The sequence below is a fragment of the Vipera berus genome (assembly GCF_964194415.1).
Source record: "Vipera berus genome assembly, chromosome: 2".
NCBI lineage: Eukaryota > Metazoa > Chordata > Lepidosauria > Squamata > Viperidae > Vipera > Vipera berus.
In genome coordinates this window covers 271810680-271881636 of record NC_138203.1, presented here as the reverse complement: position 1 = coordinate 271881636, position 70957 = coordinate 271810680, and the positions used below count along the sequence as shown (strand labels likewise).

Sequence of the window (70957 nt, the reverse complement as noted above, 5' to 3'; positions counted from 1 at the left end):
AATAGCTGTAAGTTGAGGACTACCTGTATTCCCTAGCTATTTGGGCAATTGACCCAACTGCGCATAGACTTTAAATGAACGAGGATGGAATGCTTGCAACGTAGCTACAGTGATTTCATCCTTGCTGAAATAGGAGGTTTCTCTTTCTTATTTCTGTTTATTTTAGTAGATTGCTATCTATAGCACTATTCTAAATACCAGGACTATTGCATTGCTAACTCAGTCTCTAAATGTAGATCTTTGTGCAGCTGAAATGACATCACCCGCGTACAGAAAAGAGCATCACTAAATCTGGAAAAAATCAAGAATCTGAGGGATGGTGGGGAAATGGAGCAATGTGAGCCATATTTAATAGATTAAAAGATTGAGCTCATTTCTCTATGAGAATTACAGAGGCTTTTTTCCTTTTACATTTATTTTAATAACTTTATGCTGTAGATACTTTATATTGTATTATGAATGCTGTATTGTTATTTCAATTATTACATCTCACTGAAATAATTAAAAGAAAAGGTGTGCAGTGGAATTACTAAGATACTTCTGGGAGGGATGATGACATGATTTTTATGTATTCATATTTCACCTTTATTATTTTGATAAATAATTCAAGGTGGCAAACACGGGAATTCAATATCTCCTAGCGGTCGGCCCAAACCCAGCCAGCTTTCATGCCTAAGGTGGGACTAGAACTCACAGTCTCCTGGCTTCTAGCCTGGTGCCTGACTCACTAGACAAGGAATAGGCAACCTTGGCTCTTTTATGACTCGTGGACTTCAACTCCCAGAATTCCTGAACCAGCCACGCTGAGGGAAAAGGGAGAGGTTTCCAAGCTGAGCCATGCTGGCTCAGGAATTCTGGGAGTTGAAGTCCACGAGTCATAAAAGAGCCAAGGTTGCCTATCCCTGACCAAACTGGATCTCTGATGATGATGATTTATAGCAGTGCTTCCCAGATGTGGGTAAATTACTCAAAGTAAAGGTGATTTTTCTTTGGGTAATGACCCAAACCCATTCCCCATCACAATAGGGATGTTCAAATTGACCTAAAGAATGCCACCTCTGGTTAGCTGTATTGAAAAATTTCCCAGTGCATTCCTATTGGGACGAAAATTGTTGAAACAGCCCGTTGTAATCCCAAAGATGCTTTTTCCAAAAGTGGTAATCTATTGAAATCACATAAAGATCTGTCAACAGTGCTAACATCGGATGTTTTTGCATTGATAAGACTGATAAGCGATTTTGCATAATGAAGTAAAAAGTTTGGGAAGCCCTCATTTACAGCTGTCCCACTCCAAGACACTCCAGGTGGTTTGCTATGTCCAACATACAGTTTAATCCCAGACCTGTGAACAGAGCCGACTTTTCAAAGTCTTGTGAAGTAACTGCAGTTACTTAGAATTCATTTTTCAGTAACCATGGCCTGAATCTGTCAACGCTGCTAACATCGGATGTTTTTGCATTGACAACAGATAGAGATGCAGCCATTTTCTTCTTTTTGCTTTTAGAGTTAGATGATGCTGGGAGGGGGGGAAATGTGCATGAGAGTCTAGCTAGACATAATAATACTGGACCTAGTGTGAGAACCAAGGTTTTTGAAATAAGAGATGATAAGGAATTGGTGAGCTGGAGGGGAAGCCCGTGCTTCAGACTAATTGGGGAATGTGATTTATGACTGTTAACTGGAGGAGGGAATTGTACTTTGATACTATGTGCTCAGGGGAGGAGAATTCAGATTTTGGCTTCGATTATGTTAGTGCCGATGCTATGCTACTCAAATAAAGATTCTTTAAGGTAAACAATGCCTCGAAGTTCTTTGAAGAGTTTCATCTGTCGGAACCATGACAGAATCTTATAAAGGCAAGTGGATCTCAACTTGAGACATGGTGCAAAGATTGAATGGATGGTGCCTTTTGTCTTTCAGATGCCGGTGAATTTCAAAGAAGTTGCAATGTTTTTCCCAGAGGATCAAGGACTATTGTTGGATGTAGATCAAAGGAGTCTCTATGAAAGCAGCATGCAGGAGAATGGTAGGTGGTACTACCCACCACTCAAGCAAATGCAGCTGCAAGTGCATTAAGTACTCACACTTAAACATTCCCTCTCCCCCACCCACTGCCGGTTTGCAAAGTCGGAAAAGTTAGGGATTGCTGCTTTAGAACAGGGACTTTCAACCTTTGGCTACAAGATGTGCAGACTTCAACTCCCAGAATTACCCCAGCCAGCATGAGTTGAAGTCCACACATCCTCATGTGGCTGAGGTTCAGGAACATTGAACTATAGCAGTGCCTCCCAACTCTTTTGGGCACCAGGGATCGGTTCCGTGGAGAGAGGTTTTTCCACAGACTGGGGGGGGGGGGTGTAGTTTCACATGCTGCCTGCATCCCAAGGATGGGGCTTTGCTTGTTTGTGTGGCCCAGTTTCTGGAACCAATGAGCCGAATTTCTGTGGAACTAAAATACAGGATGAAAGTTAGTACTGGCAATAGACGGAATGAAAAAACTATAATATCCAAACTTGGAAAATCAGTGTAACTGTTCTACAAAATGTAAACCACGTGATAAATGTCCTGGGGAACACATCTTGAAATAGGATGATGATGATGATGTTATCCATTTGGTCATGACCAACTCTTGGCGTTTCTATGGGCCAGGTTTCTCCACATCTTCTAATCTTGCACTGCTTCTTTGAGCTTTTCTGTGCTCTGGCTGGTGTCAGCCTGCATGATATTCCTGAAACAGCAATAGCGCTTAGACTTATATACCGCTTCACAGTGCTATAACATTTGCAGAAATCCGTTAGCAAAAAATTCATCCTCCTAAAAGTATTTTCTTTTCCAGTCCACTGAGATCATGTCCGTATCTCAATACTTGTTTGTTTTTGTCTAACAGGTGATGGACAGACACATGAGAAGGAAGGTGTTCTAGGGAAAAACTACGAACACCATCAACAAACCGGGACATCCTCAAACGTGGCCGGCGAAGTGGTTTCCCTGTGTTTTCAGGAAGGAGAGCCAACCGTGAAACATCTCAACCCAGAGAGGCAGCAGCAATACCATTTAGCAAAACGGAAGGGTAGCTCTGCCGCTTATACCCAGGTCCCCCAGACTTCAGGCCAAGGTGCAGCTAAAAAGACCCGGCGCCGATCCAAGATCCCAAGAACCTGTAACGAATGTGGGAAGACGTTCGCTCAGGCCTCTAACCTCTTGGCCCATAAACGGATCCACACCGGCGAGAAGCCCTACAAGTGCATCCACTGCGGGAAAAGCTTCACCGAAAGGTCGAATCGTAACCGGCATCAGAGGACTCATTCTGGAGAAAAGCCCTACAAGTGCCTTGACTGCGGAAAGAGCTTCAGCTTCAGGTCCGACCTCATCCGACATGGGATCACCCACACGGGAGAGAGGCCGTACAAATGCTCGGACTGTGGGAAAAGCTTCAGCCATGCCTCGACCCTCATTCGGCACGAGAACATCCACACGGGGGAGAAACCCTACTCTTGTGCGGAGTGCGGGAAATGCTTCACTCAGAGCTCATCCCTTCTGGCGCATAAACGGCTGCACACTGGAGAGTCGCCGTTCATCTGCCCCGTTTGTGGAGAAAGCTTCAACTGGAAGTCACACCTGGTGACGCACAGGCGGACGCACACTGGGGAAAGGCCGTATAAGTGCGCCAAGTGTGAGAAAAGCTTCATTGAGAAATCCAAACTGAACAGGCATCAGAGGACCCACACGGAGAAGGAACTGTACGAATGTGGGGAGTGCGGGAGAATCTTTAGCATCCGATCCAACCTGCTGAGGCACGAGACCACTCACCGAGGGGTGAAATCCTACAGCTGTTTGAACTGTGGGAAAAGTTTCAACCAGTCATCAAAGCTGATGCGGCATGAAAGGATCCATACAGGAGAGAAGCCCTACTCCTGCTCAGGCTGTGGGAAAAGTTTCAGCCAGACCTCCGAACTCCTGCGCCACGAAAGGATCCACACCGGAGAGAAGCCATACAAATGTTCGGTGTGCGGGAAGTGCTTCAATCGCAAATCACACCTCAGCACTCATGAGGCAACCCACTTAGCTGACCTGCCGTGTGGAGGACTACAAAGCAGGGCACTCTATGATAGCAGCTCACTCTTTATCGCAGGGCTGAGTCCCCACCAGCAGACTCAAGCAGAGGGCCAGGCATATCTAGATGCGGAAAGTGAAAAAGATTACAGCCATAGTTCAATCTTTATAGCAGGGTTGAACCCCAGCAGGCCCACACACATAGGTGACCGGCTGTATGAATGGCCCAACAGTGAAACAAGCTATGGCTGTTGTTCACTTCTGATCACTGGAGTGAATCCACAGGAAGGCATCCAGGCAGAGGAGCCCCTGTTTCAATGTCTGGACAGAGAGACCAGCTATACTTGTAGCCCATTGTTTAAAAGGATCATGAATGCACGCCAGGTGGTCCTTTCAGGAAGCCGTCCGATGGCCTGCCTGGACCGTGAGAAAAATTACGGTGACCCCTTGCTTTTCCAGAAGGAGGAGAAACTGTTTAAATGTCTTGAGTGTGGAAAGAGCTTCAACTGGCAGTCTCATTTCACCCGGCACAAAAGAATTCACACGGGAGAAAAACCGTACTGTTGCACGGACTGTGGGAAAAGTTTCAACCGCAGGTCACACCTCATTCGACACGGGAGGACCCACAGTGGACTAAGCCTCTACTCTCAGACTATTGAAGAGTCCTCGGTTCAGGACCTCGTTTTCTTAAACCCGAGTGAATCAAGGCAGGAGAGGACTTTGATTAACACACAGAGTGTTGGGTCTTCCTTTGTGCCTCAAACAAGGTTACAGCCTGGAAACCTCACAATCCTGTCTGCTGAAACCTCTCAGGAATAAATCTTGCGAAGGTGCAAGTACAGGATGAAGTATTAAAGAACTCATCCCGAGGAAATGCCGTGTATTGGGCAACTTCGTAGTAGAACATCAGGTCTCTCTAGGCCAGGGGTAAGCAACCTTGGCTCTTTTATGACTTCGTGGACTTCAACTCCCAGAATTCCTGAGCCAGCTAGGAATTCTGGGAGTTGAAGTCCACGAGTCATAAAAGAGCCAAGGTTGCCTACCCCTGCTTGACTAGGCCCAAAATGCCTGTGCAAGGGAACATCGCCTTAGCTCTTACGAATAGTAGATGTGGTAAAACTGTTCCTAGCATGAGGGGGTCACGTGGATGTTCTTCCATAAAATAATTCCAGATCTCCATGCTCACTGAAAAGTAGCATGTCAATAAGATAAATTAGCAGTCTCCCGGAGGTGCTTCTTCTATACTCTTAAGGGTTGTTGTTTTTTTCATGGATATACAATTCCTGTCTTCCAATCTCATGTTCAGAAGAAGGCTATTAAAATTTTCAATCCAAAGCCAAGAATTTGTGGAAGAATTCGTGCCAAGAAGGTTTGCTCTCTTCACACCTTTGCAAATTCTTCCGGTAGAGCTGAGAGGGGGGAAATTTGGTCTCTCCAGTTGCTGCTTTATTGTCACTTATCATTCACCTCAGGCAGTGAATGTCGAGGATGATGGGGATTAGAGTCCAGCAGGGTCTGGAGTGGTACAGGTGCTCAGTCTCAACTGTTAGTGAAATGGCTGAACCACTCAAGATAGTAATGGGTTGTAGAGCTGAATTATAGTATTAGAAAACTCCTTCCATTAAATTAAAAAAAACCTTCCCCCCCCACCTGTGGTTTGTGTTTAGAGAAGCAAGTTCCACTTAGGCTAGTAACGGTGTTTTCCTGCTTTCTGAAAACTAGATCTTAAAGCCATTTCCACGTGTTCTATATAGCTAGCAAAGGTAGTCTAAAAGAAATTGCATGAACTGGTAAATTTAGATGGTAACATATTAGAATGACAGTGCAAGCAGCCTTTGACTTATGACCGTAATTGAGCCCAGAAGTAAATCAGGCCGGTTTTTAAGCAGGTCACCATGTAGCCCCACCTGACTTTACAACTGTTTTTGCTGCAGTTGTTAAATGAAAGCTGCTGTTGTAAAGCGAATCCAGTGTGTGTGTGTGTGTGTGTGTGGTTTTTTTTTTGCTGGAAACCGGAAGTAAAAACTGGTTTCTGACAAAAAAATTAAAAAAGATAAAATGGTAATCATGTGACCTCTGGGACACTGCAAACAATCATAATTGTGAGCTGGTTGATGAATGCCCAAAATGGGATTGTGTTACTTGAAGGTGATTTGTCGGAACTTTGAATCTGGATCATAAGTAGTCTTGGGTAGGTGCATCAGAACTTTGAATGGTTGCTAAGCAACCAGTCATAAATTGAGGACTACCCATAGCCATAGTACCGGTAGTCCTCGACTTACAACTGAGCCCAGAATTTATGTTGCTAAGTGAAAAATTTGTTAAGTGAGTTTTGCCCCCATTTTACAACTTTTGTTGTCACATTTGTTAAGTGGATCACCACAGTTGTTAAATTAGTAGCATGGTTGTCAAGTGAATCTGGGGAATCTTCCCCCTTGACTTTGCTTGTCAGAAAGTCACAAAAGATGGTCACATGACCCTGGGACACTGCACCCATCATAAATATGAACCAATTGCCAAGCATCCGAATGTAAATCATGTGACCATGGGACGCTGCAACGGTCATAAATGTGAAAAATGGTCATGAGTCATTTCTTTCCATGCCGTTGTAACTTCAAATGGTCACTAAATGAACTGTGGTAAGTCGAGGACTACCTGTATATGCCAGGAAAACATGGGATCTCTACTTGCAAGAAAACCTATTTATAGCAGAACATATGAAAAATGGAAAGCAAGAACCCTCTTCCTAGAAGGAGATGAGAGACAATTGGGACTGGATTTGAAGAAGGGCGAGCTGAAAGTTCTGGAACAACCTTTGCAGTAGTTTGCAATGGCTACTTTTTGAATTAAAATAAAGGTGTTAAATGAATTCTCTGACCCAAAACACTTTTTCCCTCGGTCCATATCACAGCTCTTCAAGAAAATCAGGATGTATTGTATTTCTTTCTTGCATATTACTCCATCTTTTGGTATTTAACTTTCCTCCCTAATCATCTTTCAGATTTTACTCAAAAGATGGCACCTTGTGAGATGCCAAGAGCAGTTTAGGCACAACCAATGTTGTGTAGATTTTGTGGGCTGGTCAGTAATAGAAGACATTGTTTTTTAGTTTTGTGGTTTCTCCCTCTCGTTGACAATTTTATTAAACTTCTTTCAGATCGATTGCACTAAAAATTGGTTCTGGGTATTATTCCAATAATTTCCATAAATCACACTTCTCCAATTGATGTCAAAATTAATTACGGTAAATTCGGCAGGCTTTGAATATTTCTTATACAAGTGGTCCTCACTGAGCAATTGCCTGCTTAATGACAGTTTGAAGTTAGAACGGCATTGGGGGGAAAAAAACAACTTTGTGGCCTGTCTTCAAACTTTACAACCATTGCAAACGTCCTTGCGATCACGCGATTGAGGTTCAGGCGCTTCACAATGGGCAGGCGTTTTGCCACCATTGCAGTGTCGCGCAGAGATGCGATTGCCGTTTTGCGCACTTCACAGCGAATTTGCAAGAGAGTCGATGAAAAAGCCAGCGGTAAAATCGCAAACGGCAGCCACGGTAATATTTCATTTTAAGCAACTGCCGGGGAGTCGCTTAGCAACTGCAACCGGTTATGAAGTCGTTAAGGTCGGACAAGCGTGAGTTTTCAGCCTCGTGTCGCTGGATGGCGCTCTAAAGATCAGCAAGACCGACGCCTAGAACGTCGCCGATATAAGCAGCGGCTTGCTACAGAGGATTTGGAGAAGGGCAGAGGAACTTCCTCTTCTGCCCCCCCCTCCCCTCCCCTCCCCCCCGTAAGAGGATGGTGTCGTAGGGGGTTCTTCTGCTGTTCGCGGGGTCCAAGCAGCCGCTGGAAGGTGAGTTGTGGGCAGGTGGGAGGAGAAGCCGGGAGCAAGTAGTAGGGCTGCTCGGTTTCCTCCGCGGGGTGGAAGCAGCGAAGCAACGAGGCTGAAACATTCTCAGCTTCTACATTTTCATGCCTTCCCCAAATTTTGTTCTAGTGGTGCTGCATGACTTAAAAGTTGTTGTTGTTCGGTTGCTAACTCGCATCCCCATGGACTCCATAGCATGCCGGGGTGGGGGGCTGTCTCCCGGAGTCTGCCCAAATTCATGTTCATTGTATCGACTGACTATCTATCTATCTATCTATCTATCTATCTATCTATCTATCTATCTATCTATCTATCTATCTATCTATCTATCTATCTATCTATCTATCTATCATCTATCTATCTATCTATCATCTATCATCTATCTATCTATCATCTATCTCTATCCATCTATCTATCTATCTATCTATCTGTATCTATGTATCTCTATCTATCTATCTATCTATCTGTATCTCTATGTATATCTATCTATCTATCTATCTATCTATCTATCTCTATCTGTATCTGTATCTGTATCTATCTATCTGTATCTCTATGTATCTCTATCTATCTATCTGTATCTCTATGTATCTCTATCTATCTATCTATCTATCTATCTATCTATCTATCTATCTATCTATCTATCTATCTGTATCTATCTATCTATCTATCTATCTATCTATCTATCTATCTATCTATCTATCTCTCTTTCTATCTATCTATCATCCCATCCTCTCCCGTCCGCTTCTCCCTTTGCCATCCATCTTTCCCAGCATCGGGGTCTTTTCCAAGGAGTCCTCTCTCCTCGTTAGGTGGCCAAAGCATTTGAGCTTCAGCTTCAATATCTGTCTTTCCAAAGGACAGTCAGGGTTGATTTCCTTTAGGATCGACTGATCCGATCTCCTTGCAGTTCTAGGGAGACTCAGGAATGTTCTCCAGCACCACAATGTGAAAGCATCAATTCTAAAGCACTCCGCCTTCCTTATGGCATTTTAAAATTGCTGCCTTCAACTTTCTGCTGGTTGAGAGATTTAAATTTCTGCTTTACCTTGTGCTTTTTTTAAATTTTTAATCGGTGTGTTATTTTCATGGGCAAAACCGGTGCTTTAAATCTTGCAGAGGCTTTGGCCACCTTTTCTTCTGTTAAAAGCCCACCCCCAATTAGACCAAAAAGGCTTGAGTGTACCCACAGTTGGGACATTTGTCAGGTTGAAATGCACATAGATTTTTGACCTGCGTTATATGCATTCATTTATAGGTGTATCCACCTATCTCTTTATGTGAATATATTTGTGTTTCTGTAACCTTTGCTCAGCATTTCCAGTTTGATTTCATAACAATTTTTAATGTAAGAATTTGTGATTTGCTGAAGTTCAAAAGAGAATTTCATGACTGAGTGGATATTTGAACCTGGAGCTTGCTTTAAAATGAATCACAGTGTTAGAGATTAGATTGACTTTTGATTATAATACATCATTTTTTTTCTTGTTTTCACATGTGCACCCATTTTATATGCAGCCATTAAACTGTTTTATGTGAATCTTGCAGACAATGAAGACGCCAAGAAGGGCATTCTGACCAATTGAGAATCACAAGCAGCATTAAAAAACAAAGCAAATCTATCCAGCAATCAAAATGTATTCCATTTCTTCAAGAAAACCACAAAACCTTTCTCCTTCCACAGCAGGTGACAGACAAAAGAGAGAATAACAGGAAGAGAGTTTTGTGCTGGAAATAACTGAGGATGTGAAACTCAAACCACTCTACAAAAGATCAGAGTGGATCGTTTCTAAATTCAGAAAAAGGAGGAAATATCTAGAAATCAGCAGAGAAGAAGGAGTCACTTGTGAAGTTATGTAGGCCACATAATCATGCAAGCTCCGCACTGTGAAGAAACAGAGAGTAGCTTGATTCAAAACAGCATCCAAGAAGGGATCCAAAATATTTTTGACCTCCAGAATCCAGGAATATCATTGGTGGAAAAGCACCACAGGTGTGCATATTGTGGGTAAAGACAGATTGCAAATCAGAGCTGATTATGCATGAGAGGAACCACACTGAAGAAAAGTTCTCCCAGTGCCCTCAATGTGGCAAAAACTTCACGAAGCATGCTACTCTAGTGATACACAAGAGAAGTCAAATGGCGGAGAAGCTGTACGAGTGTCTGGATTGTGAGAAAAGCTACAGTACTAATTCAAGCCTGTTGATACACCAGAGGACTCACACAGGAGAGAAACTGTATTTTTGTCCAGACTGTGGGAAAAGTTTCACTCGGAATTCCCACCTGGTGATACACCAGAGGACTCACACAGGAGAAAAACCCTATGAGTGTCCAGATTGTGGGAAAAGTTTCAGTCAGTATTGCCACCTGGTGATACACCAGAGGACTCACACGGGAGAGAAACCATATAAGTGTCTTGATTGTGGAAAAAGTTTCATTCAGAATTCTGACCTGGTGATACATAAGAGGATTCACACTGGGGAGAAACCATATGTATGTCTGGATTGTGGGAAAAGTTTCAGTCGGAATTCTTACCTGGTGGTACACCATAGGACTCACACAGGGGAGAAACCATATGAGTGCCTGGAATGTGGAAAGGCTTTCAGTCGAAATTCCGAGCTGATGATACACAAGAGGACTCACACTGGGGAGAAACCATACGTATGTCTGGATTGTGGGAAAGGTTTCAGTCAGAATTCTCACCTGGTGGTGCACCATAGGACTCACACAGGAGAGAAACCATATGAGTGTCCGGATTGTGGGAAAGGTTTCAGCACTAGGTGTAAACTTATAAATCATGTAGGTTTACATACAGGGGAGAAACCTTTTAAATGCCTAGAGTGTGGACGGTGTTTCACGCATCATTCTTGTCTTACTGCACACAAAAAAATTCATATGAGACAGAAGGTGACTGGTGTAGAGAAGGCTTGAATTTCATTTCTGATCATCTATTGGAAATGCAGCTGTTTAACTTCTGGCCTGATTGTATTTTAGTCAAAGATGTCTCAGTATTAGATATGAATGAGGAGGGAAAAGAATTGGAAAATGTTAGTTTGATAAGGACTAACTACCTCTATGTGGTTATCAGAAGATGTTACTGGATAGTTACTTTTCAAGAAATAGTACAATTGCTGCAATGAAGTTGTGAGTGTTTTTTCAGTATTGATCATAGAAATGCAACATGCAGCATTTCAGCTTTCTACCTCAATGTCTTCCAAATTGCGAGCCCCAGAATTCCTCAACCAGGTTATCTCTTGGATAAAATATTTTAAAGTATAGTCAACATTTCTAATTGGCCTCTGAAATCTGCTACAGATGCTAAAAATACATTACAAAAAATCACAGCATTCATATTTCCTTAAGAGATCGTGAAACCTCAAATATGACAACAGGAATAAAAGAGGTAAAGTATGTTCAAAGAAATTCAGTGTTAGGAGAATCCCTGTTCAAATTGTGGCTAGGATGAAGTGCAGAATGTAGAAGATCTGAGGGAAGCATTCAGTGCCCAAAGGCAGGACAAGAAGCACCAGATGGAAACTAGTCAAGGAGAGAAGCAACCTAGAACTAAGGAGAAACTTCCTGACAGAACAATTAACCAGTGGAACAACCTGCCTCCAGAAGTGGTGAATGCTCCAACACTGGAGGTTTTTAAGAAGAGACTGGACAGCCATTTGCCTGAAGTGGTTTTCCTGCCTGAGCAGGGGGTCGGACTATATGACCTCCAAGGTCCCAACTTTACTATTATGATTATGACAAAAGCTCTGTAAAGTTTGCCATTTGATGGCTATTAAACATGATAGATACGAACTGTAGGTATATTGAGTTGTGGAGAAAAGGGGGTGTGGTTTTGAACATAGAATAGTCAAGGTTTATTAGCAACTCTTGGCTGTAATATCGTTTGCTTGGAGGGACCTGCTTGTTAGCCTTTAGAGTGATACCGTGCCAGTTTGCTGACATTTTTGCTGCTTCCCCCTGGCTGATCGAGATCTGAGAAAGAAAAAATTGTAGAGTGTTAAATATTTAATATCTAAAACAAATTCTGCAAAATCCATGAGTAGATTTTGACAAAGAAAAAATGGGTACTGTCAGGATTGCTGCAAACAGTGGGGCAAGGCTAATTCAAAGCTCTCTTCCCAACACATGGGAGCTTTTCAATTTCTTTCACTCACTGTATGTGCTCCATATTCAACCTTATCCTAACTTTTGTCAATGCCTTCTCCCGCTGTTAATGAAAGATCAATTATAGTTGTGGAAAATGTGGCTTAAACCTCTTGGTCACTTATAATAGCAATAGCACAGACTTATTTACTGCTTCATGGTGCTTTATAGTCTTCTTTAGTGGTTTACAAAGTCAGCATATTGCCCCCAACAATCTGGCTCCTCATTTTACCAACCCCAGAAGGATGGAAGGCTGAATCATCAGGATTGAACTACTGGCAGTGGGCAAAGTCAGCCTGCAATACAACACCGTAACGACTGCACAACCAGTGTATAATATACAAAAAGCAATTCTAAAGGCAAAAATGGAGAAAAGAAAATCAGCCTTGTTTCCTTAACAATCATGATACTATCTTCATCCCCCTCAAAACATGGATAAGGGCAGCAAACTTGGGAGGAAGTATTGAGTTGAAGTGTTTGAAGCATGTGGAACTCAATGAGACATTACAGAAGAAAGCCAAAATCCCCATTTTGGGAGGAAGGAGACAGTGGTTTGATTGAAAAGGCCATTCAGCAGGGAATTGAGCAGATCTTTGATCTTTTTTGAAAATCTAAGAAGGTCCGTGGTGCAGAAGCCCCAAAAATGTTCATATTTTGAGAATAGCCATGAGAGGATCATGAGAGAATCCACACTGGAGGAAAAAAAATGTGTAGATGCTCTTGAGTGTGGCAAAAGATGCTCTTGAATGTGGCAAAAGGTTTGGTCAAAAACAGCTCCCTGGTGGTTGACTGGTGGTTCTCCCGCCTCCTTCACTTTTTTAGTTTCCGCTTTCCATAAATATTACTTTCACATGTATGCAGTGCTTTTTTTGTAAAAGAAAAAGGTGCCGGAACTCACACATGTCATACAACCTGCCTTGCCTACCCTACAAGGTTCCATCCAAAAAAGGTGCCGGAACTCCGTTCTGGGCGTTCTATGACAAAAAAAAGCCCTGCATGTACAGTATGTAAATTGTGGGGCACTCACTTCAGAGCCTACTAACTCCACTCCTGCAAATGGATGATGCTATTCTTTGACTTTTTTAAAAAAGGGAGAGTAGATGCCCCAAACGTGGAAGGGAACCATCGGGGAGCACAAATTTGTGTTTGGATCAATCTTTTTGAAATTGAAAACTGGTCAATAAATGTTTTAATGCCAGGGATTTTTTTTTCCTGCACCTGCTCTCAGTTATCAAGCTACTGGGTTAAAGGAACCCCCTTGACACAGCATCCAGGGAAAAGAAAGGATGAACATTCAGGGGAAAATGTTAGAATATGATATGTAGAAATCCTACAATGCTGTATTATTCTTCCTGTTTTACAACATGCTTTCTGTGGGATTAGAGGGCACGGTGCCCAAAGTTCTCTCCAGCCAAAGCAACCACAAGTTGAAACAGATAGATGACAGATAGATTAGAGAGAGAGGAGGGCTCTCCAGTCTTAAAAAGGGCCCTGCATTTTGGCTGCCTCAGATGGAATTGAGCAGCAGGCAGGAAAAAAAAACTGGTCTGTCGATCCCATCTCATTCCCAGTGATTCCATCTGGACCACAGAGTTCTGAAATGAGATCAGCCTTGAGGATCTGGTTACTACTTGCTACCTGTGCATAGAAAAAAAAATTCCCTGTTTCCTCTGCACAGAGATGAGCAACGTGGAAGGCAAATGTTGGTCTGGATTTCACTGAGGAACGGAGTTCAAGCCAAGGTCCCTTTCCACGAAGAGAGAATTCCCAAATAGTAATGTAGGGATGTATGTTGACAATTGCTCAGTAGAAAGAAGGGCAAAAGGCACGGTTGTATGGTTTTTCTTTTTTTGCAATTCCTTTCCTGTTCATATTTCCTATATTTGATTTGTATTTTTGTATACTTAACTACATTTAACAATTTCCAATTAAAAAAAGGTGTGTAAGACAAAGCCTGGCAATATTTCTAGACTTGTGTGTGTAAATGCATAATACGACCCTTTCTGCAACCCTTTGAAATGTTTCTTTGAAATGTTTACCAGTTTATAATAATAAAGTTGGAAGGGGCCTTGAAGATCATCTAGTCCAACCCCCTGCTCAGGCAGGAAACCCTAAACCTTTCTTTTCCTGTATATAGAAGTCACTTCCTCTTTTTCAGCTCCAACCCCCCCCCACCTCCCATTTTCTAGGCTTTTTATGTGTCTCTTGCTTTGACTTTATGGAGATTTCTGTATAAGCGAACTTACAGAAGCACATGGTATTTAGCAGATTTAAAATCTCCTTCAGGAACAAATTGGGCTTGCTGGGAACGCCAGCTTCAAGACAATGGATGCAACCCTGGCCAGCCCAAGTGAAGCTGGTTCCCTTGGAGCCTCTGTTGTGCTGGTGATTCTCTGTCTTACATCCTTGGAAGCCACAGGAAATCAGTCATAAAGTTTCAGGATGTAAAGAGGTTTTATCTCCACTGCCAGCCACTCCTGAAAAGCACAGGAAACTACATCAGCTTTCTGCAGAGTTTCCTCCAAGTCTTTTCCCCAAGAAGCATGGGAATAATAAGACTGAAATCTACCTACTTTAGAGAGTGGGAGGGTTCCTCAGAGCAATTCTTTCTAGTGAAATGTAGACACCTATAATACAGATATAAGGGACGTGGTGGCTCAGTGGGTTAGGACGCTGAGCTTGTCGATCAGAAGGTCAGCAGTTTGGCGGGTCGAATCCCGAGTGCCGCGTAACTGAGCGCCTGTTACTCGTCCCAGCTTCTGCCAACCTAGCAGTTCGAAAGCACATAAAAATGCAAGTAGAAAAATAGGGACCACTACGGTGGGAAGGCAACAGCGTTCCGTGCGCCTCTGACGTCTAGTATGCCGGCCACATGACCACGGAGTCGTCCTCGGACAAGCGCTGGCTCTTCGGCTTTGAAACGGAGATGAGCACCGGCCCCTAGAGTTGGAAACGACTAGCACGCATGTGCGGGGGAAGCTTTACCTTTATAATACAGATACAGTGAGGGGAAAAAAATATTTCACATACACCCGGTTGATTTTGTACGTTTGCCCACTGACAAAGAAATGATCAGTCTAATATAAAATTAAAGACTGATTTATAACTTTCTTGAAATGCATTTTTCTGGATTTGTTGTTGTTATTCTGGCTCTCACTGTTAAACATACCATTACGATTATAGACTGATCATTTCTTTGTCAGTGGGCCAACGTACAAAATCAGCAGGGCATCAAATAATTATTTCCCTCACTGTACTGTAGGAAGATCATATATACCTCCTATTTACATGTGATTCAGGGGCAATGCCAGTGAACACTTCCGGGTTTGTCCCGCTTTATTATTCTATTAAGAGGAAGCTAACAAGCTCATAATCACTTAGGGATGGATCACACAAACAAGAACATAGAATAATAGGGGTGGAAGGGGCTTGAATATGTTGTAGTCTAACCCCTGCCCATGGCTGGAGATTCTAATCCAGGGCTTTTCAACCTTTTCACTCATTGTACCACTTTTAGGATATGGCAACATCCAAGTACCACCAGTCGCCTAGTCAAAAACCTGATGACCTCCCCCCCCAAAAAAAGGAAAAAAGTGATGAAGTACAGGTAGTCTTTGAACTTACAACAGTTCGCTTAGTGACTGAAGTTACAATGGCACTGAAAAAAGTGCCCCCCAAGCCACAGCTGAGGAAGACACCTACCTGCCTGGCCAGCGGCGCTCTTCCACCTGTCCAAGGTTTTCATTGTTGTGAGGATTTCTGTTGAGGATTGGCAGCAGGGGTGGGGTGGGGTGGGTGGGAGTTTGGTTTTTATTTCCCCCCCCCCCCGCTGGGTGGTTGCAGCAAGTTTTGGTCACTTCACATGACCCTGGGACACTGTGACCATCATAAATATGAATAAGTTGCCAAGCATCTGAATGTAAATCACAAGACCCTGGAGATGCTGCAACATTCCAGCTGATCGGCACTTCTTCTGGTCTCAGCAGAAGCACCAGGTTCAGTGCTGCTTTCCAGCTGATTGGTGCTTCTTCACGGCTCAGCAGAAGCATCAGGATCAGTGCCGAGCTCCAGCTGGAACCTGGCGCTGATCCTGGCGCTTCCACTGAGCCCTGACAGCCCTGAAGAAGTGCCGATCAGCTGGAAAGCGGCACTGATCCTGGTGCTTCCGCTGAGCCCTGACAGCCCTGAGCTCCAGCCATCTTTTGCTCAGGCTTGTGCGGTGCTGCCACCGGTTCAGCTCATTCCCCTCCCCAGCTACCACTTTTCTAGGATGGTTGCGTACCACCTGCCAGGTGCAAATGTACCACAGATGGTACCCGTACCACTGGTTGAAAAGCCCTGTTCTAATCTATACCATTTCAGTCAAATGGTTGTCTAATCCCTTCTTTAAAACTTCCAGTGACGGAGCACCGATAGCTTCTAGAGACAAAGAACTGATTGACAGTTCTCACTGTCAGGAAATTTCTCTGTAGTTCTAGTTTGGATCTTTCTTTAATGATCTTCCACTCGTTACTTCTTGTCTTGCCCTCTAGTGCTTGAAAGAATAGGGTGCCCCCCCATCTTTGCAACAGCCACTCAAGTACTGAAAGACTGCTATCATATCACCCCTCGGTCCTTATCTTCATTACACTAGACATACCTAGTTCCCTCAACTGCTCATCGTATGGTTTAGCTTCCATGCCTTTATAATCTTTGTTGCTTTTCTCTGCGCTCTTTCTAGAGTCACAGCATTTTTATTGTACAATTTTGTATTGACCAGAACTGGATACAGTTTGATACAGTACTCTAAGTGTGATCCTGACAGAACAATTAACCAGTGGAACAACCTGCCTCCAGAAGTGGTGAATGCTCCAACACTGGAAGTTTTTAAGAAGAGACTGGACAGCCATTTGCCTGAAATGGTATAGGGTTTCCTGCCTGAGTAGGGGGTTGGACTAGATGACCTCCAAGGTCCCTTCCAACATCATCATCATCATTATCATTATAATATTATTATTATTATTATTATTATTATTATTATTATTATTATTATTATTATTATTATTATTATATTATTATTATTATTATTATTATCATTATTATTATTATTATCATCATCATCATCTCAAACTTATCCCTTCACGTCACCTTGATTCCATGCCTTTGTTGATGTAACCTAGGGCTGCATTAACTTTGTTGGCAGCTGCAGCACACTTTGTCTTATATTTAAGTGATGGTCTAATAGGGTATCTAGATCTCACAGTTGCTACTGTTGAGCCAGGTACTATGTGCTCTATACCTGTGCCCTTTGGGTTTTTGCCTATGTCTAGCACAGTGGTGGTGAACCTATGGCACGCATGCCAGAGGTGGCACCCAGAGCCCTCTCTGTGGGCACGCTCGCCATGCCCCAGAGATGGCAACCGTCCCTCTTCAAGCAGCTGTCCGCTAACTCGCCGAGGTCCCACGTGGCTGAATATATCCCGGCACGGCTGGTTTCCCTCCCCCCCCATCCCATCCCTCCTGGCCTCGCATGCTCTCCTTTTCCTGGACATGATCCCCTGCATCACCTCCTCAACTGTCGGCCCTGCCATCCAACTCAGAGGCGGCTTCTTTGAACTGCTGGCGGCGGGCTGCGGAGCCCCAGAGTGTGCCGGTTGAGGGGCCGGCAGGCTGTGAGTGCTGACGGACACCGTTGGCCCTCATGCATTCGCTGGCCTCTGTGTGTTGGGGCTGATGGTGTCAGGCAGCAGCCATCCTGGCCCTTGCTTTGTCCCATGGCAATGGCACCCCCACCCTGCCTTGCCTCACCCCACAGGATGAGCCTCCTGCCTACCGCCTCACCTGCCAGAGACCCCCTGGATCTCCTCCATCCCTGCCCACCCCTCACAAGCGTCCCCACGAGCAACATTGAGGTGACCACGCCTACCTTGGCCACACCCACCCAATCTGCCATGACCACCACAGTCACGCCCACCTGGCACCCGGCGATAAATAAAGGTTCGCCATCACTGGTCTAGGACTTTAACTCTTCTCACCACTGAATTGTATTTTGTTGAGTAGGGCCCAAGATCCTTCTGAACCTTCAGTCTATTTAAAGTGTTGGCTATTCCTCCCACCTTGAAATTAATGAATTTTTAGGGCCCAGCACCTGGCTAATTTTCTGCAGTTAAGTTGGATGTAGCTTTGTTCTTCAAGCTTCCCTCAGTTGCAAAGGTAGGTTTTGAGGAGTTATCCTGCAACCCCCGAGACGAGTAACTGGCTGCAACAGTATTTACTGATCCCGAAGAGAGGTGCACTTTGTTTGCTTGTATTTCTATTCCCCCCCCCACACACACACACTTCCTTAGTTCTCACTTCTTGCAAATGAAGCTTCTGGTTTTGATTGATTGATTCATTCATAAAAATGTATATTTTTAATTTTTATTTTAAAATTTTTAATTTTAATTTACTGTACAGAGACCTTTAATTTTTGTTGTTGTTAGCCGCCCTGAGTCCCTCGGGAGATAGGGCGGGATATAAGTCCCATAAATAAATAAATAAAAAATAAAAAATTAAATAAATAAATAAATAAATAAATAAATAAATAAATAAATAAATAAATAAATAAAGCCACCCAATGCACTCATGGTGACTCCAGCCGCCTAATAAAGCTCCTGTCATACAAAAACTAATGAACTAACACCCCACTGGTTACAGTGCAGTTGCAGTGACGATGAGTGCTCCTCGGGGGACCAAAAAGAACAGGTTAGTGACAGCCCGTCCTGGAGAGAAGCGATCAATGTAGTCGGTGGTGTTGAAAACCACTTGATGGCACGTAATTAATCAAAAATCTAGCAAACGCCTTACAATAGAATATAGACAAAACGAACGTGCTTTTCGGGCTTCTGTCGCTAGATGGCGCGCTATAGATCCGCAACAGCGGTGCCTAGAAAGCCGTCAACACAGCTGAGTATTGACATCCAACAGGAGGGTGAGAGGCGAAAGGCGTTGAAACAATCGGGTCTTGCTAGAGAGGACGCGAGAGGGAGCATAAGGGAAGAAGAACTTCCTTTTCCGGCTCACCATGGGAGGATGGTGGGACGGACAGTGGATCTCGCGCTCTTCCCAGGGTCGAAGCAGCAACTGGAAGGTGAGTTGAGGGCTGATCGGAGGAGAGTCAGGGAGCGAGGAGGACTGCTTGGTTTCCTCCGTGGTGTAGAAACGGAGAATCAACTAGGCTAAAACATGTCAGCTGCTACTGCACGTTCCTGCCCTCTCCAAATTAAATTCCACGCGTGCCACTTGCGTTAAAAATGGTGCCTTCAATTTCTGCTGGTTGGGAGATTGAAAAAGTCTTCTTCAGTTTAGAGTGGACTCTGTGGGCTTTTTGTGAGCATGTTGTTTTCTTGGCCAAGAAAGGAGTGTGATTGGCAGATCTGTTGCTTTAAATCTTGCAGAGGCTCTGGACACCATTTCTGCTGGTTGAAGCCCCTCACATCTCCAAAATTAGACCAAAAAATTTGAGTATACCCATTTCTGGGACATGATTAGGCTGAAATACACATGGATTTTCAATATGCATACATTTGTAGGTGTGTGTATCTGTATTTTTCTCCGTGTGCATGTCTGTATATTTTATCCTCAGTATTTCCAGATATATTTGATGATAACCCTTTGTAGTGCTAAGAATTTGTGATTTAGTCAAATCAACCAGAGAGACTCACAATTGTGTGGATATTTGAATCTCGCTAGTGTTCTATGTGTCAAATGAATCATAAGTAATGTTAGGGGTCAGTCAAACTTGTGGTTTTTCACATGTTGGGCACCCATTTTATAAACAACCATTAAACTTAAGTTTTTATGTCAATCTTATAGACAAAGAGGATGCCAAGAAGAGCATTCTGGACAAGTGAAAATCACAAGCAGCATTAAAAAAGAAAGTGAATCCAGTCAGCAATCAAAATCTTCCAGTTTCCTCCCAAAAACAACAAAATTCTTCTCCTTCCCTATCAAGTGGCAGACAAGAGAGAATAACAGGAACAGAGTTTCGAGCTGGAAAAAAATTGAGTCTGTGGAACTCCAGGAAACACTTCACAAAAAAGTCAAGGGGGAATCATATCCAAATTCAGAAAAAAGATGGAAATATCTGGAAATCGGTGGGGAGAAACCTGTGACTTGGATAGTTATGTAGGGCAGGCAGTCATGCGAACCTTGCCCTGTGAAGAAATAAAGAGTAGCTTGAATCCAGGCACCAGGCAAGACGGGATCCAAAATATTTTTGACCTCCAGAATCCAAGAATATCATTGGTGGAAACGCCCCACAGATGTGGAAAAAGCACGGATTGTGGATCACAATTGATTATGCACAAGAGTTTCCACACTGGAGAAAAGCCAAATGAATGTTCCGAGTGTGAGAAGGTCTTTTGTTACAGCTCCTACCCTTTTGAGGATAAAAGGACTTACACCGGAGAGAATCCATACCAAAGCTTCCAGTATGGCGGAAATTTTAGCAAGCACACTCCTCTAGTGTTACACCAGAGGACTCCAACAGGTGAGAAACCGTATGAGTGTCCGAATTGTGGAAAAGCTTTCAGTCAGAATTCCCACCTTATAAACCATCAGAGAACTCATACAGGGGAGAAACCGTACGAATGTCCAGATTGTGGGAAAGGTTTCAGCCAGAATTCCAATCTCTTGATGCACCAGAGGACTCACACAGGGGAGAAACCATATGAGTGTCCAGAATGTGGGAAAAGTTTCCGTCTTAATTCCCATCTGGTAGTACACAAGAGGTCTCACACAGGGGAGAAACCATATGAGTGTCTGGATTGTGGGAAAGGTTTCACTCATAGTTCCCACCTTGTGATACACCGGAGAACTCACACAGGAGAGAAACCTTATGAGTGTCCAGATTGTGGGAAAGGTTTCCGTGTTAATTCCCACCTGGTGGCGCACCAGAGGATTCACACAGGAGAGAAACCATATCAGTGTCTGGATTGTGGGAAAAGTTTCAGTCAGAATTCCCAACTAGTGGTGCACCAGAGGACACACACAGGAGTGAAACTGTATGAGTGTCCAGAGTGTGGAAAAAATTGCACTCACAATTCCGACCTCATGGTACACCTGAGGACACACACAGGAGAGAAACCGTATGAGTGTCCATATTGTAGGAAACGTTTCAGTCACAATTCCAACCTGGTGGTACACCAAAGGATACACACAGGAGAGAAGCCATATGAGTGCCCGTACTGTGGGAAAAGTTTCAGTCGGAATTCTTACCTGGTGATACACCAGAGGACTCACACTGGGGAGAAACCATATCAGTGTCTGGACTGTGGGAAAAGTTTTAGTCACAGTTCTGAACTGGTGAGACATCAGAGGATACATACAGGAGAGAAACCATATGAGTGTCCAGACTGTGGGAAAAGTTTCACTCAGAATTCCAGTCTGGTGATACACAAGAGGACTCACACTGGGGAGAAACCATATGAGTGTTCAGATTGTGGGAAAACTTTCAGTCAGAACTGCTACCTGATTATACATGAGAGGACTCACACAGGGGAGAAACCATATGAGTGTTTGTATTGTGGGAAAAGTTTCATTCGGAATTATGCCTTGGTGATACACCAGCGGACTCACACAGGGGAGAAACCATATGAGTGTTCGGACTGTGGGAAAAGTTTCCGTCTCAGTTCCCACCTAGTGGTGCACCAGAGGATTCACACTGGGAAGAAACCATATGAGTGTCAGGATTGTGGGGAAAGTTTCAGTCAGAATTGTCTCCTGATATACCACCAGAGAGCGCACACAGGAGAAAAACCATATGAGTGTCCAGACTGTGGGAAAAGTTTCAGTAACAATTCTCACCTGGTGGTGCACCAGCGGATTCACACAGGAGAGAAACCATATGAGTGTCTGGACTGTGGGAAAAGTTTCAGTCGGAATTCCCACCTAGTGGTGCATCAGAGAACTCACACAGGGGAGAAACCATATGAGTGTCCCGATTGTGGGAAAGGTTTTAGTACTAGGTCTAAACTTGTAAATCATGTAGGTTTGCACATAGGAGAGAAACCTTTCAAATGCTCAGAGTGTGGACGGTGCTTTACGCAAAATTCCTCCCTGACTGCACACAAGAAAATCCACATGAAGCAAAAAGTGTTGAATATAGAGAAGGCTTGAATTTCCTTTCTGAAGTCCTTTGGAAATGCAGTTGAAAAATTAACTATTTAATTTTTCAGCTCATTCACTTTATTAAAATGTCTTAGTATTAGACATGAGGGCGGAGAGAACAAAATGGAAAATGTTACTTTGATATTCACTTTTGCAGAAGTAATGCAATTCTGCAAAAAGGCTCTTGGGGTGGACGTTTTTTTGCATATTCATCATCATAGCACATAGAAATCCAACATACAAAATATTAACCTACCTAAATGTCCTCCAGATTTTCGGACCAGAATTCCTCAGCCAGCTTGCTTATTGAATAAAATATTTTGAACATTTGTAGTAGGTCCCAGAAATCTGTGGCAGGACTTAAAAATACAGTGTTAAAAAAATAGGAGCCCTCAAACTGTAATTCCTCAAATAAGACAGGTAAAGATGGTTTAGAGTTCATCTTTTTCTAACATTTTCAGAATTTTAGGTCAAGGAGAATCATATTTAGATTATGGGTAGGCTTAAGGACAGAATAGAGAATATACAGAATAGGGAGGGCTTAGCCACAACGCATTGTAAAATTTTACAAGTAATGGCTGTTGAACATATTAAGTGCTGTAAGAATATTGAAGAGAAACGATTGTGCTTTTGAGTGTAGGACCTTCATGTTTATTATTAATCCTCCTATGATCTTGTGCCGTGGTGGCGCAGAGGTTAGAATGCAGTACTAGAATGTAGGCTACTTCTGCTGACTGCCGGCTGCCAACAGTTAGGCAGTTCGATTCTCACCAGCCTCAAGGTTAACTCAGCCTTCCATCCTTCCGAGGTCGGTAAAATGGGTACCCAGATTGTTGTGGAGGGCATTATGCTGACTCTGTAAACCACTTAGAGAGGAATGTGAAGCACTGTGAAGCAGTATATACGTCAAAAATGCTATTGCTATTACAGGTACCCTTTCACGTCTGGTTGGTGATATTAATGTCAAGATGCTGCCCTTAGTGGTGGAGATCTGAGAAAAACTGTGATATATGTTTCATTTGTAAACATTTATAAAAGTGCATTATGTAAGAACCATAACTTTTGACAAGGAAAATAAAAAGGCAGTATCAGCATTGCTCTGAACATGGGGCAAGGAAATGCAAACCTCTCGTCTTCAAGACAGGGGAGATTCTTGCAAATCTTTCATTCCAATCTCGGGGCTCTTCTTAAATTTTCCCCCAAAAAATCCCTACTAGTAAAGAGGAAAATTATTTGGAGCAGCTAAGTGGCATTTTAGTTATGCAGATGAATGACTCTTATTGTGCTGTGTTCAAAAGACTCCAAAGAATTCACGATTGGTTCGTTACATTAACAATTCAGAGGTCAGATTATAATATAGTGCCCCTGTGACTCTGGACACGCAGAAACAACAGAGCATGTGTCTCAAAGCTGCTTTTTCAAAAGACAGTTGGACAAGAAGCGGAATTGGTTCTGGCCAAGTCTGGCAAGGGATAACAATTTATGCCATGCTTAAGACTTAAGTGCAGAACACTAATCAAGGATATTCATTTATTTTATTCATTTATGTATCAGGCTTAACTGCCTCCCTCCCTCACAGAGGGGTCTGAGCAGTGTACAAATTAATCAGTACAATAAAATATTAAAAACCGTATAATTTAAGATTAAAAATGTAAAACACTATAAGTGTATTGATTTTAATATTGATTGAATTTGAATATGCAAAATACAAAGTGAAATCATTGAAACTGACGCTAATAATGGAACACCCAGATTAATCAGACCGCACAAAATCTAATATAGAACGAATGAATTCAAGCAAAATTAACCAATCCTCTTAAGATATACACGGTGGTATGTCATTTTCTGTAAACTTCCATACTGCAGTTACCACTTTTCCGTTAAAAGGTCAGATATCAATTCTCTCCACATTTGTCCTGTTAATTGAAGATAGATCGATTTTATTAAAAACATGCCCTGCCTTTATGATGTTCCATTCTTATGATTAAAGAAGCAAAAAGATGCTTTGTTTTCTCTTTGTTTAGGAACCATTCTACAATTTCATTTCTCTTTAATGTTGTTTTCCCCTTTAAAGTCATATTTTCCAACAGTAGATGTTCCAAGTGGTGAGCAAGCTTTGACATTCACCAGAGATTTTGAGGATAAGGTGCTTCTCCCAAGGGTTGTGTTTGTGACACTCAGAACTACAAACAGCGGGGAATTTCAATGAAGACTCAATTAGGAGAGCCGTATGAGTCTCTGGTAGCCAAAAATCGGAAGGCATCCAATAGCAGCTTCTCAGTCTACCATATTTTATAAAGAGGCATATAACTGTGTCAGCTATGCATTCTAATATAATTGGTTAGACAGAAAAGGTGGTAGAATCCTGACATATCTCAGAAGGGGTAAAAACTAATTTTTCTTATTCACTTTTTTTTTCTTTGTACAGTACATTTCATTACATTAAAATTTCTGACTGTCAAAAATGCATGCTTCACACAAAGCATGGTGACACACACTTTGCATGCAAATGCATAAGTAGCACACATTTTAAAATCCTTTAAATGCTTCTGGGTCCTGCTGTGTGTCTCTTGATTTGACATAATGGAGATTTCTGGGCAAGCAATTTACGAAGCAGATGGCATTTGGCAGATTTAAAATCTCTCTTCACGAACAAAGCAGGCTTGTTGGGAATAGCAGATTCAAGACACTGTGCACTTGGATGCCATCTCTCATCAGTACAAGTGAAGGTGGGACCTTTGGGACCTCTGCCTTGCCTTGTCCTAAATCCATGGGAGCCCCAGTCAAAGTTTTGGGATGTAGAGAGTTTTTGATCTCTCCTGAGAACCAGCCCTGTGAAAGGACAGGGCTTTTTTTTTGAGGTTTTTTTTTCTTTCCCCAAACTACTCCCAAGTCTTTTGCCCAAGCTGTTTGGGAGTAATAAAGCTGAAAACTAACTCCTCTGGGGATTGGGAAGGCTGCTCAGAACAATTCTGCCCTCTGGTGAAATTTAGGCTTCCCAATAACAGAGATAGGAAGATCAGATGTATCTCCTACCTAGAAGTAGTTTGGTGGCAATGCTTATGGAAGCTTCCAGGTGTGTCCCATGTTTCATTATTAATTGGGTCAAGCTGGCAATCATTTTAGAGGCTGTAAAGTAAAGGTAAAGGTTCCCCCGCACATGCGTGCTAGTCGTTTCCGACTCTAGGGGCCGGTGCTCATCTCCGTTTCAAAGCCAAAGAGCGCTTGCCCGAGGACGTCTCCGTGGTCATGTGGCCGGCATGACTAGATGCCAAAGGCGCACGGAACGCTGTTACCTTCCCACCGTAGTGGTCCCTATTTTTCTACTTGCATTTTTACGTGCTTTCGAACTGCTAGGTTGGCAGAAGCTGGGACGAGTAACAGGCGCTCACTCTGTTACGCGGCACTCGGGATTCGACCCGCCAAACTGCCGACCTTCTGATCGACAAGCTCAGTGTCCTAACCCACTGAGCCACCGCGTCCCTTTAGAGGCTGTACACAAATACAAAACCTTCGTGAACTTCTAGAGTCCAACACCTGGCTAATCTTATGAAGTTAAATAGGGTTAAGCGTCCCTCTTCAGGCTTCCCTCAGTTGCAAAAGTGGGTTTTGAGGAGTTATCCTGCATACCACCCCCAAGATGAAGAACTGGCTGGAACTGACTTCACCGATCCCCCAGGGAGTTGCACTTGAACATTGCCTGTTTTCCCACGGTTCCTCCCACTTCAAGGATGTTTTCCTTGGTTTGCCTAAGGGTGCTTTTTCAAAAGGCAACTGGACTTCCTTTGTATTTGCTTGAAGACGCTTCGCTTCTCATCCGCGAAGCGTCCTGAGTAACTGAAAAAGCTTTGGCTGATAAGCGAAACGTCTTCAGGCAAAAAACATAGAAAGTAGTCCTGTAGCCCTTGGAAAAAAAGCACCTTTGGGACAACCGTGACCTGGGTGACTGAGAATCTCCATAGACATTTCCTTGGTTTAGTTCTCACTTCTTGCAAAGGGATAGATAGATTCAGGGCTTTTTTCCCTCATAGAACGTTCAGAACGGAGTTCCGGCACCTTTGTTGGATGGAACCTTGTAGGATAGGCAAGGCAGGTTGTATGACATGTGTGAGTTCCGGCACCTTTTTCTTTTACAAAAAAAGCACTGGATAGATAGGAGAGAAAAGGTTGGCAAATGTCAATTTTTTAAAAAAATCCCATTTATATCCCGCCCTTCTCCGAAGACTCAGGGCGGCTTACAATTTAAAGCACAAATCAATGTGCTTAGCAATAGCCTTCATTCTATGTATATGCCTGCTTATTAGGGCTTTCGGGCCCCCCAAGCGGCATTATTACAAAGTCAGCTTATTGCCCCCAACAATCTGGGTCCTCATTTTACCTACCTCGGAAGGATGGAAGGCTGAGTCAACCTTGAGCCTGGTGGGACGCGAACCTGCACTAATTGCAGGTAGCTGGTGTTACATAAGGAGGCATTAGCTCACTGCTCCACCAAGGCTCTTACCAAGGCACATGATCCAAAAAAAAATATCGGGCAAACGCCTCAGGATGGAGATCCGACGAGCGTGTTTTTCGGCCTTACGCCACTCGACGGCGCTCTAAAGATCAAAAAGAGCCGCCGCTAGAAAAAGAGCATCGGAGGATTGGATTGCTAGAGAGGACGTCGGAGGAGAGGAGAAGCGTAGAGGAACTTCCTCTTCCGGTTCACCCATCGGAGAATAGGAGCGGGGAGGGCGGCTCTCGTGCTCTTCCCGGGGTCGAAGCCGCCGCTGGAAAGGTGAGTGGAGGGAAGGTGCGGAGGAGAGGCCGGGAGCAAGTAGTGGGGGCTGCCTGGGGTGCAGCTGATTCTTTTCTTCCCCGATTTCTAATCCAGTAGCACAGCACGCCTGAAAAGTGTGTGCCTTTAAAAGTGGTACCTTCCATCTTCTGCCGGTTGGGAGATTTAAAAAGTCTCTTTCCCTTATATCAGGGGTAGGCAACCTCGGCTCTTTTATGACTCATGGACTTCAACTCCCAGAATTCCTGAGCCAACAAGCTGACTCAGGAATTCTGGGAGTTGAAGTCCATGAGTCATAAAAGAGCCGAGGTTGCCTACCCCTGCCTTATATCCTTGTGCTTTTTTATGAGCGGGTTGTTTTCTTTGCAAGTGAGGAGCTTCATGGGAAAACGGGGGGGGGGCTGTAAATCTTGCAGAGGCTTTGGGCACAATTTCCTCTGTTAAAGAACCCCCCCCCCCAATATCTCTAAAATTAGACAAAAGTTGAACGTATCCAATTCTGGGACATTTTTCAGGCCGAAATAGACACGAATTGTAACCTGCGTACCTTTATAGGTGTGTGGATTTGTATTTTTGTTTGCGTTCGTGTATTTGTATAAACTACAATTCCAGGTGTATTTGATGGTAATGATTTCAGTGCTAAGAATTTGTGATTTTCCTTGGATCCTGCTGGTCATTTATTTGTGAAATGAATCATAATTAATGTTGGAGGTTAATCTAGACTTTTGGACTTTTGTTTGCTTTTTAAAGAATTTTATTAAATTTCAATAAATAGGGGCATAAATAATGAGGAAAAAAACAAAGACCTAAAGTAACATTTTAAAAATGGTTCCTTCCAAATCTTTTCAAGATATCAATGCATAAAAGTACACTTGTGCTTTTGATAACACAATAAAATAAAGCTAAAAAATGATAGATAGATATATACTAATCAGATGACAAAAGCAAAATACATCTCAAGCTAAATAAAACACATAGCCCATAAATGCATCATATCAATTCAGAAAACATGTGTAAATAAAACATTTCTTTAAAATAGATATGTTTAGACATATCTAGATAAAACATAGCCCTTAAATGCATCATATTATCAATTCAAAAATATACATATGACTAGATTCTTCTACAGTAAAAATTCTGTAGTAAAACATCCTATACTTTAAAATTAGACAAATGCATAAACCTAAAAATGTATATCTGTTAAACTCCCAACAGTGCACAATATTTCTGTTATCAAAACATACCAATAACTTTGGCAAAGTATCTGCTTTGGCCATCCTATTAGCTAAGTTCTTTGAAAGCCATATTCTAGCGATTCTTGAAAATGATTTATACTTTTCTGAGAAAAGTGTATTTTCACTTTCAGAGTTACTTTTTGTGTCTTCAAGAATCTTATCAGTGCCAAATTCTCCATCAACCCAAAGATAGATTTTGGAAGTTGCCCTGGTTTGGCTTGATTTCTTAGATAAATGTCTTAAGAGATCGTTATACCATTCTAATTCCTCAACATATGCTAATCCTGATATGAAAATGGAGACAGTGTTGTGTCATTGTGTGACACACAAAGCCCAATAATAATAGATTTAATCCTTTGGGTCACAGTTTCCATGGCCACATATCTACCAGCTGATTAACAGAATTGAGTTGGAAGAGATCTTGGAGGTCTTCTATCTAGTCTAACCCCCTGGCTCAAGCAAGGTGCTGGTGATGACCTATAAAGCCCTGAATGGCTTGGGTCCGGGATATCTGAGGGAACACCTGCTGCCGGCATCAAGCTCCCTTCGTCCTGTGCGCTCCCACATGGAGGGCCTTCTCAGGGTGCTGCCGGTAAAAGACTGCCGGCGGATAACACCCAGGGGGAGGGCCTTCTCTGTGCGTGCGCCGGCCCTTTGGAACCAGCTGCCCGTAGAGCTTAGGACTGCCCCCGACCTTCGCTCATTCCTCCGGGACCTGAAGACTTGGCTCTTTGAGCTTTCTGGCCTGGACTGAGAGTATTAACTGGGGTTTTAAATTGGATTTTAATTGGGGTTTTATATTGATTCAAGGTCTAAATGTAATTATTTTAACTGTTCTTAATTTTTGTAATTGTTGTATTGTTATTTTAAAAAACCTTGTGAACTGCCCTGAGTCCTACGGGAGAAGGGCGGTATATAAGTCTAATAAAGATAAAGAGACCCTATACCAGACAGATAGCTGTCCAGTCTCTTCTTAAAAACCCACAATGATGGAGCACCCACAACTATTGGAGGCAAAGCTGTTTCACTGATTAATTTTTCTCACTGTCAGGAAAAGTTTCCTTATTTCTAGGTTAGATCTCTCCTTGATTATTTTCCATCCATTATTTTTTGTCCTGCCTTCAGGTACTTTGGAGAATGGTTGATAACCTTTTCTTTGTGGCAACCTCTCAGGTTTTGGAACACTGCTATCACGTTACCTCTAGTCTTTCTTTTCATTAAACTAGGTAAAGGTTCCCCCGCACATGCGTGCTAGTCGTTTCCGACTCTAGGGGCCGGTGCTCATCTCCGTTTCAAAGCCGAAGAGCCAGCGCTTGTCCGAGGACATCTCCGTGGTCATGTGGCCGGCATGACTAGACGCCAAAGGCGCACGGAACGCTGTTACCTTCCCACCGTAGTGGTCCCTATTTTTCTACTTGCATTTTTACGTGCTTTCGAACTGCTAGGTTGGCAGAAGCTGGGACGAGTAACAGGTGCTCACTCTGTTACGTGGCACTCGGGATTCGACCCGCCAAACTGCCGACCTTCTGATCGACAGGCTCAGCGTCCTAACCCACTGAGCCACCGCGTCCCTTTTTTCATTAAACTAGACATACTCATTTCCTGCCACCTTTCATCATATTTTAGCCTCCAGTCCTCTAATCATCTTTCTCTTCTCTGCACTCTTTCTAGAGCAGACATGTCAAACCCGCGACGTCACGTGACGACGTGCAATGTATCAGAGCTTTTTCGCCATTGCTGGCAATGGGGCGGGCGTGGTTTCCTGATGACGCGTCCGGCTTGCGGGCCGGCAGGTTGACACCCCTGTTTTAGAGTTTCAACATTGTTTTTTTTTATCATAGTGACCAAAACTCAGCACAGTATTCTAAGTGTGATCTTATCAAAGGTCTATAAAGCGGTACTATCATTCCATGTCATCTTGATGCTATCCCTCCTTTGATGCAACCTAGGACTGCATTGGGTTTGGGGTTGTTTTTTTGGCAATTGCAGCACATTGCTGATGGCCATTAAATGAGGCAGCGCCCCTTAACAACTCCTCCACCTCTGTTCTCCCTGATGTAGCTGTTTAACAAATGGGATCATTAAGGGTACCTTAGATGGTGCAATGTCAGGCTCGCTTGCCCTGGGTCTCCTAAGGTTACTCCCACTTCTGAGGCACTCCATACTCCACTTCTCTCCCCTTGGGGCCCCTGGAATCATTTATCTTCCTTCCCACCCAGTGATCTTGGGGAGATCAAACCATCTGGAGTTTGCAAGTCTCTAGCAAGCAAGGGGAGATTAGGCTGTATCCTGCAAGCCTTTAGTTGTCTTCCCATCCAGGGTCTTCTAGGAGTTAGCATATCTTCAGGACTCAGAACCATCCAGTGTAGGTTTCTGCTTTTGCAGCTTCCTAGAGGAGGTGCCTGGCTCATTACAGGATCAGCTTCCTGACAGAGCCAGCCTTCTGGCAAATTCATGCTATTCTGAAACAGGTGATGTCCTCACAAAACTGTAGAGGGCTGCCTTTTTTTTAATGAGGCTCCATTTCTTTCTGGAGTTTATAGAGCCTCCTTAAAAAGAGTGCCTTACAGGCTCATGAGATTTGATCTCCTCACTGACTGGAGACTTGCAAACTCCACCCCATTTGTATGGTACAACTGGCCTAATGCCAATAGCATAGTCTCCCTTGGGTGGATGAGTGGCTGAAGGAACAGGACAGGGCTGGGTGGGTGGGTGGGTGGGGACTGCAGTATCCCTGCCATCAGTATCCCCACCACACTGTAAAACAAAGCTGTTGAGACTCTAGAAAGAGTTCAGAGAAGAGCAACAAAGATGATTAGACAGCTGGGGATTAAAACATATGAAGAATGGTGCAAGAACTGGGCACGGCTAGTTTAGTGAAGAGAAGACCAAGGGTGACATGATAGCAGTCTTCCAATATGTGAGGGGCTGTCGCAGAGAGAAGGGGATCAACTTTTCCACACACACACACACACACACCCCCGAAGGCCAGACAAGAAACAATGGATGGAAACTGATCAAGGAGAGATTCAAACCAGAATTAAGGAGAAATTTTCTGACAGTGAGAACAATCAACCAATGAAACAGCTTGCTTTCAGAAATTGCAGGTGCTCCATTACTGGAAGAGACTGGACAGCCACTTGTGAGAAATAGTATAGGGTCTCTTGCTTGATGACCTACAAGGGGGTTGATGACCTACAAGGTCCCGTCCAGCTTTGTTATTCTGAAAGTTGCACGAGCAAATGACTATGGGGGTGGTACGGTGGCTATAACTTTAAAACTAGTTCATAAATAGCTGGGGGAGGGGCTGGTGTAACTTTGAATTGTTACTAAGTGACCCATCATAAGTTAGCTACGTAATTGAAGCAAAGGATATCCAATCCATATAAAGGAAGATCAGCCAAAATAAACATTCCCTCAGAGTATTAAGCAAAAAAATAAATAAATCCATAATTCCAAACAGTTTGAGCAAGTATGTTCAAAATATTGTTTCTTTAAAAAAGCTTATAGTCCAATTCCCAGCAGCAACAAAAAGATCCTTTAAAATTTACTTTGTTTTCTTCGTTGATAGTCCAATCCACCATCCAAAGTAATTGTAATAAAAGTTATTAATAATTAATACATAAGTCCAGAAATATTAAAATCTCCAAGAAAAAAATAGCTCGTATCAAAAAGGGAGCCTCTCTTAAATAACAAATGAGTACCAAAAAACCCACAAACTGTTAAGAAATGAGGAAGTCTAAGTTAATTGCCCCGTTAGAACTGTGCTTGTTGTTGTTGTTAGCTGCGAAGTCATGTCCGACCCATCGCGACCCTATGGACAACATTCCTCCAGGCCTTCCTGTCTTCTACCATCTTCTGGAGTCCATTTAAGCTCACGCCTACTGCTTCAGTGACTCCATCCAGCCACCTCATTCTCTGTCGTCCCTTTCTTCTATTGCCCTCGATCTTTCCCAGCATTAGGCTCTTCTCCAGTGAGTCCTTCCTTCTCATTAGGTGGCCAAAGTATTTGAGTTTTAGCTTCAGGATCTGGCCTTCTAAAGAGCAGTCAGGATTGATCTCCTCTAGGACTGACCGGTTTGATCGCCTTGCAGTCCAAGGGACTCGCAGGAGTCTTCTCCAGCACCATAGTTCAAAGGCCTCAATTCTTTGGCGCTCAGCCTTTCTTATGGTCCAACTTTCACTGCCATACATTGCAACTGGGAAGACCATAGCCTTGACTATACGCACTTTTGTTGACAGGGTGATGTCTCTGCTTTTTAGTGTGCTGTCTAGATTTGCCATGGCTTTCCTCCCCAGGAGCAAGCGTCTTTTAATTTCTTGGCTACAGTCCCCATCTGCAGTGATCTTGGAGCCCAGGAAAACAAAATCTGTCACTACCTCCATTTCTTCCCCATCTATTTGCCAAGAATTGAGAGGGCCAGATGCCATGATCTTGGTTTTCTTAATGTTAAGTTTCAACCCAAGTTTTGCACTCTCCTTCTTCACCCGCAACAAGAGGCTCTTTAGTTCTTCTTCACTTTCTGCCATTAGAGTGGTATCATCTGCGTATCTTAGGTTGTTGATATTTCTTCCGGCAATCTTAATTCCAACTTTTGATTCATCTAGCCCTGCCTTTCTCATGATGTGCTCTGCATATAAGTTAAATAGGCAGGGCGACAGTATACAGCTTTGCCGGACTCCTTTCCCAATTTTGAACCAATCAGTGGTTCCGTGTCCAGTTCTCACTGCTGCTTCTTGACCCGCATATAGGTTTCTCAAGAGACAAATAAGATGGTCTGGTACTCCCATCTCTTTAAGAACTTGCCACAGTTTGTTATGATCCACACAATCAAAGGCTTTAGCATAGTCAATGAAGCAGAAGTAGATGTTTTTCTGGAACTCCCTAGCTTTCTCCATGATCCAGCGTATGTTGGCAATTTGATCTCTAGTTCCTCTGCCTCTTCGAAATCCTGCCTGTACTTCTGGTAGTTCTCGATCCACATACTGCTGAAGTCTAGCTTGTAGGATTTTAAGCATGACTTTACTAGCATGAGAAATGAGTGCAATGGTGCGATAGTTTGAACATTCTTTGGCACTGCCTTTCTTTGGAATTGGAATGTAAACTGATCTTTTCCAATCCTGTGGCCACTGTTGAGTTTTCCATATTTGCTGGCAAATTGAGTGTAGCACTTTTACTGCACTGTCTTTTAAGATTTTGAATAGCTCAGCTGGAATACTGTCACCTCCACTAGCTTTGTTGTTGCTCAGCTTTTCTAAGGCCCACTTCACCTCACATTCTAGGATGTCTGGCTCGAGGTCAGTGACCACCTCATTGTGATTATCTGGGACGTTAAGCTCATTCTTGTATAGTTCTTCTGTGTAATTTTGCCACCTCTTCTTAATCTCTTCTGCCTCTGTTAGATCCCTGCCATTTTGGTCCTTTATCATGCCCATTTTTGCATGAAACGTTCCCTTCATCTCTCCAATTTTCTTGAAAAGATCTCTGGTCCTCCCTATTCTATTGTTTTCTTCTATTTCTTTGCACTGTTCATTTAAGAAGGCATTCTTATCTCTTCTAGCTATTCTCTGGAATTCTGCATTCAATTGGGCATATCTATGTTTTTCTCCCTTGCCTTTCGCTTCCCTCCTTTCCTCAGCTATTTGCAAAGCTTCCTCAGACAGCCATTTTGCTTTCTTGCATTTCTTTTTCTTTGGGATGGTTTTGGTTGCTACCTGTTGTACAATGTCGCGAACCTCTGTCCATAGTTCTTCAGGCACTCTGTCTATCAGATCTAATTCCTTAAATCTATTTGTCACCTCTACTGTATATTCAACAGGGATATGATTTAATTCATACCTGAGTGGCCTAGTGCTTTTCCCTACTTTCTTCAGTTTAAGCCTAAACTTTGCAAGGAGAAGCTCATGGTCTGAGCCACAGTCAGCTCCTGGTCTTGTTTTTACCGACTGTATAGAGCTTCTCCATCTTTGGCTGCAGAGCATATAGTCAATCTGATTTCTGTGTTGACCGTCTGGTGATGTCCATGTGTAGAGCCGTCTCTTGGGTTGTTGGAAAAGAGTGTTTGCTATGACCTAGAACTGTGCTACAGCATCGCAAAAGAGATTTCCCTGCCTCTTAGTTGGTCACACACCAAACAGTGGGAAAAACCACTTCCACAATCTGCTTGCCCATACTGATTATCCAAAGGACAAATTGAGTGATTCCTGGGTTGCTTTTTTATTGTAATGTATGCTTTTTTTTCCCTTGGGGTTTTCATTTGTTGTGCATCGATTTTATATAGAATCATTACACTAATCCTTTTCTGTGAATTGTTTAGATGAAGAGGATGCCAAGAACAACATTCTGGACAAGTGAGAATCACAAAGAGCATTAAAAGGGGAAAGCAAATCCAGCCAGCGATCAAAATTTTTTACCTTCTTCTCCAGGAAAAAACAAAACTCAACAAAGCACTCCACGAAAAGGTCAAGGGGGAAATCAGATCCAAATTCAGAAAAAAGATGGAAATATCTGGAAATCACTGGGGAGGCAGGTTTCACATGGATAGCCACATAGGGCAGGCAGTCATGCAAGCTTTGCCCTGTGAAGAACAAAAGAGTAGTTTGATTCAAAGCACCATGCAAGAAAAGATTGAAAATATTTTTGACCTTCAAAATCCAGGAATATTAGTGGTGGAAAAGCCCAGCAGATCTACATGCGAGAAAAGCATAGATTGCAGATCACAACTGATTATGCCTGAAGGGATGCACACCGGAGAGAAACCGAATGAATGTTCTGAGTGTGGAAAGGTATTTTGCTACGGTCCCCATCCTTTTGAGGATAAAAGGACCTACAACAAGGGGAATGCATACCAGTCCTCTGAATGTGATAAGGGTTTTCACCAGAACACACCCCTAATGATACACCATAAGACACACACAGGAGGGAAACCATATGAGTGTATGGATTGTGGGAAGCATTTTACTTACAATTCCCACCTGGTGAAACATCAGAGGACTCACACAGGGGAGAAACCTTATGAGTGTCCAGATTGTGGGAAAAGGTTCCGTACTAATTCACACCTCATGGCGCACAAGAGGACTCACACAGGGGAGAAACCATATGAGTGTCTGGATTGTGGGAAAAGTTTCAGTCGGAATTCGCAACTAGTAATCCACCGGAGGACACACACAGGAGAGAATCTATATGAGTGTCTGGACTGTGGGAAAAGTTTCAGTCAGAATTCCCATCTGGTGATACACCAGAGGACTCACACAGGAGAGAAACCGTATGAGTGTCCGTATTGTGGGAAACGTTTCAGTTACAGTTCCAACCTGGCAGCACACCAGAGGATTCACACTGGAGAGAAATCGAATGAGTGTCCAGATTGTGGGAAAAGTTTCAGTCGGAATTCCTACCTCGTGATACACCACCGGACTCATACTGGGGAGAAACCGTACGAGTGTCCAGATTGTGGAAAAAGTTTTATTCACAGTTCTGAACTGGTGAGACACCAGAGGACGCACACGGGAGAGAAACCATATGAATGTCCAGATTGCGGGAAAACTTTCAGTCAGAGTTCCAGCCTGGTGTCACACAAGAGAACTCACACTGGGGAAAAACCATTTGAGTGTCCAGATTGTGGGAAAACATTCAGTCAGAGTTGTTACCTGGTTATACATGAGAGGACTCACACAGGGGAGAAACCATATGAGTGTCTATATTGTGGGAAAAGTTTCATTCGGAATTACTCCTTAGTGATACACCAAAGGACTCACACAGGGGAGAAGCCATATGAGTGTATTGATTGTGGGAAAAGTTTCCGTCTTAATTCCCACCTGGTTGTCCATCAGAGGACTCATTCTGAGAAGAAACCATATGAGTGTCAGGATTGTGGGGAAAGTTTCACTCAGAATTGCCTTTTGGTATACCACCAAAGGCGACACACAGGAGAGAAACCGTTTGAGTGTCCAGATTGTGGGAAAAGTTTCAGTAACAATTCCCACTTGGTGGTGCACCAGAGTATTCACACAGGAGAGAAACCGTATGAGTGCCAGGATTGTGGGAAAACTTTTAGTCGTAATTCTCACCTGCTGATACATCAGAGGTCTCACACAGGAGAGAAACCGTATGAGTGTCAGGAGTGTGGGAAAACTTTCAGTCGGAATTCCCACATGGTGATACACCAAAGGACTCACACAGGAGAGAAACCGTTTGAGTGTCCTGATTGTGGGAAAGGTTTTGCTACTAAGTCTAAACTTGTAATTCACGTAGCTTTACACATTGGGGAGAAACCTTTCAAATGCTCAGAGTGTGGACGTTGCTTCACACAAAATTCCTCCCTGACTGCACACAAGAAAATCCACCAGAGGGAGAAAGTGATGAGTCTAGAAAAGTCTTGAATTTCATTTCTGACCTGTCTTTAGAAGTGAGGGAGACCTAGAGACCTCTAATGGAAGCATGAGCCCACCTGCCTCAGACCTTCCCCACCCCAAGATACACAGCCAATGGCACAGCTGTCTTGCCAGTGAGAATCAGCGGGGGAAGGAAAATTGAGTATGCCTGCCTTTCCTAATTCTGCCTCTGCCCTTCCTGCTGCCGAGGTGCCCTGCCTTTCTGGGACAAAAAAGGAACCAGTTCCTCAGCTTTTTGGAGCTTTCCTCACTAATCAGCAGTCCACCCATTAGCTGTCCATGGGGATGCTGCAAAGGTCTCCTGCCTCTAGGCTTTGGGAAGAGGGCCCTTGCTGAAAGGGCATCTTCAGGACAAGCTTCCCAAACCTTTCCCTTTCTTAAATCCCCCCTTCTCCCCTCAAAAAACATTTCAATAAAAAAACAAAAGGAAAAAAACTGGGAAGGATGTATGTTGATCTTTCCTCACCTTGTCCCAGTTAAGTGCTAAAATAAATTCTTCCTCTGCCCTCTAAACAATATCCTTTTTAAAAACTTTACTTTGATTGGAAGAATGAAGCCAACAAGGAGAGAAAATCCCCAGCTTTTTTCTCCTGAAGTTAAAAAAAAATCTAAAAGTTGTGCCAGAAAATGGAAGACACTGGGTCTTTGCAAGCTTAAGCTGTCTGACTGCCTGTAAAGTCCAGCTAGGAGTTAAAGTAAAAAATGTGGCTTTCTGAGGGAAGGGGGGGGACATTAAGGAAGGGAAAGGTTTGGGAAGCTTGTTCTGAAGCTGCCTTTTGTGAGCATAAATTAGTCTCAAGAAGTATTCAGCTTATCATACTAGGCTTTGGGCAGTGATAGATTTTAATCTGCCACATACTAATGATTATGCTCCCTAAACCCATCTAGTGTTCTTTTAGATTCCATTTAAACTTTTTTATATATGCATTCTCTTTTATATCTTTTCATTTTTATAATATATTTTAACAATTATTCAGATTTTCTTTTTAATTAAATGTACCCAGAAATCCTTATGCTGGTCTTTTGGCATAATAAAAATTTGATTTGATTTCACCAGGTTATATAGTATTTTTTTCCCCAGTAGATCACATTGCATATGAATTCTTTGCAGAAGGACATCTAACAACCAGGACCAGGCCGGGGGTGAGGAGGAACCAAAAGGCTCTTGTAACTCTAGGTGGCTTCAAATTTAAACATGCGCAAAGTTTTTAAAATTTAAAAGAACCAAATTACATTTAATTTTCTCTACTTTTCTCTCTTTTGGTGCCATTTTTTGGGGTTGCACCCATTATCACATGATATATTTAGGAGATGAAAATGCTTGAAATGGTTCAAAAGCCTCTGGATCTTTTGAGAGAACCATACCATAATGCAAACTGTTAGTGACTATGGTATTCTGATATCTTTGGGGAATAAAATGGAACATTAGGACAGAAGGAATGGAAAGGAGGAACTTTGCCAACCGTATCCTTTTTACAACCATTTAAAATGTTCCTTTGAAAAGTTTATTATTAAACAGTCCCACCCTCTTTCTAAGCCCTCTTTTTCTACGCCCTGCTAGTATGTATATCTCTCACTTTGACCTAGTGGAGACCTTTGTGCAAGAGAATTTAAAAGAAGAATATGGCATTGAGCATTGTGGTGGCCCAACACTGGAGGCTTAGAAAGAAGAGACTGGACAGCCATTTGTCTGAAATGGTATAGCCTCTCCTACTCGAGCAGGGGGGGTTGACTAGATCAATAGATGACCTCCAAAGTCCCTTCCAACTCTTGTTATTCTATGTTCTAGCTAGATTTAAAATATTCAGGAACAAAGTTGGCTTTGCTGAGAATAGCAGATTGAAGACATTGGGTGTGGTTGGACACAGCCATGGCCAGCATGAATGAAGCCGATTCCCTTGGAGCCTCTGGCCTGCTGGTGCTCTCAAGCTGGTCCTTCTTGTGAGCCACAGGAAAATCTGTCATAAAGTTTTGGGGTACGTAGAAAGGTTTTGGTCTCCACTGAAAAAGACAGGAATCTTTGAATCAGTTTTCTGCAAACTAGTTTCTTTCAAAGTCTCTCGATCAAGTTGTTTGAGAATAATACAGCTGAAATCTAACTCCTCTGGAGATTGGGAAGGCTGCTCGGAGCAATTCTGCCTTCTAGCAAGATTTAGCCTCAGTAATACAGATAACAAGATCATATCAATCTTGTATCTAGGTGTGAATCATAGGCAATGCCGATGGCTACTTAGGTTTTCTTCCATATTTCATTATTCTATTAATAGGATGAAGCTGGCAATCATTGAGGGGCTTTACGAACTTCTAGGAGACTTCCAAGGTCCCTTCCAACTCTGTCATTATTATTATTGTTGTTGTTGCTGTTATGGAAGCGAAAGGTCTTCAAAGAAAAACAAAAGTCCAGTTGCCTGTTGAAAAAGCACCTGGATGACTGAGAATCTCCATAGACATTTGTCGTTGTCTGTTTGCACATTGTTTCTCCCCGCCCCTCTGAGGATGTTTTTATTTATTTCGGTTTATTTCTGGTTTCTTGCAAACAAAAAAGGCTGGCTCAGTCGCAGTGGCCATGAGTGAGCGGCTTTGTCTGGAAGAACAAAGGAAGACTCCAAAGAAGAGAGTCTGGAGAGGATGGTTTATTGACCGATGTGGTCAACAGATGTCGATTTGAAGACATATAATAAAAATCAAAATCTGGCAACCGCCTCAAGGTAGAGCTCAGAAGAGGACCTTTTTTTTCAGCCTTACGGCGCTCGATGGCGCACTAAAGATCAGAAACGCCAAACGGTAGCCGCTTGTGAGGTAGAGCATTAGAGGATTGGTTTGCTAGAGAGGACGTTGGAGGAGAGGAGAAGGGCAGGGGAACTTCCTCTTTCGGTCCACCCATGGGCGGAGAGAAGCGTGGAGGGCGACTCCCGTGCTCTTCCCGGGACGGAAGCAGCAACAACTGGAGGAGAGGCCGGAAACAACCAGTGGGGTTGCCTGGTTTCCCCTAGGGCAGGGGTAGGCAACCTCGGCTCTTATATCACTCGTGGACTTCAACTCCCAGAATTCCTGAGTCAGGAATTCTGGGAGTTGAAGTCCACGAGTCATAAAAGAGCCGAGGTTGCCTACCCCTGCCCTAGGGCGTAGAAGCAGAGAAGCAACTAGACCGAAACGTATCAGTTGTTATTTATTCCTTCCCTTCTCAAATTTTATTCCACTATTCCTGCGTGATTTGAAACCGGTCCCTTCGGTTGTTTTTTTTTTTCGGTTGGGAGATTTAAATACCTTTCTTCATATTCCAGTGGTGCTGCACGCTTTAAAAGTGGTGCCTGCAATTTTCTGCTGGTTGGAAGTTTTAAAAAGTCTCCTTCCCTTTTGGATCGATTCCTTGTGTGTGTGTTTTTTTACGAGCGTGTTGTTTTCTTGGCAAGTGAGGCGTTTCTTGGGCAAAACTGGTACTTAAATCTTGCAGAGGCTTTGGGCACCATTTCCTTGGTTGAGCGCCCCCTCCTAAAATTAAGACTAAAACAGTGTTTTTCAACCTTTTTTGGGCAAAGGCACACTTGTTTCATGAAAAAAATCACAAGGCACTCCACCATTAGAAAATGTTAAAAAATTTAACTCTGTGCCTATATTGACTATATATAAAGTAATTCTCTTGAATAGGAATCAAATAAACACAAAGAAAGTATTTTATAATTACTTTTCAATTTTTCCCACGGCACACCAGGCAACATCTCGCGGCACACTAGTGTGCCGCGGAACAGTGGTTGAAAAACACTGGACTAAAAAGTTTGTGCCCAGTTTGGGGACATTTTTCAGGCTGAAATACCACGTGGATTTTTGACATTGGTACATTTGCAGGCGTGTGTCTGTATCATCTTATGCTCATTTCCAGATCTATTTGATGAAAATTATTTGCATTGTTAAGAATATGTCATTTACCTTGGATCTTGTTACTCTACTACGTGAAATGACTTAAAGGATAATTTAAAGATTAACCTAGCATTTTGATGCGTTTGCTTTTTAAAAAAAGAATTTTATTAAATTTCAGAAAATAAAAAGATTTAAATACAAAATGAGAACCACAAAAAGGTGGACGAGGGGAAGAACAAGGAATGTTTAAAAAGGACATAAACAGACACCAAAAATATTAAAAGAGTGTTACTTCCAACTCTCTTTGCTATGGAAGTAGTTAAATAATAAAATCCATTCTTGTTTTAGTTTAACACAAAATCAATGCAAAACTGAAATTCCTTGAAATCTCAAACTTAACTCTTTTTCTCTGAGCTCTAATTGGGCTATATATCCACTCCTCTTTCAAGTTCCAGATCTCTATTTTCCATTCTGTTTTCCACAGAATCTATCCTATCATTAAATTGACATCAGCAATCAACTTAGTTATTTTTAAATCCATCATTTTCTCCAAAGCCCCCACTCTTCAGCAAATATGTAAAATCTACTAGTGCTTCTTAAAAAATCTGTAGCTCAACAACCAATAGCAAAAACAACAAGAAGTCCGTAAAAATTGCACTTTCTTTTCTTTGCTTCCAAAGACTAATCCACCTTCCAAAAATTTCTGCAAAAAAACACCTTTTTTGTTTGCATGTTTTATCATCATAGCACATAGAAATGCAACATGCAGAATTTTAGCTTTCTCTCTGGCTGTCCTGATTCCCAGCCCCAGAATTTCCTAGCCAGCAGAGCCCTTGCAGAATATTACTGGGAATGATAGTCAAGACTGCTTTGATGCCCTAGTAATCTGGTACAGGCCATAAAAAATGCTACTGTACAAAAGGAACATTCACATTTACATAGAAATTGTGGGTTGCAAATATGAAGAAAGGGAGAGGAGAGGTGAAGAAGGTTCAGAATTCATCTTTTTCCAAGATCTCCAAAACATTGGTTCAAGGAGAACCCGCTTGTGATTCAGTGTCAGCCTGTGCTGACCCCTGTAACAAACCCCTGTAACACTTGTCGTTAGGATGAAGCACATAATGAAAAATATATGAAAGTTTGGGGCAGTGATAAAAGCAGTGTAAAAATTTCATGTGTAAAGGCAGTTGAGCATGATGTAAGTGCTGCAGGAATATTGAGTTTAGGTGAAAAGGGATTTCAGCTTTTGAGTTGAGATATGAGGGGAAAAAAAGTAAGGGACTCAGTGGGTTAGGACGCTGAGCTTGTGGATCAGAAGGTCGGCAGTTTGGCAGGTCGAATCCCGAGTGCCGCGTAACAGAGTGAGCGCCTGTTACTCGTCCCAGCTTCTGCCAACCTAGCAGTCCGAAAGCACGTAAAAAGGCAAGTAGAAAAATAGGGACCACTACCGTGGGAAGGTAACAGCGTTCCATGCGCCTTTGGCGTCTAGTCATGCTGGCCACATGACCACGGAGACGTCCTCGGACAAGCGCTGGCTCTTCGGCTTTGAAACGGAGATGAGCACTGGCCCCTAGAGTTGGAAACGACTAGCACGCATGTGCGGGGGAACCTTTACCTTTACCTTATGAGAAAAAAAGATCATCGGCCTGGATCTGGATCTGAGGCGTCCCTCAGCCTCGGATCCAGGTGGCAGCAGGAACCACGGCAGAGAGGAGACAGATCTTTTCAAGGTGAGTCCGGCGCAGCATGAAGGGAGGGGTAAGCATGAAGTATCTTACTGGGTCAGGGAGACCTTGGGGACCTGTTCCATCACTAGGCCCTCCATGGCTTTTCCCACTCTGAGATACCTCATGTTCATTTAACGAGCCGCAAATGGTATAGGGTTTCCTGCCTTAGCAGGGGGTTGGACTAGATGACCTCCAAGGTCCCTTCCAACTTATTATTATTATTATTATTATTATTATTATTATTATTATTATTATTATTATTTGTTAATAAGCAGGGAATGATCTCATTGGAGGTATGAGATTCAATCCCATGAGTTTTTGAGTTACGAATGGAACGTGCAGGCTCCATTACACTCATAACTCGAGGACTACCTGTGCTGCATAAATACTCCACAGGTCCCTGCTGCTTTCAGATAGGAAACCGAGTAGAACACAAAATGTCACAGGTTCTGTGGAGCAGCACTTAAAATTTGTCAGAAGATGGATAACCTGTGCCATAAACTAGTCTTGATGAGCAACCAGGTGTTCATGCTAGCTAGTTGCTCTGTACAATGATAGATTAAGTCTATCACATACTAACCTTTATGCTCCCTACATCCAACTCCTGCTCCTAGCTTGCCTTTTAGTTTTAAACCTGTTTTAGGTTTAACAGCAAGTGACAGAATAATACCAAAAAAATCCAAAAAAATGCATTTCAAAAAAGTTATAAATTGATTTGCATTTTAATAAATGAAATAAGTATTTGAACTCTGACCTCTGGTGCTGGAGAAGACTCCTGCGAGTCCCTTGGACTACAAGGCGATCAAACCGGTCAGTCCTAGAGGAGATCAACCCTGACTGCTCTTTAGAAGGCCAGATCCTGAAGCTAAAACTCAAATACTTTGGCCACCTAATGAGAAGGAAGGACTCACTGGAGAAGAGCCTAATGCTGGGAAAGATTGAGGGCAATAGAAGAAGGGGACGACAGAGAACGAGGTGGCTGGATGGAGTCCCTGAAGCAGTAGGCGTGAGCTTAAATGGACTCCAGAAGATGGTAGAGGACAGGAAAGCCTGGAGGAACGTTGTCCATAGGGTCGCGATGGGTCGGACACGACTTCGCAACTAACAACAACAAAGCATTTGACCCCTTCGTAAAATATGACTTAGTAGTACTTGATGGCAAAAGCTTGGATGGCAATCACAGAGGTCAGATGTTTCTTGTAGTTGGCCACCAGGTTTGCACACATCTCAGGGTTTGATCAGATTGCATTTGATCAGGTTACATTATGAACCCTTTACAGAAGGATGCCCAACAATCCAGAGCAGGCGAAGAGGAACCAAGAGGCTTATTTGGCCTGAGCCTCAAGTGCAAAGTGGCTTCAAATTTAAACATGTGCAAAGTGTCAGACCCGCCACAACTTAAACATCTTAGTAAAAACTATCTTCTGTTGCCATTCCATCTTCCATTGTTCCTCACATCTCATCCTCACAGCTACTTCCAGGGCAAAAGGTAAAAAAAGTAAAACAAAAGTTAAAGAATTTGAGAAAGAGGTTGAGACTGGCCAAAGGTGATTGCCCATTTAGGTAAACATTTTTAGCTGCCCAGAATTGTTTGGTATGACATTGGAGGGGGGGGAGAGAGGGGCAAATAAATCAATAAATAAAATAACAATTCCTTTCAGAATACACAATACATGCTTGGCTCCCCCTTATGGCCATCCAGCTAATTGCAGTTTCCAATAATTCCTCCTAGAGGGCTGGCTCTATCCCTGGGAGAAACAAAGGAAAGATTTCTCTATAAAAATAACCACCTCAAATTTATAATTTTGTTGCAACCATCCACTGTCGTACTTCTCCTTATTGCCCTGTGCACTCTTTGGATAACCCAGCCTGCTTTCAGGCCCAGGACTTTCTTCTAACGCACGGGTCGGCAACCCACGGCTCTGGAGCCGCATGCGGCTCTTTGAGCCGTCTCCTGCGGCTCCCAGCCACCCGGTGTGCGCGCACCTCTTCGAGCGGGCAGTGGTGCGCGCGCACCTCTCCAAATGGAGAGTGGCACCGCCCGTTTGGAGAGGTGTGCGCACACCTCTCCAAATGGGCGGAGGTGCGCGCGCACCTCCCCAAACCTTTGAAGAGGTGCGCGCACACCTCCGTGCGAACGGGCAGCGGCGCCGCTCTTTGGGAAAGCTGTCGCGGCACGTTTGCAGGCTGCCGAAGGCGGTAGCTCTGCAAACGGGCCGTCGCCGTCGTGCAACCGGAAACCGGTTCCATCACACATTAAAAAATGGCAACCGCGCACGTCCGCGCATGCGCAAGATGGAACCGGTTCCCAGTGGCTCTTTTCCTTTTTTAGGTTGCCGACCCCTGTTCTAACGGAAGCCATGAAATCGACCATCCTACTCGGAACAAGGGACTGTCCATATGTTCAGGAGAGCCATGTGCATCTATAGTAGCCAAAAGTCAGAAGGCATCCAATAGCATCTTTGCAGACTGACAAATTTTGTTGAAAGGGCATTCGCTTGGTTTAGCTATGGCTCAGTGGGTTAGGACGCTGAGTTTGTCGATCAGAAGGTCGGCAGTTTGGCGGGTCGAATCCCGAGTGCCGCGTAACAGAGTGAGCGCCTGTTACTCGTCCCAGCTTCTGCCAACCTAGCAGATCGAAAGCACGTAAAAATGCAAGTAGAAAAATGGACCACTACGGTGGGAAGGTAACAGCGTTCCGTGCGCCTTTGGCGTCTAGTCATGCCGGCCACATGACCACGGAGACCGCTTCTTCTCTGTGACAGCCCCTCAAATGTTGGAACACTGCTATCACCCCTACTCCTTTTTACTAGACTAGACATACCCAATTCCTGCAAATTATTCTTCATATATTTTAGACTCCAGGTCCCTCTAATCATCTTTGTTGTTCTTCCCTGCACCCTTTCCAGAATCTCAGCATAGCTTTTTAGAATGTGGTGACCAAAACTGAATGCAATATTCCAAGTGGTCTTACTAGGGCTTTATATAGGGGCACTAACACTTCACACGATCTTGATTCTGTATCCATCTGTTAATGCAACCTAGAACTGCATTGGCTTATTTGACTGCTCCCACACACACTGCTCGCTCACATTTGTCCGCTAGGACTCCAGGATCCCTCCGACACTTACTGTTATTGAGCCAGGTTTCACCTAATCTGTACCTGTACATTTGGGTTCCCCCCCCCCAAGTGTAAAACCTTGGATTTATATGGCCCCAGACTTCCGGTCCTTTCGCCGCGACCTCAAAACTTTTTTCTTCCATTTGGCTGACCTGGATTGATGATGGGTTTTTAAATATGTTTTAATTTTTAACTGCGTAGTTAATTTATTTGGGGGCTGTTATTTAATTCTTTTTTAATTTTTGTATTGTTGTTTTTTATTGTTGTTAGCCGCCCTGAGTCCTTTGGGAGATAGGGCGGCATATAAGTCCCAAAAATAAATAAATAAATAAATAAATAAATAAAACCTTACTTTCTTCATAAAGCTAGGGGTGAAGGATGGTGGGTGTTGTAGTCCCACCGCACTTGCAGGACAGCATCACTCATTTTCAATTAATTTTAATTTTAATTAAAATTTTAATCTTTTTTTTATTGTTTTTAACTTTTGTAATGATTTGGTTTTAAATACCCTGTAAACCGCCCTGAGTCCTTCGGGGGAAAGGGCGGTATATAAATCCAATAAAATAATAAATAAATAAATAAATAAATAAATAAATAAATAAATAAATAAATAATAAATAAATAAATTCCTAATTTTCCCCTATAGATGCAGATGAGCCCATGTAACTTTCTCTTCCAGTCTCGGTGCTCGCTTTGAGCCTTTGGCTTTGGTGATGCCAACGACCCTCTCTGGCGGGGCCGGGCTGGGGGATTTTGGCATTGCTCAGTTCCGCCCCTTCCCTGCCCGGGCTTCAGCGAAGGGGTTAAAGGCAGAGAGTTTTTCCTTTGCGCCTAGAGAGGAGACACGATGGGGGAGGGGGAAAGGGCTGGGAGCCCAATCTCCGGCCCCTCCCGCCCCCACTTCCTGGTCTCCAGCCGCCTGCTGCGCCAGGGCTGCGGAGACCTCCCGCGGGGAGGGGCTCCAGGTGAGTAAGGATGTTGCAAGAGGGCGGGGGGGACGTTTCAAGAGGAGGAGGAGGAGGAGGAGGAGGAATCCCCAGGTGCGGGATGGGAAGGAGGGATTGCTTGGGGGAGGGGCAGCAAGGAGTTGGGCTTTTCCTAGTTGCGCCCTCTCCCCTTCCGAGTCCCCGTCTTTGGCTTGCAAGGTTTTCTCCTCGGTGCACGTTGCTGCGCCGCTGCTTGTCCACCTTGATGGCTGCTTCTGCGAACGGATCTCCTGAGATTCCCTTAAAATCCTTCCTCGGAGCAGCCAAGCTGGCAGCGTGTGGCTTCCTGGCAGCTTTTCCCCCGGAAAGTTTGGGGGTGGGGGCCACCGTTCCCACGTTCTTCCTCTGTCGCTGCTGGAGAGGATCAGCTGCCCAAGGTCGGGGGAGGGAGGACGAAGAGGAGGAGGACTCAGGGAGATCCGGACTCAAACGGATCGTAGTTCCCAGCCCGGAGGCTGAAGGGACTCCCCTCCGATTGGGTGACCTGAGCTAGGAGGAGGCCAGTGGTATCTGCAAGAGCTGAGAGGCATCCCAGGCTTTGGCCAATGGGCAGCCCTGTCCATGTGGGCTTGTTTTGAGATGCAGCCCCTAAACCTGCCTCTCTTACCTGCTCAGATTCTGGTTGACTGCTGTGGGCTGCATCCTACCTAGTTTATCTGGGTCAGCCTCACTGAAATTCAACACCTGTGGAAGCTTTCAACCTCAAGTTTTAATTCTTTCTGGAGCTGCATATTTTTTTTAAATTCCATTTATATCCCGCCCTTCTCCGAAGACTCAGGGCGGCTTACAAGTTTAGCAGTAGCCTTCATTCTATGTATATGCTTATTAGGACTTTCACACACACCCCAAGCGGCATTATTACAAAGTCAGCTTAATTGCCCCCAACAATCTGGGTCCTCATTTTACCTACCTCGGAAGGCTGAGTCAACCTTGAGCCTGGTGGGACTTGAACCTGCACTAATTGCAGGCAGCTGGTGTTACTTAAGGAGGCATTAGCCCACTGCTCCACCAAGGCTTTGAATGAAAAAGCAGCTTTTGACTGTTCTTTACAAATGGCCTTCCCAAGAGATAAAATGCGTTCTGTGATACATGCCAACAAGAGAAGTAGAAGAGAATACGGTATTTGTAGCTCTGGGATGAGCTCTGGGATCCTTGGTGCTTTCTAAGCTTGGTTGTTTTCTTGCAGATGTTTCATTACCCAACTAGGTAACGTCATCAGTGCTAAAAGAGACTGATGTGAAGGTGTTCTTGTTGGTTCCTTGATTAGGCTGCTTACAGCTTCAGGACACACAGTGCAGCCCTAGCAAGAAGGAACGAATCCTGTGAAGCCATAACCATTTACAATTTAGACGGGTTTTGATCTCCATTGAGAACTACCCATGCCAAAGGACAAGGATCTTTAGATCACTTTCTGCAAAGTAGTTTCCTCCCGGTCTTTAGTCCAAGTTGCTTGAGAATTATAAGGCTGCAAAACTCCTCTGGAGATTGGGAAGGCTCCTCGGAGCCATTCTGTTCTCTAGTGAGATTTAGATTCCCCAATAACCAGTGCTTTTTTTTGTAAAAGAAAAAGGTGCTGGAACTCACACATGTCATACAACCCGCCTTGCCTACCCTACAAGGTTCCATCCAAAAAAGGTGCCAGAACTCTGTTCTGAACGTTCTATGAGAAAAAAAGCCCTGCCAATAACACAGATAGGAAGATCACATGTACCTCCTATCTAAATGTGGTTCAGAGGTAAAGCCAGTGGACACTTCCAGTTTTGCTCCCATGCTTCATTATTCTGTTAATAGGATGAAGCTAGCACTCATTTACGGCGGCAGCCAAAAGAAGAACTTCATGAACCCATAGGGCCCAGCACCAGGCTAATCTTGTGAAGCTAAGTAGAGTCAAGCTTCACTCTTCGTGTTTCTCTCAGTTGCAAAGGAACGGAGGAATTATCCTGCACACACACACACACACACACACACGCACACCAAGATGAGTAACTGACTGCAGCAGTCTTTACAGATGCACTTCATTTTGCCTGTTTGCATATCATTTTTCCCCAAGGATGCTTTCCGTTGGTTTAGGTCTCGCTTCCTGCAAAGAAAGCTTTCTCAGTTCCAGCAGCGATGGGACAACCAAAAGAATAGGTTTGGGATAGATTGTCCTGGAGAAAATCTTATCAATGTTATCCCCAGGAATCAAAAATGACTTGCTCGGATGTAATAATAATAAAAAATATTTTAAGCATCTCAGATTGTGTTTTTCAGCCTTATTTTAATTTGCATAGTTTTTAAAAAAAATTAATTGCTTTATCTTTTTATGAACGTCCAATATCACCTTATCAGAGAGATTGATGGCATAGAAATTTAATAAATAAACTGTTGCTGTATGGTGCTCTACTGATCAGTAACACCCACACTTAGAAACTCATCAGTAGAGTAGCAGCTCCTGAGGTATAGCTAAAAAGATTGAAACCATTGAGTATTCTTGGATTGCTAGAGAGGATGTGGAAGAGAAGAGAAGGCTATATAGGAGGTTCCAATTAACCCCTAGGGCAGGGGTCTTCAAACTTGGCCCTTTTATGACTTGTGGACTTCAACTCCCAGAATTCCTCAGCCAGCATGTGTCAAATGAATCATAGTTAATGTTAGTTGTTAACCTATGATTTTTGGCGCTTGTTTTTAATTGTAATGTATGAATTTTTCTTGCTGTTTTCAAATCTTGTGTACCCTTTTATAAGGATTAAACTCACCACTTTATGTGAATCTTTTAGATGAAGAGGATGTCCAGAAAACCATCCAGCCAGCAATCAAAGTTTTTTCCACTTCCTACAGAAAACCACAAAATTCTTCTCCTTCCCAAGGCAGGTGAGAGACAAAAGAGAGAATAACAGAAAGAGAATTTTGAACTGGAAATAATTGAGTCTGTGGAACTCACTGAAACACTTCATGAAAAGGTCAAGGACAAGATCATTTCCAAATTCCAAATAATCTGGAAATCAGGAATGGGTCACTTCGATAGATACATAGGGCAGACAATCATGCAAGCCTCATCAGGTGAAGGAAGAAAGAGAAGCTTGAATCAAAGCACCATCGAAGAAGGGATCAAAAACATTTTGGACCTTGAGAATGCAAAAATGTAACACGTGGAAAACTCCTTGCAAAAATTGCAGATTGTAGCTGAGTATGCACGAGAGGATCCAAACTGGAGAAAAGTCCGCTCAGTGTCATCACTGTGGGAAAATCTTTAGGAAGCAGGCCACCCTAAGGATACACAAGAGGACCCACACAGGGGAGAAACCATATGAGTGTCTGGATTGTGGGAAAAGATTCAGTCAGAATTCCCATCTGGTGAGCCACCACAAGACTCACACTGGGGAGAAACCATATGAGTGTCCAGATTGTGGGAAAAGTTTCAGTCATAATTCTGACTTGGTGGTACATCAGAGGACACACACAGGAGAGAAACCGTATGAGTGTACGGACTGTGGCAAAGGTTTCAGTCACAGTTCCAACCTGGTGATACACAAGAGGACTCATACTGGGGAGAAACCCTATGAATGTCCGGATTGTGGGAAAAGTTTCAGTCAGAATTATGCCCTGGTGATACACCAAAGGACTCACACTGGTGAAAAACCATATGAATGTTTGGATTGTGGGAAAAGTTTCAGTCAGAATTCCCACCTGGTTATACATCATAGGACACACACAGGGGAGAAACCGTATGAGTGTCCAGATTGTGGAAAAAGTTTCAGTCACCATTCCGATCTGGTGGTACATCAGAGGACACATACTGGAGAGAAACCATACAAGTGTCCCAACTGTGAAAAAACTTTCAGTCACAGTTCAAACCTGGTGATACACAAGAGGACTCACACTGGGGAGAAACTGTATGAATGTCCTGATTGTGGGAAAAGTTTCAGTCACAATTCTGATCTGGTGTTACATCAGAAAACACATATAGGAGAGAAACCATGTGAGAGTCAGGAGTGTGGTAAAACGTTCAGTCAGAATTGCCAGTTTGAGAGTCACCAAATGTCTCACACTGAGGAAAAAACATATGAGAGTCTAGATTGTGGGAAAAGATTCAGTCAGAATTCTGATGTTGTGATATGCCAGAAGATTCACACTGAAGAGAAACTGTGCAAGTGTTCAGATTGTGGGAAACGTTTCACTCAGGATTCCCACCTGGTGACACATCAGAGGTCTCACACTCAGGAGGCACAATATAAGTGTACAGACTGCGAGAAACACTTCATTCAAAATTCCAACCTGGTTGTACATCAAAGGACACACATAAGACACAAACTGTATGAGTGTCAGGAGTGTGGCAAAACCTTCAGTCACAATTCCCACCTGGTGTTACACCAGAGGACTCACACCGGGGAGAAACCGTATGAGTGTCCAGATTGTGGGAAAAGTTTCAGTCGTAATTCCCACCTAGTGATACACCAGAGAACACACACAGGAGAGAAACCATATGAGTGTCCAAATTGTGGGAAAAGTTTCAGACAGAATTATGATCTGGTAATACACCAGAGGACTCACACTGGGGAAAAACCATATGAGTGTCTGGATTGTGGAAAATGTTTCAGTCGGAATTCTCACTTGGTGACACACCACAGGACTCACACAGGGGAGAAACCATACAAGTGTCTGGAATGTGGGAAAAACTTTAGTCGAAAGTCTGAGCTGGTTATACATCAAAGGATTCACACAGGGGAGAAACCATATGAATGTTTGGATTGTGGGAAAAGTTTCAGTCAAAATTACACCCTGGTGATACACCAGAGGACTCACACTGGGGAGAAACCATACGAGTGTCCTAATTGTGGGAAAACTTTCAGTCGGAATTCTGAGTTGGTGGTACATCATAGGACTCACACAGGGGAGAAACCATATGAATGTCCGGATTGTGGGAAAAGTTTTAGTACTAGGTCTAAACTCATAAATCATGTAAGTTTACACATTGGGGAGAAACCTTTCAAATGTCCAGAGTGCGGACGGTGCTTCACACAGAATTCTTCCCTTACTGCACACAAGAAAATCCATATGAAGCAGAAGGTGATGAGTGTAGGGAAGGCTTGAATTTCATTGCTGCCTTTAGACGTATGGCTGAGAAATTAACTAATTTCTGGGCTTGTTCATTTAGTCAAATGTGCTTCAGTATTAGAAATAAGGGAGAAAAGAAAATTGTTAGTTTTCTAAGGGCTAATTTCCCGTATCTGGCTACCAGCAAAAGTTACTGGATATTCACTTGTTCAGGAAATGTGCAATTCTGCAAAAAACCTATTAGGATGTTTTTTTGCTTATTGATAATCATAGGTAAAGGTAAAGGTTCCCCAGCACATGCGTGCTAGTCATTTCCAACTCTAGGGGCCAGTGCTCATCTCTGTTTCAAAGCCGAAGAGTCAGCACGTGTCCGAGGAAGTCTCCGTGGTCATTTGGCCGGCATGACTAGACACCAAAGGCGCACGGAACGCTGTTACCTTCCCACCGTAGTGGTCCCTATTTTTCTGCTTGCATTTTTACGTGCTTTCGAACTGCTAGGTTGGCAGAAGCTGGGACGAGTAACAGGCGCTCACTCTGCTACGGGGGCACTCGGGATTCAACCCGCCAAACTGCCGACCTTCTGATCGACAGGCTCAGCATCCTAACCCACTGAGCCACCGCGTCCCTTTTGATAATCATACATAATAGAAATACCACAAACCGATTTTCTGTCATTTTCAAACCCGAAAATTCCCCAGCCAGCAGAACTTTTGAAAAAAATATCCGAGTCATACTCAATCTTTATCAGAGGCCCTAGAAATCTGCTACAGGTCCTAAAAAATACATTACAGAATGACGAAGTTGGAAGGCACCTTGGAGGTCTTCTAGTCCAATCCCCTGCTCAAGCAGGAGACCCTATGCCATTCCAGACAAGTAGATGTCCGGTCTCTTCTTAAAAGCCTCCATTGATGGAACACCTGGAACTTGTGAAGGCAAGCTGTTCTGGTTAATTATTCTTACTATCAGGAAATTTCTCCTTAGTTCTAGGTTGCTTCTCTCCTTGATTAGTTTTCCATCCATACAAAAAAAGATAGGCACACTTAGTGATTGTGGCTTCTCAAATATGTGGTCATAGGAGAGGAGAGGTAAAGAGTATTCAGAGTTCATCTTTTCCCAACATGCGGGAAAAAATTGAGGGCAAGAAGAATGGTGAATTCATTGTTTGGGAACAGTGAAGCCCGGCGCAGTGAAGCACAGAACGGAGAACATAGGGAGGTTTGGGGTAGTGAGAAGAGCACAAACTTTTCACGTATAAAGGTTGTTGAGTATTATATGCAATTGCTGTAATATCAGTGCTTTTTTTGTAAAAGAAAAAGGTGCCGGAACTCACACATGTCATACAACCTGCCTTGCCTACCCTACAAGGTTCCATCCAAAAAAGGTGCCGGAACTCCGTTCTGAGCGTTCTATGAGAAAAAAAGCACTGTGTAATATTATAGAGAAAAGGGGGATGTGACTGTTGAACATAGGATCTGCAAATATATCAGCAACTCCTGCTATGATCTCCTTTGTGTGGAGGTGCCTCTTGTTATCTTTTGAAGGCTGGTGGGATGATAGCACTGGCCAAGATGCTAAATTTAGTCACCGATGAATTCAAGATTTGTTCATTTCAGTAACACATTTCAGGTTATAATGCAATACCCCCTTGACACTCGACACCCAGAAACAAGCAATCATGTGCTTCTCCACTGGTTGTAGTACAAAGATGTTTGTACTAGGCTTATCTCTCCAGTACTGCATAACTATTCAGTGTTCACAGAATTCTACATCTCCCTGCTACTTTCAAATAGTAACCCTGCTACTATCCTACTGCTACTATCATATTGTATAATATGAGTATTGTTGAGTATTTGAGTATTGTTGAGTATTTATATAATTATATTTTTATAGTATATTTGTTGTGTTTATAGATTTTGCATATTTTTACCTTTTTAATAAGCCACCTAGAATTACCCTCTGGTAAGATGCCAGAAGATGGGGAAGAAATTGAGGTAGTGACAGATTTTATTTTCCTGGGCTCCAAGATCACCGCAGATGGGGAGTGTAGCCAAGAAATTAAAAGACGCTTGCTCCTGGGGAGGAAAGCCATGGCAAATCTAGACAGCACACTAAAAAACAGAGACATCACCCTGTCAACAAAAGTGCATATAGTCAAGGCTATGGTCTTCCCAGTTGCAATGTATGGCAGTGAAAGTTGGACCATAAGAAAGGCTGAGTGCCAAAGAATTGAAGCCTTTGAACTATGGTGCTGGAGAAGACTCCTGCAAGTCCCTTAGACTGCAAGGCAATCAGACCGGTCAGTCCTAGAGGAGATCAACCCTGACTGCTCTTTAGAAGGCCAGATCCTGAAGCTAAAACTCAAATACTTTGGCCACCTAATGAGAAGGAAGGACTCACTGGAGAAGAGCCTCATGCTGGGAAAGGTTGAGGGCAAGAGAAGAAGGGGACGACAGAGAATGAGGTGGCTGGATGGAGTCACTGAAGCAGTAGGTGTGAGCTTAAATGGACTCCAGAAGATGGTAGAGGACAGGAAGGCCGGGAGGAATGTTGTCCATGGGGTTGTGATGGGTGGGACATGACTTCGCAGCTAACAACAACAAGATGCCAGCCAATGAATTTAATGAGTGAGTGAGTGAGTGAATGAATGAATTTGCCAAGTTCTGTGGATCAGCATTTAAAATTTATCAGATGATGGATGACACGTGTCATAAACTAGTTTTAACGAGCATCCAGCATGTCACATTTGTGTGCTCTGTATTGTGATAACTTTAGTCTGCCAAATTATGCTCCCTACACCCATCTCACCCTAGCTTTCCTTTTAGTTACATTTAAACTTCTGTTTTTATATATATTCTCTCTTCTATGTATTATCATGTTTGGACTATGATTTTTTCTGTACTTTTTAAATCAGGGGACCCCAACCTGCGGGCTGCAGCCCACTACTGGGCCATGGCTTCTTGGCCATCAGGCTGCGTGAAGGGATGGCTGTGTATGTGTGCATGCACTCACCCTCCCTCATGCTAGTACCACCCCGAGCATCATGCCAGTGCTAGCACCACCCCATTTGTGGCACTCGCGTGTGGCCCATTTGTGCGTGCGCATGCATGTGTAATGGTGCCTGCCTCCCAGTCCAGGCCGCCAAACAAGCCAAAAAAGTTATGGACTTCTGTTTTAACTGTATGCCAGTCTTTCACTGTAATAAAGATTGATTTGATTTTATCAGGTTATATAGTGCTTTTTCCCCCCAGATCAGATTGCACATGAAGCCTTTAGAGAAGGAAACTCAGCAAGTAGGATCAGGCCAGGGATTAGGAGGAACCAAGATGTTTGTTTGGCCTGAGCCTCAAGCTCCAAGTGGCTTCAAAATTAAATATGTGTCAAGTTTTTAAACTCTAAAATAATCAAATTATATTTAATTCTCTCTTCCTTCCCTATTCCCCTCTCTCTTTTTTGGTGCCATTTTTGGGGCACCTCTGTTATCAAGTCACGTTTTATTATACTTAGGAGCTGAAAATGCTTAAAATGGTTCAAAAGCTTCTGGATCTTTAAGAGGACCATCCTGTAATGCAAACCCTTAATGGCTACGACATTCTGATGTCTTTCTTTGGGGAACAAAATGGGACAACAGCACAGAGAGAAGGAAGGGAAGAATTCATGGCTGACTGGCTAGTACAAGAGTCAGCCTTGCAAAGAGCATGTTTGTTTTGATTATCATACACCGAAGACTTCATTCCCCCCCCTTTGGGGCATATCTCATACATACAACCAAAATGCCAAATGGAAAAAAAAGAGGGGCAATGGGTATGAATGTGAGGAGAGGAATAACAATATATGTCATGCTTAAGAATTAAATGAGCAGAAATAAAAGAATACTAATTGAATCCTATTACACAAACATTCAAAATAGACACAATGAAACGGATAAAAAGAGAATAGTGGAATTCCCAACAAGTAATCCCTTAACAGTAGAAAGAATATTTATGTATTTATTTTATTTATTGGATTTATATACCACCCCTCTCCCGAAGGACTCGGGGCGGTGTACAGGGCAATTAAAACACAATATACAGCACATAATATACAATCAAACAGTATTAAGCAATGGGCAATCTCATAGCCAGAGGAGCTGGTCCCCGGAGCCAGACCAGAAGCCACCAATCTATAACCGGAGAAACACTCCCTTTCTTCAGAAGAAAAGTTTGAGAAGCTCAGATTTAAAAGATTAAAAAAAAGATCTGTTATCAGGAGAATAATGGGGAATCGGTTTGCAAAGATGTTGACTACATCTTGAAAGATTGAAGCTGCAGGAACAACTGAGTGGGTAGATTTTGTGGGGAAGAAGTTCCAGTCCTGCTTTATTTATTTATTTATTTATTTATGTATGTATGTATGTATGTATGTATGTATGTATTTATTTATTTATGTATTTATTTATTTATTTAATTAATTAATTTGTATACCGCCCTTCTCCCGAAGGACTCAGGGCAGTGAACAGGGCAATACATGTTAAAAAAACAAGAATACAAAAGTTAAAAAAGATTAAACAAGATTTATTTATTTATTTATTTATTTTAATTCCATTTATATCCCGCCCTTCTCCGAAGACTCAGGGCGGCTTACAAGCTTAGCAGTAGCCTTCATTCTATGTCTATGCCTGCTTATTAGGGCTTTCACACACCCCCAAGCGGCATTATTACAAAGTCAGCTTCTTGCCCCCAACAATCTGGGTCCTCATTCTACCTACCTGGGAAGGATGGAAGGCTGAGTCAACCTTGAGCCTGGTGGGATGCGAACCTGCACTAATTGCAGGCAGCTGGTGTTACTTAAGGAGGCATTAGCCCACTGCTAAAACTATAACAATAAGTTAAGTTAAAATACATAAAAAAACAATAAAACAATAAAACAAAATCCCCGCCTAGAAAGCCAGCAACAAAATAGCAACACCGCTGGTTGCTGTGTAATAACACCCAACAGGAAGGGGAGCGACTAAGTTGAAAGGTGTTAAAACCATCGAGTATTGCTAGAGAGGATGTGGGAGGGAGCAGAAGGGAAGAGGAACTTCCTCTTCTGGATGACCCATAGGAGGATGAAGGAATGGGCGACAGTTTTCCAGCTCTTCCAAGGACAGTGGCTGGCAGGTCAGTTGGGGACAGGTCGGAGGAAAGGCGGGGAGCAAGTTGGGCTGTTCGGTTTCCTCCACGGTGTAGAAGCGGAGGAGGAACAAGGCTGAAACATGCCATCTGCTACCTGTTTCTTTCCTCCCCCAAATATAATTTCATAGATTCTGCTCACTTTAAAACTCTGGTCCACATTTTCCTGCTGGTTGGGGAGACTTAAATGTCTCCTTCGTGCTAGGGGCGACTCCTTGTGGTTTTTATGAGCATGTTGTTTTATGGGCATGTGAGGAGTTTAATGGGCAAAACTGGTGCTTTAAATCTTGCAGAGGTTTTGGACACCATTTCCTTTGTTGACCCCCCCCCCCAAATAAAAAAATTAGACCACAATATTTGAGCATACACAGGTATGACCCATTTTTTCAGGCTGAAATACACATGGATTTTTGACATGCATACATTTGTAGATGGGTGTATCTGTATTTCTCACTCTGCATATGTCTGTATAATCTATCCTCAGCATTTCCAGTTATCTTTGATAATAACAATGGTAATTTTTGACCCATTTTATGACCTTTCTTGACGAAGTTATTAAGTGAATCACTTCAGTTGATAAATTGATGTCATGGTTGAAACTGGATTCCCCCTTGACTTAGCTTGTAGGAAAGTCACAAAAGGGGATCACATGATCCTGGGACACTGCAACCGTCGTAACTGTGAATTAGTTGCCAAGCATCTGAATTTTGATCACATGACCATGGGGATGCTGCAATGGTCGTAAGTGTGAAAAATGGGCATAAGTCCCCTCTTTCAGTGCCATTGTAAGTTTCAACAAGAGAATGTAATGATTGTACGCTTATTTGAACATGGATTTCAGAATCTTCTATCTTCAAAATGAATCATTAATGTTATAGATAAATTTAATACTTTGGCGTGATTGCTTCCTAATTGTAATTTATGCTTTTTTCTTGCTGTTTTTGCATCTTGTGCATCCATTTATATTATGTGCATTGTTTAGACGAAGAGGATATGCAGAGGATCATCTTGGACAAGTGAGAATCAGAAGCAGCATTAAAAAGGAAAATCCAGCCAGCAATCAAAGGTTTTTCCACTTTCTCCAGAAAACCACAAACTTCTTCTATTGCAGCAGATGACAGACAAAAAGAGAGAATAAGAGGGGGAGAGTTTTGAGCTAGAAAACACAGACTGTGGAATTCAAGGAAGCGCTCCATGAAAAAGTCAAGGGGGAGTGTTTCCAAATTCAGAAAAAGAAGAAAATATCTGGAAATCAGTGGGGAGGAACGAGTCACTTGGACTGCATGACTGTCTGCCCTATGTGGCAATATATTTGATTTCCACGTCCAAAACTGTTGTAGGTGGAAAAGCCTCACAGATGTGCATATTGTGGAATTGCAGACCTTATGTAATTATGAACGAGAAGACTTACACTGGACAAAAGCCCACCCAGTGCTGCCAATGTGGCAAAAGCTTTAGGAACCAGGCCACCCTACTAATACACAAGAGGATGCACACAGGAGAGAAACCATATGAGTGTTCCGATTGTGGGAAAAGGTTCAGTCAGAATTCCCACCTGGCGAACCACCACAGAACTCACATTGGGAAGAAACCAGTGTGTCTGGAATGTGGGAAACACTTCAGACACCGTTCTGACTTGGTGGTACACCAGAGGACTCACACTGGGGAGAAACCGTATGAGTGTCCAGATTGTGGGAAAAGTTTCAGTCATAATTCCGACCTGGTTATACACCAGAGAACTCACACTGGGGAAAAACCATATAAGTGTCTAGATTGTGGGAAAAGCTTCATCCGGAATTATGCCCTGGTGATGCACCAGAGAATTCATACAGGGGAGAAACCATATGAGTGTTCAGATTGTGGGAGAAGTTTCAGTCGGAATTCCGGCCTGCTAATACACCAGAGGACACACACAGGGGAGAAACCTTATGAGTGTTCAGATTGTGGAAAAAGCTTCAGCCAGAATTCCCACCTGGTGAAACACCAGAGGACACACACTGGAGAGAAACCTTACGAATGTTCAGATTGTGGGAAAAGTTTCAGTCAGAATCATGTCCTGGTAATGCACCAGAGGACTCACACAGGAGAGAAACCATATGAGTGTCCAGATTGTGGGAAAGGATTCAGTACTAGGACTAACCTTATTAATCACGTAGGTTTACACACAGGGGAGAAACCTTTCAAGTGCCCAGAGTGCGGACGGTGCTTCACGCAAAATTCCTCCCTTATTACACACAAAAAAATGCACATGAGGCAGAAGGTGATTGCAGAGAAGTTTTGAATTTCTTTTCTGACCTACTTTTGGAAATGCACCTGAGAAACTGCTTAATTTTTGGCCTGATTCACTTTAGTCAGATGTGTCTTAATATAAATCATGAGAGAGGAGAGAGAAAGAAAGTGTTGTTTTTATAAAAGCTAACTACCTATATTTGGCTGTCAGCAGAAATTACTGAATACCATATATTAGAAGATAAGGTAAAGGTAATAGGTAAAGGTTCCCCCGCACATGCGTGCTAGTCGTTTCCGACTCTAGGGGCCGGTGCTCATCTCCGTTTCAAGATGTCCGAGGACATCTCCATGGTCATGTGGCCGGCATAGTCGTTTCCGACTCTAGGGGCCGGTGCTCATCTCCGTTTCAAGATGTCCGAGGACATCTCCATGGTCATGTGGCCGGCATGACTAGACGCCAAAGGCGCACGGAACACTGTTACCTTCCCACCGTAGTGGTCCCTATTTTTCTACTTGCATTTTTACGTGCTTTTGAACTGCTAGGTTGGCAGAAGCTGGGACGAGTAACAGGCGCTCACTCTGTTACGCGGCACTCGGGATTCGACCCGCCAAACTGCCGACCTTCTGATCGACAAGCTCAGTGTCCTAACCCACTGAGCCACCGCGTCCCTTCCATATTAGAAGATAGGAGCACTCAAATTTTCTTAAGGTTATGGTTCCTCAAATATGAAAAAAATAAGGGGTTCAGAGTTTATCTGTTCCTAAGACTGCCAACCTAGCAGTTCGAAAGCATGTAAAAATGCAAGTAGAAAAATAGGGACCACTGCGGTGGGAAGGTAACAGCGTTCCATGCGCCTTTGGCATCTAGTCATGCCGGCCACATGACCACGGAGATGTCCTCGGACAAGCGCTGGCTCTTTGGCTTTGAAACGGAGATGAGCACCGGCCCCTAGAGTTGGAAACGACTAGCACGCATGTGCGGGGGAACCTTTACCTTTACCTTTAAGACTTCCAAATATTCAGTGCAAGGAGAATGCCTGTTCACATTATGGTTAAGGTGGAAGTACAGAATGATGAATATACGAGAGAGGGCTTAACAACAGCAGCAGTGTAAAATTTCACATATAAAGGCTGTTGAACATGTCTATGAAGGTTCTCAGTCATCTAGGTCATGGTTGTCCCCCAGGTGCTTTTTCCAAGAGGCAACTGGACTTCCTTAGTTTTTCCTTGAAGACATTTTGCTTCTCATCCAAGAAGCTTCTTCAGTTCTGGCTCCACCATTCGGTCAGAACTGAAGGAGCTTCTTGGATGGAAAGCGAAATGTTTTCAAGGGGAAAACAAAGTCCAGTTGCCTCTTGGAAAAAGCACCTTTGGACTGTTGAACATGATGTATAAGTGCTGTAACAATATTGAAAAGAATGGGGTTGTCATTTTGGGCGGAGGATCTTCGAGTTTATTCGCAACTCCTGCTGCAAACTTGTTTGTTTAGGGCAGGGGTCCTCAAACTTGGCCCTTTGATGACTTGTGGACTTCAACTCCCAGAATTCCTCAGCCAGGCACGCTGGCTGAGGAATTCTGGGAGTTGAAGTCCACAAGTCATCAAAGGGCCAGGTTTGAGGACCCCTGGTTTAGGGGGTGCCTCTTGTTAGCCTTTGATGGCTGGTGAGTGACAGCAGCACCAAAGTGCTGACAATTTTGTTGCATCCCCCGTGGTGGTGGAGAAGCGAGAAAAAGAATTGCACAGTGGTAAATGTTTCATTTTTCAAAAACACATTGTATAAGACCCCTGAATAGGAAGAAAATGGGTAATGTTGGCATTGCTGTGATAATTGGGACAAGGGAATGCAAAGCTTCTCTTCGCAACACTTTGGAAATTTGTCCAATTCTTTCATTCCACTCTCAGGGCTTCTTTTGAACGTTCCCCCCCCCCCCCGCTTCCCAAAACTAACCCCTAGAAGTAAACAGAGGAAAATTATTAGGAGCAACTAAGTGGCATTTTAGCTATGCGGATGAATGGGTCTGATTTTGCTGAGTTTAGAAGACATCAAAGAATTCAGTTTTGTTCATTTCAGTAAGACAATTCAGGTTATAATACGATGCCCCCCTTGACTCTGCACACACAGAAACATCAGAGGACGTGCATTGCCAGCGATTGTTTTGCAGAGATGTTGGTACCAGGCTTGTCTGACCATGATTGCATTAATAGTCAGGGTGTACAGGATACCTTGCTGGTTTCAGATACGAATCTTGATACAGCATATAAGGTTGCCAGGTTCTGAGGATCATCACTTAAAATTTGTCAGATGATGGATGACCTGTGCCATAAACTAATGTTAACGAGCATCCAATTCGTCGTACTGGTGTGCTCTGTAGAGTGATAGATTTAGTCTGCCACATATTAACCTTTATGCTCCCAACACCTCTCTCATGCTCCTAGTCCTTCTTATATAGCAGTAGCAGTAGCTACTTAGACTTATATACCGCTTCACAGTGCTTTACAGTCCTTTCAAAGCGGTTTACAGAGTCAGCATATTGCCCCTCCCAGCAATCTGGGTCCTATATTACTCAAATGACCTATATTACCTGATATAGGTAATCCTCGACTTACAACCGTTCGTTTAGTGACCATTCAAAGTTACAGCAGCACGGAAAAGAAAGACATACGACCGTTTTTCGCACTTATGGCCTTTGCAGCATCCCCAGGGTCACGTGATCAAAATTCAGCGGCTTGACAACTGACTCATATTTATGACTGTTTCTGTGTCCCAGGGTCTTGTGATCACCATTTGCGACCTCCTGACAGAAAAAGACAATGGGGCAGGCAGATTCACTTAACAACCGATTACTAACTTACCAACTGCAGCGATTCACTTAACAACTGAGGCAAGAAGTGTCATAACATGGGGCAAAACTCCCTTAACAGAAATTTTGGGCTTAATTGTCGTAAATCAAGGGCTATCTGTAGTTCCATTTATACTTCTGTTTTTAAGTAATTTGTACCTCTTTTATATCTTTAAGCTTTTTATAATAATTATTACTTTGGGACATTGATTATTTTCCATGCTTTTTAATGAAATGTACCCCTCATTTTTTTGGACTTTCGCTGTAATAAAGATTTGGTTTGATCTGTTCAGGTAATATCATACGTTTTTGCCCCCCAGTAGGTCACATTGCAAATGTTCTTTTTATAGAAGATGCCCAGCATTCAGGACCAGGTCACGGATGAGGAGGAACAAAGAGGCTTGTTTGGACTGAGCCTCAAGCTCCAAATGGCTTCAAATTTAAATATGTGCAAAGGTTTTAAACTTTTCAATCATCAAATTACATTTAATAAAAAAGAACTAAGGGTGACAATGATAGCAGTGTTCTGATATCTGAGGGTGTGCTACAAAGAAGAGGGGGGCAGCTTGTTTTCCAAAGCACCTGAAGACGAAAGAAGAAGCAACGAATGGAAACTAAGCAAGGTGAAAAGCAACCTAGAACTAAGGAGAAACTTCCTAGCACTGAGAACAATCGACTAGTGGAACGGTTTGCCTTCAGAAGTTGGGTGCTCCATCACTGGAGGCTTTTAAGAAGAGACTGGACAGTCACTTGTCTGGAATGGTATAGGGTCTGCTGCTTGATCAGGGGGTTGGACTAGAAGACCTCCAAGGTCCCTTCCAACTCTGCTATTCTGTATTCTATTCTGTATTCTTCCCGTCTCTCTTTTGGTGCCATTTTATTTTTGTCACATTTTATTATGTTTAAAAGGTAAAGGTTCCCCCGCACATGCGTGCTAGTCGTTTCCAACTCTAGGGGCCGGTGCTCATCTCTGTTTCAAAGCCGAAGAGCCAGCGCTTGTCCGAGGAAGTCTCCGTGGTCATGTGGCTGGCATGACTAGACGCCAAAGGCGCACGGAACACTGTTATCTTCCCACTGTAGTGGTCCCTATTTTTCTACTTGCATTTTTACGCGCTTTCGAACTGCTAGGTTGGCAGAAGCTGGGACGAGTAACGCACTCACTCTGCTACGCAGCACTTGGGATTCAACCCGCCAAACTGCTGACCTTCTGATCGACAAGCTGAGCGTCCTAACCCACTGAGCCACCACGTCCCTTTTATTTTGCTTAGGAGCTGAAAATTATTGAAATGGTTCAAAAGCTTCTTGATCTCTGAGAGGATCATTCCAAAATACAAACTCTTAGTGGCTACAACTTTCTGATGTCTTTGGGGAATCAAATGGGACAGAGAAATGGAAGGGAAGATGTTGGAAGTGTTCGTGGCTGACTGGCTATTATAAGAATTCATTGCAAAGAGTATGGGGTTTTTTTTATTATTCTGTGAAGATTCCATTTTTTCTCTCTTGGGAGATGTCTCATGCATACCACCAAAACACCAGATGGGGAAAAAGTGGGGCAATATACTGTATATGAGTCTGAAAATAACGATAGCAATAATAATTTATGGCACACTTAAGTTTGGAATAGAACAAATATTGATTTTAATTATATATATGGGACACTTTGATATTGGCACGAATGGAATAGTGGAGTACACAAGTAACTCCTTTGCAATAAAGATAACTTAGACCCCACAAACCTACAAATGATATATAACTAATAAAACAAAACAAAATTAAGCAACAGGCAATCTTAAAGGAGTGTGAGTTCAAGTCCTACCTTAGCCATTAGAGCCAGCTGGGTGACTTTGGGCCAATCGCTAGTGCTCGGCCAAACCCACCTCACAGGGTTATTATGGGGAAAATAGGTGGAGGAAGATGTGTTGGAGCCGCCTTGAGTTACAGGTAGTCCTCGACTTACAGCAGTTCATTTAGTGATCGTTCAAAAGTTACAACAGTTGGATTCCAAGACATACGAAGACCGGTTGCAAGAATTGGGTATGCCCAGTCTAGTAAAAAGAAGGACTAAGGGGTGACGTGATAGCAATGTTCCAATATTTTAGGGGCTGCCACAAAGATGAGAGGATCAACTTATTTTTCAAAGCACCAGAAGGCAAGTCAAGAAGCAATGGGTGGAAATTAATCGAAGAGGGAAGCAGCCTGGAATTAAGGAGAAATTTCCTGACAGCAAGGACAATTAAACAGTGGAACAGCTTGCTTTCAGAAGTTATGGGCACTCCCATCACTGGAGGTCTTTAAGAAGAGCCTTGGTGGAGCAGTGGGCTAATGCCTCCTTAAGTAACACCAGCTGCCTGCAATTAGTGCAGGTTCGCATCCCACCAGGCTCAAGGTTGACTCAGCCTTCCATCCATTTGTTGTCCCGCTTCGTGGACTTCAACTACCAGAATTCCTGAGCCAGCCATGCTGGCTCAGGAATTGTGGGAGTTGAAGTCCACGAGTCATAAAAGAACCAAGGTTGCCTATCCCTGGGCGTTAAAGGCACCAGGCTACAGATCGGGAAGTGCTCAGTTCCAGTCCCGCCTTAGGCCTGAAGTCGTCAGCCAAAGCCGCGCTCCTCGGAAGCCGCCAACCCAGCAGCGGATCGCCGGATCGCCTTCTAATTACATCTAACGGGAAGGGGAACGACCGAGCTGAAGAAGTATTAAAACTATAGAGCAGGGGTCTTCAAACTCGGCCCTTTTATGACTCATGGACTTCAACTCCCAGAATTCCTCAGCTAGGCATGCTGGCTGAAGAATTCTGGGAGTTGAAGTCCATGAGTCATAAAAGGGCCGAGTTTGAAGACCCCCTGCAATAGAGTATTGCATTGCTAGAGAAGATTTGGAGAAGGACAAGGGAACTTCCTCTTCCGGCTGAGCCATGGGGGAGGATAGAGGCGTGGAGGGCGGATCTCCTGCTCTTCTCCGAGTCGAAGCTGCAGCTGGAAGGTGAGCGGAGGGCAGGTCGGAGGGGAAGCTGGGAGTAAGTCGGGCTGTTTGGTTTCCTCCAAGACGTGGAAGCAGCGAAGGGACAAGGCCAACACATACTCAGCTGCTGCATATTCTTTCCCTCCCCGAATTTTATTCCAGTGATGCTTCATGATAGACTAGACTAGACATGACGAGACTAAAGGATAGGACAGGACAGGACAGGACAGGACGGAACGGTGTGATAGGACACATGAGGAATTTGTCTCCGGTGCATAAGTTCTCCATGTACGTACAAGCAGCAAGTCCTAAATCATCATAATCATAAAGTACACTCATAAATCATAAGATTCAACATTCAGTGATAGTCACAGGATACTAAAGAAGCAATCAACAGAAATCATAATAGATACTAATTAGCAATCAACCTAAATGGTAAGATAGAAACAATAAAGTTACAGTCATAAGAATCTAAGGAAATAGGTAATAGGAAAGACGCAGATAATAGTAATACAGTAAAATTGGTTCCTTCAATTTTCTGCTGGTTGGGAGATTTAAAAAGTACTTTAGAGTTGACTCTGCTTTTTTTTATCAGTGCGTTGTTTTCTTGGCAAGTGACAAATTTCATGGGCAAAACTGGTGCTTTAAATCTTGCAGAGGCTTTGGGCACCATTTCCTCTGAAATTTACTTTTTGTCTACCCTACCCTACCCTACCCTACCCTATCCTATCACCAAAACAATATCAAAAAAAGTTAAATATCTGAGAGAGAAACATATAGCACAAAAAGGTTCTGTTCAAAGTCATAAAAGTTTAATTTGATATGAAATAGTAGTATTAGTTGGGAACCTCTCCAATTTATTTTCTTTTTAATTCATTTAATGTGGTCTGCATCTTTTCTGGGATTTCTTTTTTCAACTCGGCATTATATTGGATGAAGTCTCCTCTTATCACAGCTTTACTTGCATCTCAAACAAATTTTATATCAGCACACTTTTCAAGGTTATCAAATAATTTGTTTAATTTATTTGTATTGTTACCAGCCACATGATCTTTTTGTAAAATTGCCTTGTTGAATCTGCAATTAGAAGATCTTGATTTTATGTTAAACTTTAAAATGAACGGATTATGATCTGAGAAGTTCTTTGGTAAAATATCCTCTTTAATTATTCTATTAGCCGCATTCTTTGAAATCTGTATGCTATCAATTCTTCAAAATGATGGACGTCTTGAGAAAAATGTATATGCTTTTGCAGACCCATTTTTGTGTCTCTAGGATTGTACCATTCTCCATCAAGCCAAAGAAATATTTTTGGAAGTATGTCCTGGTTAGGCTAGATTTTCTTTCCCTAAAGTTCTATATAACTGAGGGCCACAATCTCTCAACATATGCCAATTATGATATGAAAATGGAGAAAATTGAAAAAGTGGAAAAAATTTTCATCATGTGGCACATAACAACAGCAATTACCTGTTTTTAAATCCAGCCCCTTTTCCCAAGCCTCCAATCTTAAACAAGATCCATGGATTGGGTAATTTTTGCTGCAAATTCTTCCAAAAACGTTTTCAAATAAAAAGAAAAATCCTCTGGCTGCTTTCTTTGCTCACAGGTGAAGACCATGGTTGAAGCAATAATAATAGCTTCCCCAATTCCAAAGTAATTCTAATATAAATAATAAGTCCAGAAATATTAGAAATCTCCAAGATAGAAAAATAGCCTGTATTAGACTAAAAACTTTAGTATACCAGTTCTGGAAGTTTTTTCAGGCTGAAACATACATAGATTTTTAACATGTGCATATGTAGGTTTGTGTATATTTCAATATGTCCTCTATCCTCAGCATATATAAATAAAATTATTATTACTATTATTTCCAGTTATCTAATACTAAATGCTAAGAATTTGTGATTTACTAAAGTTAACAAGAGAATGTCATGATTGCTTTGGTATTTGAACTTGGATCTCATAGACTTCTATAGGTGAAAGTAATCATAATGTTAAAGGTAACTACTATTTTGGTACGTTTGCTTTTTGATTGTAACTTATGCTTCTTTTCTTGCTGATTTCACATCTTGTGCATCCATTTATGTTCAATAAATAAACTAACCATTCTATGTGAATCTTATAGACGAAAAAGGACACCAGGGGGAGCATTCTGGACAAGAGAGAATCGCAGCAAGAATTAAAAAGGAAAGCATATCTAGCCGGCAATCAAAAGTTTTTCCTACTTCCTCCAGAAAATCAAAACAGTCCTCCATTTTCCCAGCAGCTGACAGACAAAAGAGAGAAATAACAGGAAGAGTGTTTGGAAATTATTGAGTCTGTGGAGCTCATGAAAATACTCCACAAAAAGGTCAGAGGGGATCATTTCCAACTTGCAAAAAAGAAGGAAATATCTGGAAATCAAGTGGTACCTTCCTGCATGACTGTCTGCCCTATGTGGCAATATTTTTGAGCTCCAGAAACCATTTGGTAGAAAAGCTCCCAGATATGCATATTGTGAGAAAAGCACAGATTGCAGATCACACCTGATTATGCATCAGAGGACCCACCCTGAAGAAAAGCCCTCCCAGTGCCCTCAGTATGGCGAAAGCTTTAGGACAGATACTGCCCTAGAGATACACCAGAAGACACACCCAAGGGAGACACCGTATGAGTGTCTCGAATCCAAATTTATTATACACGAGAGGACTCACGACGAGGATAAATCGTATGAATGCCTAGATCCTGGGAAAGGTTCCAGTCACAATTCTGACCTGGTGATACACCAAAGGATACACACAGGAGAGAAACCGTATGAATGCTTAATTTGTGGGAAAAGTTTCATTCGGAATTATGCTCTGGCTATACACCAGAGGACTCACACTGGAGAGAAACCATACAAGTGTCTGGATTGTGGGAAATGTTTCACTCAGAATTCCCACCTGGTGACCCACCACAGGACTCACACTGGTGAGAGACCATATGAGTGTTCAGATTGTGGAAAAAGCTTTAGTTGGAAATATGGCTTGCTGATACACCAGAGGACTCACACAGGAGAGAAACCATACATGTGTCCGGATTGTGGGAAATGTTTCAGTTACAATTCTGATCTGGTGGTACACCAGAGGATACACACAGGCGAGAAACCGTATGAGTGTCCTGACTGTGGGAAAAGTTTCCGTCAGAATTCCGACCTCCTGGTACACCAGAGGATACACACCGGGGAGAAACCGTACAAGTGTCCAGATTGCGGGAAAGGTTTCCTTCGGAGTTATGCCCTGGTGATTCACCAGAGGACTCACACTGGGGAAAAACCATATAATTGTCTGGACTGTGGGAAATGTTTCAGTCGGAATCCTGACCTGGTGCTACATCAGAAGACTCACACTGGGGAGAAACTGTACAAGTGTCTAGATTGTGGAAAAAGTTTCACTCATCGTTCCACCTTGGTGACACACCAGAGGACTCACACAGGGGAGAAACCATATGAGTGTCCAGTTTGTGGGAAAAGTTTCAGTACTAGGTCTATCCTGATAAATCACGTAGGTTTACACACAGGGGAGAAACCTTTCAGATGCCCAGAATGCGGACGGTGCTTCTCGCAAAGTTCCTCCCTAACTGCACACAAGAAAATCCACATGAGGCAGAAGATGATGAGTGAAGAGAAGGGTTGAATTTCTTTCCTGATCTACATTTGGAAATGCAACGGAGAAACTGACAAGTTTAATTTGGGGCCTGATTCACTTTGGTCAAACATATCTCAGTATTGGGCATGAAGAAGTAGAGAAAAGACATCAAAGAATTAAATTTTCTTCAATTCAGTGATTAGGTTATAATACAATGCCCCCATGGCTCTGGACATACAGAAACTACACAGCACATGTTTTTCCAGTGCCTGTATTATGCTTATAACAAGCCAATACTGCATAAATACTCAGGGCACACAGGAGAATTCTGCATGTTCCTGCTGTTCCTGTACAACATAGGATATTTTATTTTATTTATTTATTAAATTTATATACTGCCCTATTCCCGTAGGACTCAGGGCGGTTTACAGGGAAAATTAAAAGCATAACATACAAAAATTAAAATCAGTTAAAACAATTTATTCAAGTCCCCAAAATTTAAAACTAAAACCCAATTAAAATTAAAACCCCTCAGTCTGGGCCAGACAGCTGACGGGTTTTGCAGAGCAGCAGATAAAATTTGTCGGACAATGGATAACCTGTGCCATAAACTAGTCTTAATAAGCATCCAGCTTGTCATACTAGGCTTTGGACAGTGATAGGTTTAATCTGCCACATATTCATCTTTATGCTCCCTAAACCCATCTTATGCTCTTAGCTCTCCTTTTAGTTCTGTTTAGACTTCAGTGTTTATATATAGTCTCTCTTGTATCTTTCAGGTTTTTATAATAATAATTTTTAGACTTTGATTATGTTCTGTAATTTTTGACTGACTGTACCCAAGTTCCTTACCCTGGTGTTTCACTGTAATAAACATTTGATTTGATTTCATCAGGTAATATAATGCTTTCCCCCCCCCCTACGATCCCCTTGCAGAAGGACACCGAGCAACCAAAACCAGGCCGGGGGTGAGGAGGAACCAACAGGCTCTTTGGCCCTGAACCTCAAGCTCCAAGGGGCTTCAAAATTAAACACATTGTAAAGTATTTAAATGTTGAAATAATCAAATTATAGTTTCTCTCCTTCTCTCTGCCATTTTTGGGCACATCCCTTACCATGTCATATTTTATTATTCTCAGGAGCTGAAAATTATTGAAATGGTTCAAAAGCCTCTGGATCTTTGAGAGGACCATTCCATAACGCGAACTCTTAATAGCTACAACATTCTGATGTCTTTGGGGAATAAAATGGGACATTAGCAAAGAGGGAAGGAATAGCTCCAACCATAGAAATGTACTCAATAAAGGTTGAATGCCAGGTGTGTGTGTTTTTTTCCTGCACATGCTCTCAATTATTGAGCTACTGAGTTCAAGAAAAACATCCCTTGGCACAGGATCCAGGGAAAAGAAATGATGAACATTCAGATCAAAATTTTGGCCTCATGGCTCTCCAGTCTTAAAAAGGTCCCTGTATTTTGGCTGCCTCAGATGGAATTGTGCAGCAGGCAGAGAAAACTTTGATCGGTGGGTCCTGTCTCATTCCCAGGGATCTTATCTGAGTATTGAAAAGAGACTCAGCCTTGAGGATCTGGTTACTGCTTTCCACCTGTGCATAGAGAAAATCTCCCTGTTTCTCTGCACAGAGATGAGCAACGTGGAAGGGAAATGTTGGCCTGAATTTCTCTGAGACTGAATTTCAAGCCAGGCTCCATTTCCAAAAAAGAGTTACTCAGGTCAATTGAGTAGATCAGGGGTCTTCAAACTTGGCCCTTTTATGATTTGTGGACTTCAACTCTCAGAATTCCTCAGCCAGCCATGCTGGCTGAGGAATTCTGGGAGTTGAAGTCCACAAGTCATAAAAGGGTCAAGTTTGAAGACCCCTGGAGTAGATGCTTCCCCTCCCCTCCCCCACCACAGAGAACGCTTTCCTCTGTTTAGTTCCCACTTCTTGCAAAAATAGTCGCTGGTTCAGTTGCTGTGGCCATACGAATACATCCCTGGGACACCCGAAAGAACCGTTAGGGATAGATAGTCCTGGAGAGAGGCTACAGATTTGATCATCGGAAGTCAAGTTGAATCAATCAAAATTGTCTATGGAGACTCTCAGTCATCCAGGTCATAGCTGTCCCAAAGATGCTTTTTCAAGGGGCAACTGGATTTTCCTTGTTTTTCTCTGAAGGCGTGAAGAAGCTTCTTGGATGAGGAGCGAAACCTCTTCAAAGAAAAAAAAAGAAAGTGAAAAAAAAACATCTTTGGGACGACAGTGAATCAAAATATTTCGCAAACGTCTCGGAAGTAGAGATTGGACTAGGGGTGCTTTTCAGCCTTAGGTCACTAGATGGCGCTCTAAAGATCAGAAACAGCCACCCTTAGAGAACCGCCGGTACTGTACAGGAGCGGCTTCGGAGGAAGCGCACTGAAGTATTGGATTGCTAGAGCGGATTTGGAGAAGGACAGAGGAACTTCTTCTCCGGCTCACCCCATACGAAGGAGGAGGCGCAGAAGGCGGCTCTCGTGCTCTTCCCAGGGTGGAAGAAGCAGCTGGAAGGTGAGTTGAAGACAGGTCGGAGGAGAGGCCGGGAGCAAGTAATAGGTCTCCTTGGTTTCCTCCACGGTGTAAAAGCAAGAGAAGCAACTAGACCAGGGATCTTCAAACTTGGCCCTTTTATGACTTGTGGACTTCAACTCCCAGAATTCCTCAGCCAGCATGGAGCTAGGACAAATTGATGGGAGAATAATAATAATAATAATAATAATAATAATAATAATAATAATAATAATAATAATAATAATAATAATATAATAAAAATTAATAATAATAATAATTAAGT

The 70957-nt window shown here is 43.0% G+C and overlaps 5 protein-coding genes and 1 long non-coding RNA gene across 11 annotated transcripts in view; all 6 read left to right on the top strand.

Annotated features, from left to right (window-relative positions):
- Window positions 1-7192, top strand: part of LOC308662983 (uncharacterized protein) — a gene marked incomplete at its 5' end in the record, with an annotated part of 15963 nt that extends 8771 nt beyond the window's left edge. The window contains 2 exons of the mRNA XM_081319126.1: window positions 1921-2026; window positions 2888-7192. Coding sequence (XP_081175252.1) covers window positions 1921-2026; window positions 2888-4872 — 2091 coding nt within the window. The 3' untranslated portion in view covers window positions 4873-7192. The remainder of the gene's footprint in view (window positions 1-1920; window positions 2027-2887) is intronic.
- A 659-nt stretch (window positions 7193-7851) lies between these two features.
- On the top strand, window positions 7852-14031 carry LOC308664160. The gene is made up of 2 exons (XR_014025616.1): window positions 7852-7908; window positions 9469-14031. It is a non-coding gene; the product is annotated as an uncharacterized lncRNA (long non-coding RNA).
- Window positions 14032-19122: 5091 nt separating this feature from the next.
- On the top strand, window positions 19123-24170 carry LOC308663370 (uncharacterized protein). Its single transcript, XM_081319728.1, has 2 exons — window positions 19123-19187; window positions 19913-24170. The coding sequence occupies exon 2, from the start codon at window positions 20174-20176 to the stop codon at window positions 22214-22216; it is 2043 nt and encodes a 680-aa protein (XP_081175854.1). The 5' UTR covers window positions 19123-19187; window positions 19913-20173; the 3' UTR covers window positions 22217-24170.
- LOC308663371 (uncharacterized protein) lies at window positions 20556-37897 on the top strand. 3 transcript variants are annotated; one of them, XM_081319731.1, is made up of 3 exons: window positions 26841-26981; window positions 34534-35698; window positions 37692-37897. In XM_081319731.1, the coding sequence occupies exons 2-3, from the start codon at window positions 34715-34717 to the stop codon at window positions 37728-37730; spliced, it is 1023 nt and encodes a 340-aa protein (XP_081175857.1). In that variant the 5' UTR covers window positions 26841-26981; window positions 34534-34714; the 3' UTR covers window positions 37731-37897. The 3 variants fall into 3 exon arrangements, with proteins under 3 accessions (XP_081175856.1, XP_081175857.1, XP_081175855.1); XM_081319730.1 differs by lacking the exon at window positions 26841-26981 and adding an exon at window positions 20556-20588 and having other exon boundaries at window positions 34534-37897; XM_081319729.1 differs by having other exon boundaries at window positions 34534-37897.
- An 8326-nt stretch (window positions 37898-46223) lies between these two features.
- On the top strand, window positions 46224-51729 carry LOC308663644 (uncharacterized protein). Its single transcript, XM_081320226.1, has 2 exons — window positions 46224-46278; window positions 49059-51729. Exon 2 carries the CDS (start codon window positions 49471-49473, stop codon window positions 51370-51372), a length of 1902 nt encoding a protein of 633 aa, XP_081176352.1. The 5' UTR covers window positions 46224-46278; window positions 49059-49470; the 3' UTR covers window positions 51373-51729.
- A 12744-nt stretch (window positions 51730-64473) lies between these two features.
- LOC308660984 (uncharacterized protein) lies at window positions 64474-69410 on the top strand. Of its 4 annotated transcripts, XM_081315638.1 has the most exons (3): window positions 64551-64807; window positions 66648-68043; window positions 69064-69410. In XM_081315638.1, the coding sequence occupies exons 2-3, from the start codon at window positions 67054-67056 to the stop codon at window positions 69097-69099; spliced, it is 1026 nt and encodes a 341-aa protein (XP_081171764.1). In that variant the 5' UTR covers window positions 64551-64807; window positions 66648-67053; the 3' UTR covers window positions 69100-69410. The 4 variants fall into 4 exon arrangements, 3 of the variants coding, with proteins under 3 accessions (XP_081171763.1, XP_081171764.1, XP_081171762.1); XM_081315637.1 differs by lacking the exon at window positions 64551-64807 and adding an exon at window positions 64474-64540 and having other exon boundaries at window positions 66648-69410; XR_014024856.1 differs by lacking the exons at window positions 64551-64807; window positions 66648-68043 and adding an exon at window positions 64488-64540.
- The last annotated feature ends 1547 nt before the right edge of the window (window positions 69411-70957 follow it).

Coding starts and splice junctions, on each gene's coding strand:
- LOC308663370 (XM_081319728.1), top strand. CDS start 20,174: ATGGAAATATCTGGAAATCGGTGGGGAGAAACCTGTGACTTGGATAGT.
- LOC308663371 (XM_081319730.1), top strand. CDS start 34,715: ATGGAAATATCTGGAAATCACTGGGGAGGCAGGTTTCACATGGATAGC.
- LOC308663644 (XM_081320226.1), top strand. CDS start 49,471: ATGCACGAGAGGATCCAAACTGGAGAAAAGTCCGCTCAGTGTCATCAC.
- LOC308660984 (XM_081315637.1), top strand. CDS start 67,054: ATGCATCAGAGGACCCACCCTGAAGAAAAGCCCTCCCAGTGCCCTCAG.